This window comes from Elephas maximus, chromosome 17, assembly GCF_024166365.1.
Source record: "Elephas maximus indicus isolate mEleMax1 chromosome 17, mEleMax1 primary haplotype, whole genome shotgun sequence".
NCBI lineage: Eukaryota > Metazoa > Chordata > Mammalia > Proboscidea > Elephantidae > Elephas > Elephas maximus.
The window spans coordinates 57,827,142-57,899,230 of NC_064835.1; positions in this window are offsets into that span (position 1 = coordinate 57,827,142).

Genomic DNA, 72,089 nt, shown 5'->3' on the forward strand with positions numbered 1-72,089 from the left:
AAATTGGCACAAAACGAGAGACTGAAAGGGCTGACTCAATAGGGGGAGAGCAAGTGGGAGAAGGGAGTAAGATGTATGTAAACCTACATGTGACAGACTGATTGGAATGGTAAATGTTCACTTGAAGCTTAATAAAAATTAATTAAAAAAAAAAGTATCCTTTAAAAAAGATGATTTTTATCCTATGTAAATTACACCTCAATTAATACTGATCTTTTTTTTTAATTCTATATGTTCTATTATGTCAGTTCAGGTGTTACAACAGATTCCCAAGTCATTAAGTCATCAATGTCTTAAATATATATATATATATATATATTTTTTTTTTTTTTTTTCCCCTGTGGTAAAATCTGTGTTGGTATAATGTTTCTATTCCATAAAATCAGTAAAGGCAGCCCTGTCTGCTACCCTCAATATTTTATGCTTGATTAAAGCTGCTCTAGCTCCTGCGATCATGCCATATTATGCCTCAGTTCAGCCAGAAGGGAAAAGGAAAGAACAAGAAAAGGAAAAGAAAAGATAATTATTTTGAGATGCCATTCAAAACTGCACTTGACAGTCCACCTAAATCCCACTGCTGAGAGTGTGAAAATAAACAAAGATAACCTAAATGAGAATAAGCAGAAGCTATTTATTTAGAGTTTATGAAGTCAGCCACCAACCCTTGCATTTCAGGAGCAGGCAGATGATGGGAAAGATTTATAGTTAAAAAAAAAGGAAGCGAGAAGACTTCAGATACGCTTTGACTGGAAGTTGCTGGAATGGGAAGCTGGAGGCGGGATAACCAGAAGAGAGCATCTTATGTGATTTATTTGGGAATATCTTTGTCTTTCTCTGGAGCCTTGGTGGCTCAGCGGTAAAGAGCTCAGCTGCTAACCTAAAGCTTACTGTTCAAATCCACCAGCCAGACTTGGAAACCCTATGGGGCAGTGTTACTCTGTTCTATAGGGTCGCTATGATTTGGAATCCACTGGACGGAAATGGTTTCGCTTTGGTTTGGTATTTTGCTCGTAGGTCTTGAGTTAGAAACGGGGACCAAAAAAAGTATGAAAGCTGGCAAACACTCAAGTCTTCACTGTCATGGCCTGATTGTTGCAGAGATTATAGTTTGGCTATCAAACATGGTCATGGTAGAGGTTGTGGGTCAGAGTTCCATCATCACTACTGTCTGTATATTCAGTCCTTCAAAGGATTGGTTACATGGCACGACTTTGTTAAAGAAGAAGCTGGAAAATGTAGTTTGGTTTTCTAGGTGGATGTTTACTAGCTAAATTTCTATTTACATAAATAATAAGGAAAACTCTCTGCCAGCACTAACTCTCTGCCAGCACTCAAACAGCTAAATATTTGTAGAAATATGTATTCCCATAAATAGAATATACTTAACTTGACCCTTAACTTAAAGGAGGTGTCAGGGCTGGAGGAAGACTCATTAATAACCTTTGATAGGCAAAAGACACAACTGTGCTTGCTGAGAGTGAAGAGGTCTCGAATCCCATATGGTATGGATTACACCTCAACATAAAGAAAACAAAAATCCTCACAACTGGACCAATAAGCAACATCATGATAAACAGAGAAGATATTGAAGTTGTCAAGGATTTCATTTTCCTTGGATCCACAGTCGACACCCATGGAACCAGCAGTCAAGAATTCAAATGACGCATTGCACTGGGCAAATATGCTGCATGAGATCTCTTTAAAGCGTTAAAAAGCAAAGATGTCACTTTAAGGACTAAGGACCTGACCCAAGCCGTGGTGTTTTCAATCACCTAATTTGTGTGTGAAAACTATCTAAAGAAGATAATACCAATGTTCCGTCCAATTATTGCTTTCATTCAAAAGGCTTGGATCTCTGAGTAGTATGTATTTCTCTCTCAGGTCCATGTCACCAAAAAAAAAAAAAGACAAATATGTGATCCTCTCTTGATCCAGAAGTCTTTAATTAAGGTACATATCCATTATACAGCCAGGAAGTAGGAACAAAATAATTAGAATTCAAACTCCTATTAAGAGAATGATCATCTTTCTGGGCCTTAGGTCCTCGAAGATTTTCTTCTGTGGTTCCTAACTTAACCGTGTGTGAAGTTTGTTATTTGTGCATTATCTTCTTTGGCCAACTGGCCACAACTAAAGTAAACATTGAAGCATATGATCTTCTTGAGGGCCATACAATTTTTCCGACACATCTTTTACAAGTCAGTTTTGGGGGCCCCACTGGCATTGCCTTATCCACTGCCATCAAGTGGATTCTGACTCGTAGAGATCCTATAGGACAGAGTAGAACCGCCCCATAGTGTTTTCAAGGAGTGGCTGGTGGATTCAAACTGCCAGACTTTTTGGTTAGCAGCCGAGCTCTTGAAATTCCAGACTTTCTTAAGCAAGAATAGTGGTATTTTTGGCAATATAATTTCTTCAAAACTTTAGTAGGTTCCTGTCTATTCACTTCTTGTCAATTCTGGGGCAATGATATTTAGAAAATAGTCTCTAAGCCCAAAAATCTCTGGTGTTTTATTTCCTAGGCCTGTGCTTAGCCCATCATTGTCTCTGTCGTCTTAATCACACAAAGCTTGCAGCCATCTGAAACAATAGGTTTCTGTAGAAAAGAAAAGACCTTTATTTCATCTATGCTGCTTGGCCCGCTTTCTTTATCTGGAAGAAAACAATTACTGGGGGTTGCTTCAGAAAGCCTGAAGGGTGCAATCTGATTTCTTGAGAGCCACTTCTTATATCAGCTTTAGTTTGGGGTTGGGTTTTTTCCCATCTTTTTTCGACCTCAGCCATCTAGAAATACAACCCACAGGCAAAGAAGGCATCCTTAACATGGGTTAAGGGCTTTCGTGATGGCTAGATTTATGCCAAATTCATCTCTATTTTACAGAATTTTACTAAAAGCAGAAAGAAGCAGCCACAGATACCAACATTCTGAGTTTGTTTTTTCCTAGTTATCTTGCCTAGAATTGTAGGCCCTATTGGCACACAACTTGTCTTATGAGAAATCACAGGCTCTTCTGGAAGCACCAGCTCTCCAGACTGTGCCCTTGTGTCCTCGATGCCCACTCTTTCATTGCTAAGTCATACCATGTATTTTAGGTATTGTTATGTCAGAATCCCATTTTTTGGTACTAATTTCTAAATTGGTTAAAATATCATTTCATTTGGTACAACAGACACTCAAAATTAGCAATGATATAAACAAGATAGATATTGACCTTTTTCATATAAAAGCCCAACCGCTTAGGACAGATTTCCTCTGTGAGTTCAGCATTGTCCTATACTCCCTCTTGTTGGTTGCTTTTCTATTCTCAACATGTGGCTTCCATTTCATGATATGCAAAGACTGCTCCAGTCTTCTACCATTCCCACCAGTTGGAAAGAGAAGGCAAGAGATGGGCCTGACCCACATAATGGATAAGTTTGTGTGTCAACCTGGCTGGACCATGATTCTCAGTTGTTTGTTAGTCATATGATGGTGTGATCACTTCTATGATGAGATTTGGTGTTATGTGATCACCTCCATGATAGGATCTGCTGTGAGTAGCCAATCAGCTGAAAGGTAGTTTCCTTGGGTATGTGGCCCGCAATGAATATAAGTGAATATTCTGTCAAAGGTTGTGGGCTTTTGCTCATTCTGTATCCTGCAGCTGGCTCCTGTTATCTGACCTCCGGTTCTTGGTACTTGAGCTAACGGCTTACCTGTTGTCTTGCCTGCTGATCCTTACGATTCGTTAATCTTCATAGCTTGTAAGCTAGAGCCCTGCTCTCTGACCTGCCAATTTTGGGTTTGTCAGCCCCTGTGGCTACATGCATCAGGAGAAGCCTCTATCCTGGCCCACAGAATTGGGATGTTCCAGCCACTATAACCATTTCCTTGATATAAATCTCTCTCTATATATGTTTATACGCTTTGCTGGTTTTGCTTCTCTAGAGAACCCAGTCTAGGACATTTGGTAATAAGAGTGGTTCTAGAGAAACAAAATTGTAAGGATGAGTTTTATAAATTAGTTCTCAAGCCAGGTTACTCTTAAAGATGTTGACTCTGCCTTCAGTAGTAAAGAGGGCACTGGTAATCCATAGTGTGAGGTAGCAATAGGAATACACAAGTGTCACCACCAATAAATCATTTTAAGGGCATAACCAGAAGAAACTGCAGGTACTACTTCTGCTCACATTGTATGGACTGGACCTTTCTTGCATGTCTACACTAGGCTTAAATGATCAAGTTTTCAACTATTAGCCAAAAGGTTGGTGGTTCGAACATACCCAGAGTTGCCTTGGAAGACAGCCCTGGCTATCTGCTTCTGAAAGCCCTATGAAGCAGTAGCACTCCACACACACAGGATCTCCATGAGTTGAAATCATCTTGACAGCAACTAATAAGAACAATAACAACAGGCTGGAAGGGCATCTAGGCGATATAAGCTATATTCTGGTTTGCCAGATTAAAGAGATACTGGAAGATTTAATAATCTTTGTCTCAATATCATAGTATGAATGTACCATTCTTATTTGATTATTTTGTTATTGATAATTATTAAAATTGCTTCCTCATTCTTTATGTGTTTGTTTGCTCTGCTGTTACCCACATGGCTAATATAAATCACTTTTTCTATAACAAGTATTTCAATATAATGAGTTTCCGAAGTTGAAGTTTCTGGGTCAAGAAATTGCATATTTTTAATTTTGATATTTGGAAATAGTGAGAAATTGTCCTCACAAAAGACTCTATGGCTACATTAATTTTATGCTCCAATCAAGTTTATGTAAGAATATCATTTCATTTCACACATTCTTTGATTATATGTATATGTATATATATATTTATACATACACACACATATATATATAATTTCTATGATTTTAATATTAATATATGTGGTATTTTTGACAATATGTAGAGGGAAAAAGACACGTCATGTTTTACATTTCACATTTTCCTTATTCATAGAAAGAATGTATATAATTTCATATGCACATATGTAAGTTTTGGGCATTTGTGATTTTTCTGTGAATTTTGTCCATATTCATTGCTCATTTTTTATTTTATTTTTTGATTATAGACAGTCTTCATATATTATGACAACAATCTAGTGTTACATGTCTTTTAAATATTGACTCCTCACTGATGTTTGTTTTATTTTTAAGTTGACTATATGGTTACATATTAAGTCAAATGTTTACAATTTTTACTTAAACTATAATTCTTTTTTAAATGTTATTTAATGTTGTGGTTTTATTTTACTTTAATAATTAATAATCTTTACATTTATTTTGGAACTTTTTCTGTTGAATCAAGAGACTTAAGTCGAAAACTTTTCTCATGAGTACATTCAGCTATGTTCCATATTTTTTGATATGCAGTGTTTCTTTTTCTATTAATATATGATTACCTCTAATTTTAGCTTTAATTTCTCTTTTGACCCAGAGAGTTACTTCTACAGTTTTTTTAATTTCTAACTTGCTAATATTTTTAGTAATTCCTTTATTATTTTTCCTACTTTCAATTGATGGTTACAGATTATGTCAAAAAACTTTTTTACTAGCAATATATGTACTGCAGATTAGGACCTCTTAGAAGCAGATCAGGCAATGGAGTTAGGAATGCAAAAGTGTGAGAGGAAAGAGAGGGAGCTGAAGAGCAAAGGCTGATGTTTATGAAAGTTCCAGGTTGGGAAGAAATTTTTAGATCCTTTCATAGCATCTTCCTAAGTCATTGCTGGTTTTGGGGCAACCTGAAAAGATTGTGACTTCTGCTTGAAGCTGAGGTTAACATTGAAGGAGCGCTCCATTCAACTGAAGGCTCTTAGATTACACACAATTCATGTACAGGGGTCCATATCCTTTCTTGAAGGGGAATCTGAGCAGCACATCTCTCTCTGCCACTTATGAGAGTATCTTCTTCCTTCATCTAGTAGTGTTTTTACTTTTTTTTTTCTTTTTATGAGACTTTTGCCAGTTGGACGGATACACGGTGTTATTTAATTTTCATTTCCCCTATCTGTCAGTAAGTTTATAAATCTTATTTGTATAGCTAGGCTTATGGATTTTCTCTTCTGTAAATTGCCTGTTGTAATGCTTCATCATTTAACTCATTGCTTTCATTTTGACTTTTTTTTTTTTTCAGTTTGAAGCTGTTAGAGATAAGAAGCATTAAGCTATTTTTGTCATATGGCTTGGAAATGTTTTTGCAAATTTCTGTTTGCATTGTTTATAATAATTTGTCATACAGAAAAAAATTAAAAACTCACTAAACGTAGTTTATCTTTTCTTTGATAATTTCTGGGTTTTCTACCTGTTTCAAAGATCACCCAAACACTTAGATGACAAAAGTAGGCTTATAGATTTTTCATCTCAAATATTTATTACATATAAGTCTAAATCTACTGGGAGTAATTTATATATATGGTGTGAAATAAAGGTCTCATTACTTCTAGATGGGCAGCCAGATGGGATATTGATGTTTTCAGGTAAATCAATGATCCCTTAGTGATCTGAAAAACCACTCTTGTTATATTAATTCTCACATATATCAATATAGGGTTGCATCTAAAAGCATAGGCTCTGTGCCTCAATATTTTCATCTGTAAATAAAGAATAAGTCTACATATCCAATACGGCTGCTGTAAGATTTAATAGGTACATGCATTTGCAGGTATACATTAAGGCTGACAACAAAGATACAGCCATGGACTTGGAAATGTCCAAATTAAGTAGATGATAAACTAGCAAAGCATAATTTTTCAGTTATTGACCTCATATGAAGTAAAATAATTATCATAAGATTCTTTGAAAAGACAGCTAAAGATGTGTCAGTAAAAAAAAAATCACTAAGAAATAATTTTTTTGTAGCTAAGTTGGAAACCCTGGTGGCTTAGTGGTTAAGTGCTACGGCTGCTAACCAAAGGGTCAGCAGTTCAAATCCACCAGGCGCTCCTCGGAAACTCTATGGGGCAGTTCTACTCTATCCTATAGGGTCGTTATGAGTCAGAATCGACTCCATGGCACTAGGTTTGGTTTGGTTTTTTAGGAACTTGTATTAAACTCTAAAATATACAAATTGAGTCAAAACCTGTTGCCACAGAGTTGATTTCAACTCATGGCAACCCCATGTATGCCAGAGTAGAACTGTGCTCCACAGGTTTTTCATGGCTGTGACCTTTCAGAAGCTGATTAACAGGTCTTTCTTCCAAAACACCTCTAGGTGAGTTCAAACTTCCAATGTTTCTGATAATAACTGAATGCTTAAGCATTTGTGCCACCCAGGGACAGAATACAGATTAAAAACCCATTGCTGTCAAGTCGATTCTGACTCACAGTGACCTTATAAGACAGAGTAGAACTGCTCCATAGGATTTCCTAGGAGCAGCTGGTGAATTTGAACTGCCGATCTTTCGGTTACCAGCCAAGCTCTTCACCACTGAACCACCAAGGCTTCAAATACAGATTATACCAGCATTATTTAAATCATTTCAGTCTATGGAAAATGATGGCAACTTTGAAATTATATTCATAAAGGCAGAATGCCAATACCAGAATATTTTAATACCCAAACATAATGAAGATATAACCTAAAAACTATACAATAGATCTGGGTTTGGCAAACTACCACCTGTAGCCCAATTGCCTGTTTTTATAAATAAATAGTTAAGGGAAGAGTGATGCATTCATTCATTTTTGTATTGGCTTTGGTTGTCTTAAACTACATCAGCAGAGTTGAGTAGAATGCTATTACATAATAAAAAAAGAGGGTACATACAGCCTGTCAAGCTCAAAGTATTTCAACAAGGTCCTTTAAAAAAAGGTTACTAATGCCTATTATAGGCCAATCTGACATAGGTGTAAATTTTCAAATATGTTAGATCAAACACAGTGAAGAGGACCTAGCAGTATATCGATACCAGGGTACGCTATGGTCACATAGAGTTTATTTAGTTATACACACATTGTTCTATATTTGGAACAGAATAAAACCAACTCAAATTATAGTAACAATAAATAACTACATGACATAATAAAATTTAGCACCAGTGTCAAGTAATATAGAAATGTGACAAAAATATTTTTTTAAAATCTACCTAAAATACTTCTCTACAGGTAAAACTATAATTGTTTCTATTAAAATCAGGCATATACACATACCCTATGACTCATCCACTTTAATTCTTGGTATACAATCTTGAGAAACTATTGCATCTGTGCCGCATAAGATAATTACATGACTGTGCAGAGAATCTCTATTATAAGCTCAAAGTAGAAACAAACTAAATAAACATTGGCATGATGAATAAAGGTTGATATAGTCAAAAAAGGGTATCATAAAAAGTAAGAAAAATCAGTAAGTAAATTAAAAAAGAACATGGAGAAACAAAATGTTGATAAAACATAGATCACCCAAGTAGATATATTAGTCCTTACATAAAATATTTCAAAACATGGAAACACTGATGTTCTCTTCAAAGGTGTACATACATGTGGTAAAATTATTAACAAAATAAAAATAATAAAAATAAAATCCAGGAGAGCTGTTACATGTGAAGAAAATAGAGGAGGGTGGTGCAAGAAATATTAAACAGAATTTTGGGTTACCTACATTTCTAGTGTAAGATTATTCTCTGTACCTTAACATATTTTCATTAAATATTGTTTTATATTTACTGGGTATTTAAATGAAATATGAAAAACAAGAGTTTTTGGGGGAAGAAAAAAAGCAAAAAATATACACCAAAAGTAATTTTAGAGGTGTTTGCAGAGTGAGTTATTATTCACTTATTTTAATTTCTGTGAGTTTTGTGATCAAAAGATTTTAACTGTGACTATAATATCTAAAGGCAAACTAGTTAGTAAAACTTTTTAATAGTGCTCATGCTTTTTATTTCTTAGCTTTTAAAACTTTTTTTTCATGTTATTACTTATTTAATAAAAAGAGAGAATCTGTACTAAACCAGAAGGTCCAGTGAATTAGTATTTTATTTACATTTTTGGTTATGGCCATGGCAAAGTAATTGGTACTGTATTTTTACCCAAATAATGTGCATCTTCTATATTTCTTTGCTAACCATGCCCTTCCCCTGAGAGGTATTTTCTTAAGTGTTGTTATGCCAATTTCTTTTTACATGTTACTGTAAAAAAAATTGCATTTTGTGCTTACAAAAATATCTCAAGCAGGGAGGGCACAGTTGACAAACATAGAAGTTGCGTTATTTGGGTAAAACTACGGTAAGAGGTGATCATTCCTATTGAACCACTGTAAAACTGATCAAAATATATATTAATGATTGTTTTCAGACATTGTTGTTGTTAGGTGCCATCAAGTCACCTCTGACTCATAGCAAACCGATGTATGTCATGTGCCATCCTCATAATAGTTGCTATGCTTGAGCCCATTGCTGCAGCCACTGTGTCAATGCATCTCCTTGAAGGTCTTCCTCTTTTTCACTGACCCTCGGCTTTACCAAACCTGATGTTCTTCTCCAGGTTCTCTCCTGAGAACATGTCCAAAGTATGTGAGACAAAGTCTCACCATCCATGCTTCTAAGGAGCATTGTGACTGCACTTCTTTCAAGACAGATTTGTTAATTCTTTTGGCAGTCCATGGTATACTCAGTATTCTTTGCCAACACTGTAACTCAAAGCATCAATTCTTCTGTCTTCCTTTGCATTGTCCACCTTTTGCATGCATATAGGTGAATGGGCACACCAAGGCTTGGGTCAGGTGTAACCTTAGTCCTTAAAGTGACATCTTTGCTTCTTAACACTTTAAAGAGGGCTTTTGTAGCAAATTTGCCCAATGCAATGCATAGTTTGATTTCTTGGCTGCTGCTTCCATGGGCATTGATTGTGGATCCAAGGAAAATGGAATCCTTGACAATTTTAATCTTTTCTCCATTTATCATGATTTTGCTTATTTGTCCAGTTGTGAGGATTTTTGTTTTCTTTATGTTGAGGTATAATTCATACTGAAGGCTATAGTCTTTGATCTTCATCAGTAAGTGCTTCAAGTCCTCTTCACTTTCAGCAAGCAAAGTTGTGCCATCTGTATAACACAGGTTATTAATAAGTCTTCCTCCAATCCTGATGCCCCACTCTTCTTCATGTAGTCCTGGTTCTTGGATTTTTTGCTCAGCATATAGATTGAATAGGTATGGTGAAAGGATACTACCCTGACACACACCTTTCCTGATTTTAAACCACACAGTATTCCCTTGTTCTGTTCAAACAACTGCTTCTTGATTTATGTACAGTTTCCTCATGAGCACAATTGTGTGTTCTGGAATTTCCCTTCTTTGCAATATTATCCATAATTTGTTATGATCCACACAGTCGAATGCCTTTATAGGTAAATAAAGCATAAGTAAACATCTTTCTGTCATTCTCTGCTTTCAGCCAGGCTCCATCTGACATCAGCAATGATATTCCTTGTTCCACACTCTCTTCTTAATTCATCTTGAATTTCTGGCAGTTCTCTGTCGATGTACTGCTGCAAACACTTTCGAATGATCTTCAGCCAAATTTTACTTGTGTGTGATATTAATGATATTGTTTGATAATTTCTGCATTCAGCTGGATCACCTATCTTTGGAATAGGCATAAATATAGATCTCTTTCAGTCAGTTGGCCAGGTAGCTGTCTTCCAAATTTCTTGGCATAAGTGCTTGAGCACTTCCAATTCTACATTCATTTGTTGAAACACCTCATTTGGTATTCCATCTATTCCTGGAGCCTTGTTTTTCTCCAAAGTCTTCTTGGACTTCTTCCTTCATTACCGTCAGTGCTTGGTCATATGCTATCTCTTGAAATGGTTGTACATTGGCCCAATCATTTTTCGTATGGTGACTCTACATATTCCTTTCATCTTCTTTTGATGTGTCCTATGCCATTAAGTATTTTAACCATAGTGTCCGTCAATATTGCAATTTGATGTTTGAATTTTTTCTTCGGTTCTTTCAGCTTGAGAAATGTCAAGAGTGTCCTTTCCTTTTGGTTTCCTAACTCTAGTCCTTTGTACATGTCATTATAACACTTTCTTTTGTCTTCCTGTGCCACACTTTGAAATCTTCTGTTCATCTCTCTTACTCTATCATTTCTTCCTTTTGCTTTAGCTATTCTAAGTGCAAGCCAATACAAATTTAGGGCTATCATCCCTAAGAATAGGAAAACACATCAAATTAGCAATGTAACAGTACAGGAAGATAAAGTCCAGCCAAAACATTATGGTATCACTGAGATGAGGCAGAGTTTAAGTATCAATGCTGCAAGGGCAGCTATAAGTGATAGGGCAAGTTACTGGATTAGAGGTTACCATGTATAGAATAGGTTTCAGAAATATGTACTAAATTCTATTCAAATATTTAGCTGTACATGTTCAAGGTGAAACTACAAGAAGTCTGATTCTGAGTGAGAACAGCCCTAAGGAAATTGTGGTGTGAACAGAGATTCTGGAGATCATGCTACGCTGGGAAAGTTTCTGATGCACCAAAGTTTAGAGAGTTGTCTGAATACAGATGGAAATGTGGGAAGATCAGGTAATAAGAGTAAGCTTACTCTAGCCCTATGGTAAATACTAAGTTCACTTAACAAACTTACAAGCAAAGCTTGAAGGAATAAAATTGTTATCCCCATAAATTAATTCTCTCTCAGAAAAAAAAAAAAACTGCTTAAAGTAAAATGACAAATATAAAACTCAAGGAAGTAACATCACAATACCCAAAATATAATATCACTACATATAATCATAAGCAGTAAAATGTTACCTATTTTTTTTTTTATAATCAGGAAATAAAATAATCAGTAGCAAAAAGAAAAGCAGAGATGACAAAGATGTTGGATTAGCAGACAAATCTTTTAAACAGCTATTAAAATTATTTTAAGTATTTAAACTAAAAGGCGAATAAGAAAACACATAGGGAATATCATTACGGAAAGGACCAAAAAAAAAAAAAAAAGACCAAATCTAATAATTGAGATAAAAAGGATAACATAATCTGCTAAAGTTGGAATAATCAACTAACACAAAGAGAAAGAAAGGGAAGAAAAGAGAAAAAAAGTAAAAAAAAAAAAAAAGCAAAGATGAGGCATACAGAAATATCAGTTTCCAGATTCAATTCAGGAGTAGCTCCTATTGGACCTGCCCTCCAGGAGATAATAACTATAAACTCTGAGAAAATACATTTAAATTAAAAGTTCTGGAGAGGAAACAAAAGTTGACAGAAATGAAAGGGGAGTCTATAATGGAAAAATTAAATAAAGTTGTATGAGTTTCCCATTTTTATGGATTTTTGTCTGGGGAAAGGCCTCAGCCAGTGCCACAGGGAATTGTTAAAATTCAGTAGAACATCTGTTGCCTTATTGACTTGGATGGTCAGAGGGCATAAGTCAGAATGAGCTCCTCAGCTGAAAGTGAGGGGAGAAAATTCCTTAAAAAAGAGTTATAGAAGGGCTCCTACCTACTCTCCTACTTGTAAACTCTATCTAAATACTGGTCTGACATATGAGCTATTAATGCACATGGCGTACTCCAAGAAGCACAGGTAAGCCTAGAAGAGATGAAGAAAGACTTCTGCTGCCATCCAGTGCAGATATTTTGGTTCAAGTCTAAATAAAAATTAAAAGTTACCTGCCCATTAAAACAAACAATACATAAGCAAAAATCAAGATGCTTCAGAGGAGCATAACAAAATCCAGAGTCTCTAGTATGTATCGTTCAAATGGACACAATGCAATGTAAATTTATTAGACATGTGAACAAAATATATATGATCCATACCCAAGAAGAATGGCCATCAATTAAAAAAAACTGAAATAAACTAAATGTTGGATAAAAAGAAAGCATTGTAATGTAGCTATTATAGTGATGCTCAAATACATAAATAAAAAAATGCTCATGATTAGTGATCAATAGAATATCTCAGGAGGAAAATTAAAAAAAAATAAAAAGAGGAAATAAAATACCTGAATAAAAAAATACTGAATGAAATTAACAGCAGATTTGAGATGACAATTTTAAAAAAAAAGAAGTCAGCAAACTTGAAGATAGAATAATAGAAATTATCCAAACTAAAGAATAGAGAGGCAAAAATAAAACTGGGGAACATGGCAGCATCTCTGGGACTTGCGAGGCAAAACTAAAAGTTCTACCTATCATGTATTTAAAGTACTACAAGGAGAGCAGAGTGATAACAGAGATGACAAAGTATTTGAAGAATTAATAAGCAAAAAATTCCCAAATGTGTTGAACAACATAAATTTACAGGCTCATGAATTTTCACACTCAATAACCCCAGACAGCCCTAAGAACATATAGGCAAATGGTTGAAAATTCAGAATAAAGAGTAAATCTAGGAAACAGCCAAGGGAAAAAGCACATTAAATAAAAGCAATAGCATTATTAATTACTACTGACTTTCTGTCAGAAATGTTATACACCAGAAGACCATTGAAAACAAATAATAATATGGTAGATATAAATACAAAGATATCAAAAAGAACACAAAATATAAATTGATCAAGCAAAACAAATAAAGTAAGAGTTTATTGGAGGGTACATTATCAGACAGCAAAACCTAATTATATGTTGCTTACAAGCCACAACATTAAAATGCAGTTAAAAGTAAAAGATTGGAATGTGTCATGTAAACATCTATTACAGAAAGCTAATATGGCTATATTCAACCCCAGAACCCAGTGCCATCGAGTCGATTCTAACTCACAGTGACCCTATAGGACAGAGTGGAACTGCCCCATATATGGCTATATTAGTATCCAATAAAATAGACTACGTTTCAGGATGTAGCATATGATCAGGAACCCACGGTAATAAAGGAAGAGATCCAAGCTGCATTGAAAGCATTGGTGAAAAACAAGGCTCCAGGAATTGACAAAATACCAACTGAGATGTTTCAACAAACGGATGCAGCACTGGAAGCACCCGCTCGTCTATGCCAAGAAATTTGGAAGACAGCTACAAAGCCAATTGACTGGAAAAGATCCATATGTATGCCTATGCCAAAGAAAGATGATCCAACGGAATGCAGAAATTATCGAAAAATATCATTAATATAGCACACAAATAAAATTTTGCTGAAGATCATTCAAAAGTATCTGCAATAGTTAAATACATAGACAGGGAACTGCCAGAAATTCAAGCTGGATTTGGACAAGCGTGTGGAACCAAGGATATCATTGCTGATGGCAGATGGATTCTGGCTTCGAAAACAAAGAATACCAGAGAGATATTTACCTGTGTTTTATTGACTGTGCAAAGGCATTTGACTGTGTGGATCATAACAAATAATGAATAACATTGGGAAGAATGGGAATTCCAGAAGGCTTAACTGTGCTCATGAGGAGCCTGTACATAAATCAAGAGGCAGTCATTCGAACAGAACAAGGGGATACTGCATAGTTTAAAGTTAGGAAATTTATAGGTCAGGGTTTTATCCTTTTACCTTACTTATTCAATCTGTATACTGAGCAAATAATCTGAGAAGCTGGACTACATGAAGAAGAAAGAGGCATCAGGATTGGAGGAAGACTCATTAACAACCCCCTTTATGCAGTTGACACTAACTTGCTTTCTGAAAGTAAAGAGAACTTGAAGCACTTACTGATGAAGGGCAAAGACGATATGTAGCCTTCAGTATGAATTTTACCTCAACATAAAGAAAACAAAAAATCTTCACAACTGGACCAATAACCAACATCATGATAAATGGAGAAAAGTTTGAGGTTGTCAAGGATATCATTTTCCTTGGATTCACGATCAACACCCATGGAAGCAGCAGTCAGGAAGTCAAAAGATGTATTGCACTGGGCAAATCTGCTGCAAAAGATCTCTTTCAAGTGTCAAAAAGCAAGGGTATCACTTTGAGGGTTAAGGTGTGACTGACCCAAGCCATGGTATTTTCACTTGGCACATATGCATGAAATCTGAACAACGAATAAGGAAGCCCAAAGAAGAATTGACATCTTTGAATTGTGGTGTTGGTGAAAAATATTGAATATACCCTAGACTTCCTGAAGAACTAACAAGTCTGTCTTGGAAGTACAGCCAGAATGTTCCTTAGAAGCAAGGATGGTGAAATTTCATCTCAAGTACTTTGGACATGTTATTAGGAGGGATCAGTCCCTGGAGAAGGACACCATGCTTGGTAAAGTGGAGGGACAGGAAAAAAAGGAATTCCCCTCATTGAGATGGAGAGACCTCGTGGCTGCAACAATGGAAACAACATAGAAAAGATTATGAGGGTGGTGCAGGACGAGGCAGCATTTTGTTCTGTTGTACATAACGCTGCTATGAGTCAGAACTGACTATAGGGCATCTAACAACAACAACATTAAAGGGTGATAGAAAAGTTAAGGCTGCACCCTGTCCAGTGTGAAAAACTTGAAAAACCAGGAAAAATGAGGCAGTCTCAACAAGTTCTGGCTCTTACAGGTTTCACTGTACTAAAGTTCCAAAGTAATTAAAAATTAAACTAAATATTTTTCTTTTAAGGGGAAAGAAGATTTTGTCACTAAAAAAAAAAAAAAAAAAAGTAAATGATGGGAAACCCTGGTGGCTGCTAACCAAAAGGCTGGTGGTTTGAATCCACCAGGGGCCGCTTGGAAACTCTATGGGGCGGTCCTACTCTGTCCTGTAGGGTTGCTATGAATTGGAATCAACTCAATGGCAACAGGTTAGTTTAGGTTAATAAATAATGAAAATAAAATCAACTTTTTGTCACTGTTTTTAAACATTTTACATTAGTCATTTTCCAAATATTTTCCCGGGAGCAGTAACTGCAGCCTTATTTGGGAACTTGTTAGAAAGCAACTTTCTGTGCCCTACTTCAGAAGCACATGACTGCAGAAACACTGCTCCTTAGACAACCCACCCAGTGCCGTCGAGTCGATCCTGACTCATAGTGACCCTATAGGATGGAGTAGAACTGCCCCATAGAGTTTCCAAGGAGTGCCTGGCGGATTTGAACTGTGACCCTTTGTTTAGCAGCCATAGCACTTAACCATGACACCACCAGGGTTTCTGCTCCTTAGATAATGCATGTCTATATTGTCTGCACCAGAGTAGGTGGCTTCCATTACTCCACCTTTGGCATTTCACTTCTTCTCATATTCCCTCTCAAATTGATTGGTTTACCTTTCAGTCTTCCTCTTCTCACTTAATGGCAGGGTCACTCTTCCTGCTGATTGTATATATGTATATAGATAGATAGATGATGATAGATAGATAGATAGATAGATAGATGATAGATGATAGATAGATAGATAGATGATAGATAGATAGATGATAGATAGATGATAGACAGACAGATAGATAGATAGATAGATAGATAGATAGATAGATAGATAGATAGATAGATAGATAGATAGATAGATAGATAGATAGACAGATAGATAGATAGACAGATAGATAGATGATAGATAATTTATCACTCATGTAGCTATTGGCAGGCCTCAGAATGCCACTGTCTGTGAGATGGAGACATCAGCTCCTTGGCATATGTGTTTTTCCATAAAGCTGCTCTCAACATGATTATCTTGCTTCCCCTGGAACAAGGGCTCAAGAGACATGAAAGAGAACAATTAAAGGGCCTATTCAAGTGAAGTCATATTCTTCTCATAATCTAATATGGAAGTGATATCTCATCACTTGTGCTGTATCATATTCATTGGAAGCAAATCACTAGATCCATCCACACTCAATAGGTACAGATTCTACAATGGCCTGAATATCAAAATGTGGGGATCCTTTGGGAGCCACCTTATAGGCTATCTACCACAATATCCACTGTGGATGAATGAATTACTCAATAAATGAATGAATGAGTGAGCAAATAAATATTTCAAGACCAGTGGAGCAATGCCACATATACCAAGAATGTACTCAGAGAATAATGGTTGCAATTTGGTCATAAGTGTGTATGAATGTCCAGTCCTGACTTCTTTTTTTTTTTTTTTTATTGTACTTTAGATGAAGATTTACAGAACAAATCAGCTTCTCATTAAAAAAGTTAGTACACATATTGTTTTATGGCATTGGCTAATAACCCCATGACATGTCAACACTCTCCCTTCTCGATCTTGGGTTCCCTCTTACCAGCTTTCTTGTCCCCTCCTGCCTTCTAGTCCTTGCCCCTAGGCTGGTGTGCCACGTCAGTATCGCTTTGTTTTATGAGCCTGTCTAATCTTTGGCTAAAGGTTGAACTTCAGGAGTGACTTCATTACTGATTTAAAAGGATGCCCAGGGACCATACTCTCTGGGTTTCTCCAGTCTCTGTCAGACCAGTAAGTCTGGTCTTTTTTGTGAGTTAGAATTTTGTTCTACATTTTTCTCCAGCTCTGTCCAGGACTGTCTATTGTGATCCCTGTCAGAACAGTCAGTGATGGTAGCCAGTCACCATCTATTTGTACTGGACTCAGACTGGTGGAAGTTATGGTAGTTGTGGTCCATTAGTCCCTGGCTTCTTTATAAGAGTTGCAGAGTGGATTTTCTATAGGCTCGTAGCAAAAAATAAAACTCATTACATGTTGATCAATTAGCTATTAAGGCCTTTGTGGAAATCAGGCATCTTCTTGTGGATACATTTTAGGTGTCAATGGTTGTTATTTATTATTGGTTGAAAGTCAGCCACTATAAAAACTGTTCATTTATGGGACTCTTGTGGCAATGGAGTCTAAGAGCTGAATACATTTTATCCAAAGTGTTTTCTTTTATTGGTTCTAAATTTACCCACCGTTAATTTGATCAAATAACCTCTTGTTTTCAAATGATGAGGCAGTAAATTTTTTAAAGTAGTTTTATGTTATTTACCAGGTAGTAGCAGTAATGAAACCCTACTATAGAGTTACTTAATCTCAGTAAGAGAAACATTTTCACTGTTACTCTCTGCCACACTCAGATTTGGGTTGCAAGAAGCTCTTTAGCTTTCTAGTAGTTTGGTGGGTTAAGCAGTGTCCCTCAAAAAGTCGTATCTATCTTGGACCTTAGAATGCGACCTTATCTGGAAATAGGGTATTTTTAGAGGCAATTAAGATAGAGATGAGGCACTGGATCAGGATGAACTCTAAGTGAAATGCAGGAAAGGACACACATAGGCACAAAGAAGAAGGCTATGTGAAAATGGAGGCAGAAATTGATGGGTTATGCTGATACATGCTGAAGAACATCAAGAGTCACCAGAAGCTGGAAGAAGCAAGAATGGATTCTCCCCTAGAGCCTTTTAAGGGTGTGTGGCTCTGTCTAATTTGAGTCTCTGCCCTGCATAACTGAGAGAGAATTATTTCTCTTTTAAGCTACTTGGTTTGCGGTAATTTGTTATTGCAGCCTGAGAAAACTAATACACTACCTAGGGGTCAGATGCATTTTGAGCAAAAATTTTTCCTGTTTTTATGCTGTTAGGCATTTGAATGACTCAAATCAAATTATGATCTATGAAACATTTTAAAAATTCTTTATTATTTTCTTAATGAAGCCTTTTTAAAGTGAAAAATACGAGAATGGAAGAAGCCTACGTTGTATGTGTCACTAAATATATGTGAAGGTACTTACAAATATATGATTTAACCCACTTTTCTCAGAGAAATTGGTATAATTCAAGGACTGTGGGCCCAAGTTCTGTTGTAATTCATCTTCCCAAGACCAAAATAAATACTACTTATGAAAACTGTAGAAAAACTAAGATGTGTGAGGGTGAGAAATAAGGATTGACTACAAAATAGATGGCAATTAACCCACTCTTGTACAGATGGTTTGTGTGCATATGAGGACAAGCATGGTGAAGGTTTTATACTTGAAATGGAAGCACAAAGATAGAAGGCATTTCCAAGTCCAATGGACAGTACTTAGAAAACACCAAGCCAACTGAAGTAAGTTTCTTCTGTAATTTCTGGTACTAGTGTCTATCTAAAATAACAATATAATAATGCAGTTTGCTTCAAACTTCACCTGTAAAATATCAAATACTATAAGACAAGGAAGTGTTTCAAAGAAAGTTTATCATCAAAGAATTCTTTACCTCCTATATTTTGATGCAAATGTAAAGGCAATCCAAATTTTTCTGAGGTATACCAATCCACAGAAAGAATACAACCCTTTCTCAAAAACAAGACTTAACTAAAATATATCTATGCAAACAATAAAATAAGAAGTTTTATTCATCTTGGAGACAGATCATAATGGATAACTCATTAAAGGGAAATCACAGCACTGAAGCTTTTTAATGACAAAAGGTTAAATTAATCCTTAAACTGAGAGAGTTTTGAATAGAAATGCAAATTAATTTCCTGGTGAGGAGGATTTTGTACTGTGATTAGAAAATTCCACTGAGTTAGTATAAGAAAAGAAGGTCTGAGGCAGAAAGGAAAATAATAATTAATGCATGTATGTGTGTAATTTTTCTTTTGCTCAATATATATAAAGTAGGAATGCAGATTCTGTGGCTCTTTTCTTCAGACGCTATTGCAGAGCTGAAAATGGAAACAATCCGATGTAAAGAAGTCTTTTTTAAACTCTTGGGCATATTGAGATAGTGCTGTGTGCCCTGAAGCATGTGTGTCTGGTAGAAGTTTTTCTGAAAACCAAAGATTCAAGGAAAGATTTCCCTTGTTTGAAAAAGATTGAAGAGTCTGTGGGTCTTGAAAGCAAAGTGGGAAGGGGTATAACTTTTCACCCTGTTCACCCCTAGCAATGGTCCTGAAAGGCAGATAGATATCAGAAAGAATGGGTACAATTTACTCCTAGGGAAATATAGGAACTGGCCTCAGGGAACGTACAGAGAAGAGGTGCACCATAAGTCAAGGGAGTCTTGGGTTTAAGCAAAGAGAAAGCAAGGGACAAAGCTGGTAAATCAGGGATTATTGTTGAATGTCCAGTAGGCACCAACTCATACAGACCTTATACATCACAGAAGGAAATATCGCTCAGTCCTGTATGTTTGAGACCATTGTTGCAACCACTGTGTCAATTATCTCATTGAGGGTGTTCCTCTTTTTCACTGACCCTCTACTTTACCAAGCATGATGTCTTTCTCCAAGAATTGGTCCCTCCTGAGGATGTATCCAAAGTAAAGTAAAGGAGACAAAGTCTCACCATCCCACTTCTAAGAAGCATTCTGGCTGTGCTTCCTCCAAGGCTGATTTGCTTGTTTTTTCTGTCAGTCCATGGCATATTCAATATTCTTCGCTAACATCACAATTCAAATTCATGCATTCTTCTTTGAACTTTCTTTTCATTGTCCAGCTTTCACATGCATATAAGCCAGTTGAAAATACCTTGGTGTCTTAGTCATCTAACACTACAATAACACAAGTGGATGGTTTGAAGTCACCCTCTCTCTGCTTGCTTCCCTTTCCTTTTATCTCTTATAGGATAAAAGGTAGTGCAAGCCACACCCCAGGAAAACTCCCTTTACATTGAATCAGGGGTGTAACCTTAGTAAGGGTGTTACAATCCCACCCTAATCCACTTAAACATAAAACCACAATCACAAAATGGAGAACAACCACACAATACTGAGAATCATGGCCCAGCCAAATTGATACACACATTTTTGGGGTGACTTAATTCAATCCATGACACATGGCTTAGGTCAGGCACACTTCAATCATCAACGAGACATGATTGTTTTTTTGAGATTTAAAGTGGACTTTTGCAGCAGATTTGTCCAATAAATTATATTGTTTGATTTCTTCACTCCTGCCTCCATGGGTATTAATTGTTTATCCAAGAAGAATGAAATCCCTGACAACTTCAATTTCTTCAGGGGAGATTAGAAGTCTATATTATTTATCTACTATTGCATAAAAGACCCCTGGTGTTAAAGGAGTTCAGTTAGTAACCAAAAGTTCAGGAATTTGAATCCACCGGCCGCTCCTTGGAAACCTTATGAGGCAGTTCTATTTGCTGGGTTGGTAAGGGTCAAAATCAACTTGATGGCAATGGGTATTGCATAAAGAAGCCCTGGTGCCACACTGGTTAAGCACTCAGCTGCTAACTGAAAGGTTGGTGGTTCAAAATCACCAGCAGTTGTACAGGAGAAAAGATCTGGCAGTCTGCTCCTATAAAGATTTTAGCCTAGCGAACCCTATGGGGCAGTTCTACTCTGTCCTATAGGGTCGCTATGAGTCAGAATCAACTCAATGGCACATAACAACAATCACTGCGTAATAAATTATCCCAAATTTTTAAAGTTTAAAACAACAAACATTTTGTTTTTCTCATGGTTTCAATAAGTCCAGAATCTAGGCACAGCTTAGCTGGGTACCTTTGGCTCAACATCTTTCATGAGTCTGCAGTCAAGTTGTCAGTTGAGGCTGTGGTCTTAACTCAGAAGAGATGGTGGCGGTATCTGCTTCCACCATCACTCACTCATGTGGTTGTCTTCAAGCCTTGGCACCCTAGTCACATGGATCATTCCACAGGCTTGCCTCACATTAAGGTAGCTGCCTTCCCCCAGGCAGAATTATTCAAGAGTGAGAGTAATAATGTGCACAAGATGGCAGCCACAGTAGCCTCGCCTGTAGAGGGAAATCCCTTCACTTGTATTTTTTAGAAGTAAACCAATAAGCTCAGCTCATCAGCTCAGGCTTAAAGTGAGGGAATTACTGAAGAGCACGAATATTAGGGGCAGAGTTCATCAGGGACCATCTTAAAGGCTGTCCTTCACAAAGTACTTTTAACATTTTTACTTTATTAGCAAAATAACAACTAGAATGGAATTTCCCACTGGTGCAGAGGAATAGAAGATTGAAGACCTGGAAGATTTAAAGTAAAAGAGAAAGTGATATATCTTTAATATCATACCTTTTGGAGAAGCATTCACAACCTTACAAAAAGAAGTGTTGTCAACAACAGGCACATAGACCAATGGAACAGAGTTGAGAACCCAGATATAAATCCATCCACATATGAGCAGCTGATATTTGACAAAGGACCAGTGTCAGTTAACTGGGGAAAAGGTAGTCTTTTTAACAAATAGTGCTGGCATAACTGGATATCCATTTGCAAACAAATGAAACAGGACCCATACCTCACACCATGCACACAAACTAACTCCAAGTGGATCAAAGACCTAAACATAAAGACTAAAACGATAAAGATCATGGAAGAAAAATAGGGACAACATTAGGAGCCCTAATACAAGGCATAAACAGAATACAAAACATTACCAAAAAGGACAAAGAGAAACCAGATAACTGGGAGCTCCTAAAAATCAAACATCTATGCTCATCCAAAGACTTCACCAAAAGAGTAAAAAGACCACCTACAGACTGGGAAAGAATTTTCAGCTATGGCATCTCCGACCAGCACCTGATCTCTAAAATCTATATGATTCTGTCAAAACTCAACCACGAAAAGACAAACAACCCAATCAAGAAGTGGGCAAAGGATATGAACACACACTTCACTAAAGAAGATATTCACGCAGCTAACAGATACATGAGAAAATGCTCTCGATCATTAGCCATTAGAGAAATGCAAATTAAAACTACGATGAGATTCCATCTCACACCAACAAGGCTGGCATTAATCCAAAAAACACAAAAGAATAAATGTTGGAGAGGCTGCGGAGAGATTGGAACTCTTATACACTGCTGGTGGGAATGTAAAATGGTACAACCACTTTGGAAATCCATCTGGCGTTATCTTAAACAGTTAGAAATAGAACTACCATACAACCCAGAAATCCCACTCCTCGGAATATACTCTAGAGATACAAGAGCCTTCACACAAACAGATATATGCACACCCATGTTTATTGCAGCTCTGTTTATAATAGCAAAAACCTGGAAGCAACCAAGGTGTCCATCAATGGATGAATGGTTAAATAAATTGTGGTATATTCACACAATGGAATACTATGCATCAATAAAGAACAGTGATGAATCTGTGAAACATTTCATAACATGGAGGAACCTGGAAGGCATTATGCTGAGTGAAATTAGTCAGAGGCAAAAGGACAAATATTGTATAAGACCAGTATTATAAGATCTTGAGAAATAGTATAAACTGAGAAGAACACATACTTTTGTGGTAATGAGGCGGGGAGCTGTGAAACATTTCATAACATGGAGGAACCTGGAAGGCATTATGCTGAGTGAAATTAGTCAGAGGCAAAAGGACAAATATTGTATAAGACCAGTATTATAAGATCTTGAGAAATAGTATAAACTGAGAAGAACACATACTTTTGTGGTAATGAGGCGGGGAGGGAGGGAGGGTGGGAGAGGGTTTTTTACTCATTAATTAGTAGATAAGAACTACTTTAGGTGAAGGGAAGGACAATAGTCAATACATGGAAGGTCAGCTCAACTGGACTGGATCAAAAGCAGAGAAGTTTCCGGGATAAACTGAATGCTTCAAAGGTCAGCGGAGCAAGGGTGGGGGTTTGGGGACCATGGTTTAAGGGGGCTTCTAAGTCAATTGGCAAAATAATTCTATTATGAAAACATTCTGCATCCCACTTTGAAATGTGGTGTCTGGGGTCTTAAATGCTAACAAGCGGCCATCTAAGATGCATCAACTGGTCTCAACCCACCAGGATCAAAGAAGAATGAAGAACACCAAGGTCACACGATAACTATGAGCCCAAGAGACAGAAAGGGCCACATGAACCAGAGACCTACATCATCCTGAGACCAGAAGAACTAGTTGGTGCCCAGCCACAATCAATGACTGCCCTGACAGGGAGCACAACAGAGAACCCCTGAGGAAGCAGGAGATCAGTGGGATACAGACCCCAAATTCTCATAAAAAGACCATACTTAATGGTCTGACTTAGACTAGAGGAATCTCGGCAGTCATGGTCCCCAAACCTTCTGTTGGCCCAGGACAGGAACCATTCCCCAAGACAACTTTTCAGACATGGAAGGGACTGGACAGTGGGTAGGAGAGAGATGCTGATGAAGAGTGAGCTATTTGTAGCAGGTGGGCACTTGAGACTGTGTTGGCATCTCCTGTCTGGAGGGGGGATGGGAGGGTAGAGAGGGTTGGAAGCTGGCAAAATTGTCATGAAAGGAGAGGCTGGAAGGGCTGACTCATTAGGGTGAGAGAAAGTGGAGTATGGAGTAAGGTGTATATAAACTTATATGTGACAGACTGACTTGATTTGTAAACGTTCACTTGAAGCTCAATGAAAATTAAAAAAAAAAAAAAAACAAAGTTATAGTGCATACACACTGTCTTACTTATCTAGTGCTGCTATACCAAAAATAGTATAAGTGGATGGCTTTAAGAAATGGAAATTTATTCTCTCACATTTTTGGAGGCTAGAAGTTTGAATTCAGGTCACGAGCTCCAGCAGAAGACCTACTGTCTCTGTTAGCTCTGGGGGAAGGTTTTTGTCATCAACCTTCCTCTGGGTCTAGGAGTATCTCAGTGCAGGGACCCCAGGTCCAAATGATGCTCTCTGCTCCTGGCTCTTCTTCCTTGGTGGTAGGAGGTACCTCCCCTCTCTGCTCACTTCTCTCTTTTATATCTCAAAAGACATTGACTCAAGACACTACCTATCCCACCTCATTAATATAACTGCCTTTAATCTTGCCTCATTAACATCACAGAGGTTAGTATTTACAACACATAGGATAATTATATCAGATACAAAATGGAGGACAACTACACAATATTGGGAATCATGGCCTAGCCAAGATGACACACATTTTGGGGGGACACAATTCAATCCATAGCATTCACTCTTTGGCCCACCAAAATTCATTTTCTTTTCACATTTAAAACACATTAACCCCATTACATCATCCCAAAGCCTTAAATCAACTCCAAGTCCAAAATCTCATCTTCTGCAAAATTGGTCTTCATCTATGAAATCTAAAGTACAAGTTATCTGCTTCCAAAGTGCACTGGTGGAACAGGCACAAAGTAGACATTTCTGTTACAAATGGGAGAATTGAAGGGAAAGAAGAGATAACAGGCTTCAAGCAAGTCCAAAGATCAGCAGAACTATGTGCATTAGTTCTCAAGGCTTGAAATAAACCTCTGTTCTCTGAATCCATCTAAGCAATAGCCGCACCCTCCAGACTTTAGGTGTTGGCCATATGCTCTGGACACTGGGCGCAGACCTCTCAATCCTGGGCTCCAATTCTGCCTTCCAGGCTCACTAGGATGGCAACTTTCCTCCCTTGGCTATGAGTGGCCCCATTCTCCTATTCCATATGCTAGCAATCCCATCCCCTAGGCCCCAGCAGGCCCTGTTCTTCTGCCCCTTGGGCATGGAAACCTCACCCCCCTCAGCTTTGGGAAGTGGATCCAGCCCCATCCCCCTGGCATTGATGAACGGCAGCACACACTCCAGAACAGAGTTGGTGAACATCTGATTCTTTGAAACCTAGAAGGCTGTGGTGCCACATTTCGTGGCCCAGTAGACCATGGTTCCACCAGCTGAGACCCTAGAGGTTGTGCCTCTACCCTTTGAGACTGAGGCAGCTCTGCTTCGTGTGTTCCTTGTCTCTTTAGTTTCTGCCTCCAAGTTCCTTGGCCTCTCAGCCCCTCAGGCTTCTTGGGCCTCTTGGGCCAGCCTGGCCTCTGCCCTACTTGGACAAGTGTTATAAAGTTCTTTAGTTCTACCAGTAAGTCCCCAGAGGCACCCCAGTCGGCCAGTAAGCCTCAGCCCAAAGTCACTCAGCACTCTCGCTCTGTGAATTGGCAAGCCTAGCTCCACTAATAGGTGCCCAGAGGCACTCCACTCTGGCAGGAAGCCTCCTTACTGAAGGCACTCTGCTGTCTTTGCTCTGTGGGTTAGCTCCTGTGGCTGTGTCACGCTCATCTCCTGGTTCTGTTGCTGTTGTTTCTTTCCTGCTTACTTTCAACATTTGTACCATCTCTGGTGTTACAGCTCTCCTCACTTTTTTCTGAGCTCTCACCAGAATTGCCTTTGACGTCCATAATTCCACCAACAGTCTCTTAAAGACAATCTAAGTTTTCACTATAAGGCACCATAAGACTCTTCCAGCCTCTACCATTCACAGTTTCAAAACAACTTCCACATTTTAGGTATCTGTTAGAGCAGCACCCCACCATTAGTACCAAATCCTGTCTTAGTTACCTAGTGCTGCTATAACAGAAACACCACAAGTGGATGGCTTTTACAAACGGAAATTTATTCTCTCACAGTTTAGGAGGCTAGACATCCAAATTCAGGACACCAGCTCCAAGGGAAGGCATTCATGCATTGTCAGGTCTGGGAGAAGGTCTTTGTCATCAATCTTCCCCTGGATTTAGGAATTTCTCAGCACTGGGGCCCCAGGCCCAAAGAATGTACTCTATTCTCAGCTCGTTTTTCTTGGTGGTAGGAGCTTCCTCTCCTCTCTGCTTGCTTCTCTCTTCTATATCTCAAAAGACGTTGACTCAAGATGCAACCTAAGCATGTAGATTTTTTCTTGTCTCATTAATATAACTGCCTCTATTTTTACTAGGAATCCCACCTCATTGACATCACAGAGGTTAGGATTTACAACACATAGGATAATTATATCATATCACATTATGGAGGACAACCATGTAATACTGTGAATCATGACCTAGCCAAGTTAACACACATTTTCGGGGGACACAATTTAATCCATAACATTCAGGTAGTAAAATGATCATAAAGATAAAAATAAAAAATAAACATTATATCAAATAATTAGAAAGTTTAAAATAGCTTCAGATTTTTGAAAAAAATTGACAAGAATAGTATGAAAACACAATCCCTGAAAATAAAAACTCAATGGACAAGTTGCTGAAGAAAGAATTAATGAACTAGCAGATAAAAAAATACAGAATCTAGCATGGAGAAGAGAGAAGATAGATAATACAGTTGTGAGGGTAAGAGGCTAAGAAAAGGCAGTGAACTATCTAATAGATTAGAGGTTAAAAAGAGAAGAGCAAGAATGAGGAAGACATGTTTCCAAAACAGATTAAAATATCAACTGCAGGGTGAAGATAAACCCAAAGCAGAAGAAAAAAAAATGCAATTCACATCCTTACAATGTGGAAAGAATATGCAGAAACTCAAAGAAAAAGAAAAATCTCACCAGGAGAGGAAACAAATACTACCTTTCTATAAGAAGAACCTTAAGACTGATGGTTAGCTTTTGAAATCAACAGTGGAGAAGACAATGAAATTATATCTTTAATGTACTGTGCGTGAGAGCCCCCAAAACTAAGGTGCTTGACCCTAATAAAAGGGCCAGCCTAGGCCAGAGCCTAGACTCCATTTTAATTTATGGTAACAGTTACTTCCTTTGAAGACACTTCAAGCCTATAACTAAGCACGTAAATAATGAAACGTTTTTCTCTGTAGTTAAGGATGTGAAAAAAATGTTCCCAGAGGGGGTGTTAACATAAATGGCTTATCAGAAATCTCCTGCTAAGCAGCCTTCAGGAAACATCTTGCTCAAGAACCTATTTTAACAAAATATTCTATTGTCTCACAACCACCCTCCATATTCCACTTTAGTCACGTACTTCTGTATTTTAAGAAAATAAGCAATCCAGATGACTCACATATGTGTGTTTTACCAATCCCCTTTGATTTCCTGCTTTGAGATGTCCCACCCATCACTTCCCTAAATGCTTGGAAACCAATCATAAACACTGTATTTTAAAGTGCAGATTTCACTATATAAATATGCCTATTTGCCTTCAGTTCCCAGAGCACCGGGTTTCACTCTGTGGATTTAGTGTGTAACCCATTTGAACTGTCTCTTGGCCTCCAATAAAAAATCTTTGTTTTTACTTTAACAGAGTAGGAGTTCTTACTCTCTGAGAACTGAAAGAAAATAATTTCCAATCTTGTTGTTGTTGTTAGGTGCTGTCGAGTCGGTTCCAACTGGTAGTGAACCTATGCACCATAGAACGAAACACTGCCCAGTCCTGCTCCATCCTTACAATCGTTGTTATGCTTGAGGTCATTGTTGCAGCCACTATGTCAAGCCACCTCGTTGAGGGTCTTCCTGTTTTCTGCTGACCCTGTACTCTGCCAAGCATGATGTCCTTCTCCAGGGACTGATCCCTCCTGACAACACGTCCAAAGTATGTAAGACGCAGTCTCGCCATCCTTGCTTGTAAGGAACATTCTGGTTGTACTTCTTCCAAGACAGATTTGTTTGTTCTTTTGGCAGTCCATGGTATATTCAATATTCTTCGCCAACACCACAATTCAAAGGCATCAATTCTTCTTCGGTCTTCCTTATTCATTGTCCAGCTTTCACATGCATATGATGTGATTGAAAATACCATGGCTTGAGTCAGGTGCACCTTAGCCTTCAAGGTGACATCTTTGCTCTTCAACACTTTGCAGCAGAAATTTCCAATCTACAAACCCACATACACTGAAAACTTCCTTCAAAATTGAAGGTGATATAAAAACCTGTTCAAATCATCAAAGAATGATGTAATTTACCAATAGCAGAATCAGCACTCATTGGTACTTTTAAGCAAAAGTAAAATGATTCTAGGTGCTGGTTTAGACATTCAGAAAATAGTGAGGAACAGCAAAAATGATACATATGTAGAAGAATATAAATGAGTATCTGTTGGGTAACCCAATATTAACAATAACAATTTTTGAGGGTCAGGGTATATAGTAAAATTCACTATAAAAATAACAGAAATTGGAAGGATGAATAAATGGAGTTAAAGATTTTAAGGTCTTCACTTTGCCCTGGATTAGGGGAAAATGCCAATTAATATTATAGTTTAATAAGTCAAGAATGCACGTTGTAAATTTTTGGGTAACCAAAATAGGAGTCCCTGGGTGGTGTAAATGGTTAATGTGATCAGCTGCTAACCAAAAAGGTTGGAGGTTCCAATGGGCTCAGAGCCGCCTTGGAAGAAAGCCCTGGAGATCTGCTTCCAAAAAAATCATCCATTGGAAACCCAAGGGAGCACAGTTCTACTCTGACACACGTGGAGTTTCCATGAGTCGGAATCATCTCAATGGCAACTGGTTATTGAGTTTTTATCAATGAAATTAGGAAAAAATCATAAACTTCCCACCAGTGGAGGAAAGGTGGAATTGGAAAAAAAAAAAAAAATTCCATCAAGGAAAAGAACAGAGAATGCATACCAAAATGGTAGATCTGAATTGTCAGTAACATACATTCATAGACTGCAAAAGTTTTATCTTATAAAACACATATAGTCATGCTGCTGTTTTATTGGTTTCTTTTGTTTATTTCTTTCCCAAATGATGGAGATCTGTAAGTGAACAATATTTTCTTAGCCACAATGAAAAATAATTATTATTAGGTCCATTGGAAGCGGAATTAGAAAATGATAGCCAAAGCCACTTTGTCACTTTATAACTTTGACATAATATTTAAGATCATGTACACTGTTTAGCATCGTTAACAAAGTTAAAGTTAATGTATGTTAATTTCTGGAAGTACTATAAACAGAATTATGACAACTATAAAATAAGAGATAATTTGAAACATATGAAAAAACAAATGGTTACTATCATTACTATATAAATAATCTTAACCAAATTAAAAAAAGAAAAAAAAAACAATAACAACATTCAACTAATTGTGTTAATAGGTAATTCATAAATTAAAAAAAAATTCAAATGCATAATACAAAATTTAAAAATTAAATGAGATATCATGTTTAATTGAATTCTAAAGATGTTTCAATTGTTTCTTCCTTTTAATTAAGGTTTTTTTTTGAGTCTAGAGAAAAAATGCTTCCTAGGCGATCCTCACAGGCATATAAACTTCTTCAAGGGCCATTGGACAACAAATATCAGAAGTGTTGAGAGTAATTATGCCTTTTGACTCAATAATTCCTCTCCTTGGAACTTATCCTAAAGAAGCAGTGGTAGATGATAACAACGATTTCCATATAAAAATGTCCATTGCCCTGCTACATCATAATTTTGGAGGGTATAAATATCCAACTATAGAGAATAGAATCAATTTATTTTGGTATATTGATACAATAGGATTTCATTTAGTCCTCAAGTATTTTTAGGAATAAGTGATAATTGGTTGTAGGAAAAAAAAAGCTAAAATATTATCAATTAATTGAATAGGACACAAAAGTAAAATAAAACATATTTCCAACTTGGTAAGAAATATAGACCTTTTTTTTTTTTTTTTTTATAGACCTATGCAGTTTGATAAAAAATCTGGAACGCTATATGTGAATACATGATGATCATTCTTTGAGTGTTGGGAGTATTGCTAATTTTGTCTTTATTTTGCTTTTATTCTCCACACTTGATAATTGAAAACATAATTATGTTATGATTAGTTATATAAAGACTGTCCATCAACATTTGTTGAGATACACCATAGTTAAAACAAAATGGCTCTCAGTCTTTCTAAATCAATGGTGCTATGGAGCTGGCTCCTACTGGCTCCCAGAGCCCATTTGTGCACCTTAACTTTGGTCTCACTGATGTCATGTTGGTAGCTTGAAATTGATCAAGAGGAATTTTTACACCATAGAAATCTGCAAATGCTACAAATCCAGGTTTTTCTTATTACAGAGCTAATTGTTAAACATTTACCAGCACACCATAATGCTAAGAAACATCATATAAATGTATTTCAGACAATATATTTAATAAGCAATTCATAGTTCTCAGTAAAGAGATAGTTCGATGTCTATACATTTATTTCTTCCCCCAAAATAACATTCATATTTAATAACAGGTAGCAACCATATTCTTTCCATAACTCTTATTTTCTTTCCATAACTCTTATTTTCTTATTTTACTCTGGTTGTTTTAACTGTCATCTTAGTCAAGTTATTCTTTTCAGTTATTCTTAAGTCATTTTTGTTTAATGTTTACCCTTATATTATTATGCAAAAGCTTCTAGTAAGATTCATACCTCTAGCATCTGATACTTATGAAGAAAACAGGTCCTAGAGCAATAACTATACATTTGGTTTCACATAATAACATCGTAAAAGAGAGATAGATAAATATAACACATATTAATAACACTGCATCTTGCTGGGAGGAACGCAGGCTTTTTAAATCACAGGTGCTAATGAGACTATACCTGCTGAGAGTGAGAAAAGCTGAACATTTTATGTAGATATGTGCATATCAAAGACACTGTGGAGTTTGTACCAATGTTGACCAGTTCTGCCCGTGAAGATTCAAATCGTAGGGAAAAAAAATGTATTTTAGTCCTAGTGATTTTCAATATGACTTTAAAAATATTTGGGTAATTCTCTAATGCCTGCATTTTGATAGCATTTCCTTGAAATAAAAAGGAAGCTTAGGTTTGCAAATTACAGATAATTAATCTTATAATTAATCTGTTGCTATTTAAAGTGTGACATCAGCATCAGGAGCTTGTTAGATATGTGGGTTCTCAGGCTCTGCTCCAGAACCATGGAGTCAGGATCTGCATTTTAACAAGATACCCCGAAAATTTGTATGACCATTAAAGTTAGAAAAGTGCCATTCCAATCTATTCTTATTGTCATTTTAATTGATAATTTCTTTTACTTGTTTTAATACAAAAAACTTAGTTTATAAATCAACTATTTTATTTTATTTTTATTGTACTTTAGATGAAGGTTTACAGAACAAACTAGTTTCTCATCAAACAATTAGTACACACATTGTTCCTTGACATTGATTAACAACCCCACGACTTGTCAACAACACTCTCCCTTCTCAACCGTGCCTTCCCTATTACCAGCTTTACTGTTTCCTATGTCTTCCAGTCCCTGGCCCAGGGCTGCTGTGACCCTTTAGTCTTGTTTTGTTCCATGGGCGTCTTCAATCTTTGACTGAAGGGTGAACCTCAGGTGTGACCTCTTTACTAAGCTGAAAGGGTATCCGGGGGCCATATTCTCAGGGTTTCTCCACTCTCTGTCAGGCCAGCAAGTCTGGTCTTTCTTTTTGAGTTAGAATTTTGTTCTACATTTTTCTCCTGCTCTGTCCGGGACCTCTACTGTGATCCCTGTCAGAGCAGTCAGTGGTGGTAGCCGGGCACCATTTCGTTGTACTGGACTCAGTCTGGTGGAGGCGGTGATAGATGTAAACCATTAATCCTTTGGACTAATCTTTGCATTGTATCTTGAATTTTCTTCCTTGCTCCAGAAGCGCTGAGACCAGTAGAGTATCCTAGATGGCCACTTAAAAGATTTTAAGACCACAGGCACTACTCACCAAAGTAGAATGTAGAATGTATTCTTTATAAACTATGTTATGTCAACTGAGCTAGATATTCCCTGAAATTGTGATCCCCACAGCCTTCAGCCCACCAATTCGGTCCCTCAGGGAGCCTGGATGCGTCTATGGAGCTACCATGGCCTTGCCTTGTACAGGCTGTGCTGGCTGCCCCAGTATTGTGTATTGTCCTACCTGTCACCAAAGTCACTGCTTATCTATTTTCTATTAAGTGTGATTCCATCCCCACTCCTCCCCTCTCTGGAAACCATCAAATATTGTTTCTTTTTGTATGTAAACCTTATCGTGAGTTTTTACAGTAGTGGCCTCGTACAATATTTTTCCTTTTGTAATTGACTTATTTCACTCAGCATAACGCCATCCAGATTCATCCATGTTAGGAGAATGGTTCACAGGTTCACCGTTGTTATCCCTGTGTAATCCTCCACTGTATGTATGTACCACAGTTTGTTTATCCATTCACCTGTTGATGGGCATCTAGGTTATTTCCATCTTTTTGCTATTGTGAACAATGCTGCAATGAACATGGGTGTGCATGTGTCTAGCAGTGGGATTGCTGGATCATATGGTATTTCTATTTCTAGCTTTGTAAGGAAACCCCATATCATTTTCCAAAATGGTTATATCATTTTGCACTCCCACCAGCAGTGCATAAGAGTTCCGATCTCCCCACAGTCTTTCCAACATTTGTTATTTCCTGTTTTATTGTAAATCAACTATTTTAAATGAATGTGATTTATAATACATTATTAAGGGTTTTATTATATCACAGTAAGTTAGTAAGGAACTATGTATTTCATGGAGCCCTGGTGGTACAGTGGTTAAGAGCTTGGCTACTAACCAAAAGAGTGGCAGTTCAAACCCACCAGCTGCCCCTTGAAAAGCCTACAGGGCAGTTCTACTCTGTCCTATAGAGTTACTATAAGCTGGAATCGACTCGATGGCAATGGATTTGGTTTTTTGGTTATGTATTTCTTTCGTTGTATTTGATGCTAAAGGTGCTATGGTGGTACAATTGTTAAAGTATTCAGCTGCTAACCAAAAGTTGATGGTTTGAACCCACCAGCTGCTCTGCGGGAGATCTGCTCCCTTAGGGATTACACCCTTGGACACACTGTGAGGAAGTTCTACTCTGTTCTATAGGGTCTTTATGATGTCGAATCGATTTCACAGCACACAACAATATTTGATGCTATCCTTTTAATGTTATCATAGAGAGCATAATCTAACAACATCCGTGTTATAGAGCTAGTGGAATAGTAGGAAGATTCATACAGGCATACCTTAGAGATATCGCAGGTTCAGTTCTAGACCACCACAAATAAAGTGAGCCACACATATTTTTTGGTTTCCCAGAGCATATAAAAATTATGTTCATATTATACTGTAGTCTGTCGAGTGTGCAATAGCATTATGTCTAAAAAACTATGTACAGACATTAATTAAAACAATTTATTGCAGAAATGCTAACCATCATCTGATCCTTCAGTGAGTCATAATCTTTTTGCTGGTGAACGGTCTTGTCTCAGTGTTGATGGCTGCTGACTGATCAGGGTGGTGGTTGCTGAAAGTTGGAGTGGCTGTGGCAATTTCTTAAAATAAGACAACAATGAAGTTTGCTGCATGAATTGACTCTTCTTTTCATGAACAATTTCTCAGTAGCATGTGATGCTGTTTGATAGCATTTTACCCACAGTAAATCTCCTTTCAAAACTGAAGCCAATTGTCTCAAACCCTGCTTATGCTTTATCAACTAAGTTTATATACTATTTGAGTTCTTTGTTGCCATTTCAACAATGTTCACAGCACCTTCACCAGGAATAGTTTCCAACTCAAGAAAAAAACCACTTTCTTTGCTCATCCATAAAAAGCAATTCCTCATTTGTTAAAGTTTTGTCATAAGGTTTCAGCAATTCAATCACATCTTCGGGCTTCAATTCTAATCCTAGTTCTCTTGCTAATTCCACCACATCTGCAGTTACTTCCTCCACTGAAACCTTGAACCCCTCAAAGTCATCCATGAGAGCTGGAAAGTACTTCCTCCAAACCCCTCTTAATGTCAATATTTTGACCTCCTCCCATGAATCACGTTATGTCCATAATGGCATCTAGAATGCTGAATCTTTTCTAGAAAATTTTCAATTTACTTTACCCAAATCCATCATAGGAATCACTATCTATGGCAGCTTTAGCCTTACAAAACAGCTTTCTTAATTATTAAGACTTGAAAGTAAAATTACTCCTAGATCCATGGGCTGCAGAATGGATGTCCTGTTAGCAGTCGTGAAAACAACAATGATCTCCTTGTATATTCCTTGTATATCTCCATCAGAGACTTTGGGTCACCAGGTGCATTGCCATGAGCAGTAATATTTTGAAAGGATTTTTTTTTTTTTTTTTTTCCTGAGCAATAGGTCTCAACAGTGAGATTAAAATATTCCATAAGCCATATTGTAAACAGATGTGTTGTCATCCAGGTTTTGTTGTTCCATATATAGAGCACTGTTGTAGGTTATATAGAGTACAGGCAGAGTAAATTTAGCATAATTCTTAAGGGCCCTATGATAAATGAGAATTGGCTTCAATTTAAAGTCACCAGTTGCATTATCCCCTAATAAGAGAGTCAGCCCATCCTCTGAAAGTTTGAAACCAGGCATTGACTTCTCTCTAGCTATGAAAATCCTGGATGACATTTTCTTCCAATATAATGCTGTTTCGTCTACACTGAAAGTCTGTTGCTTAGCGTAGCCACCTTAATCGATTATCTTACCTACATCTTCTGGATAGTTTGCTGCAGCTTCTGCACTAGTCCTTGCTGCTTTGCCTTGCATTTTTATGTTATGAGATGCCTTCTTTTCTTAAACCTCATGAGCCAACCTCTGCTAGCTTCAAACTTTTCTTCTGCAGTTCCTTGACCTCTCTCAGCCTATAAAATTGAAGAGAACTAGGGTCTTGCTCTGTGTTAGGCTTTGGCTTAAAGGAATGTTGTGGATGGCTTGACCTTCTATCCTGATCACTAAAACTTTCTTCATATCAGCAATAACGCTGCTTGTCTTTCTTATCATTGTTGTGTTTACTGGAATAATGCTTTTAATTTTCTACAAGAACTTTTCTTTTGCATTTCCAAATTGGCTACCTGTTTGGTGCAAGAGGCCTAGCTTTCTACCTATCTCATCTTTCGACATGCCTTCCTCACTACACTTAATCATTTCTAGCTTTTGATTAAGTGAGAGGCATGCGATCCTTCCTTTCATTTGAACACTTAGAGACAATTGTAGAGTTATTAATTGGCCTAATTTCAACATTGTCATGCCTCAGGGAATAGGGAGGCTCAAGGAGAGGGGAGAGATGGAGGAATGGCTGGTCAGTGGAGCAGTCAGAAAGCACACATTTATCAATTAAGTTTGTCATGTCATATGCATGTGGTTCGTGGCGTTCCAAAACAATTACAATATTAACTCCAAATATTTTAATTTGATCACAGATCACCACAACAGATACAATACTATTGAAAAAGTTTGAAATATTGCCAGAATTACCAAAATGTGACAGAGATACAAAGTGAGGACATGCTGTTAGAAAAATGACACCTATAGACTTGCTCAATGCAGGGTTGCCACACACCTTCAATCTGTAAAAAACATAAGGTCTGTGAAGTACAATAAACTGAAGTGCAATAAAACGAAGTATGTCTGTATCTTTTAGGATCAAATTTTATTTGCATTATACCATTAATGCTAACTAGGCCTCTCTCTGTGCCTCTGTTTACTGGATTATAAATTATAATGAATATTGCATGTCTCTTTGGGAAAATAGAATGAATTTACAGATAGAAGCAGCTGGCCTATAGTAATCAATAGAAATGCATTCATTCAAATCCAATACTATCTAAATTTATGACATGTCTCAAACATCTGTCCTTCTTAATTATTCTAGTCAGGACTTTAGATATATGAGATTGGTTTTGATATTCATGAATCTGAGTAACTGTAGAAAAGTTGATTATAATCATTATAGATCATAAATTCTTTCAACCTACTACCAAGGAGTATGGTTTGTACTAAGAATGCTTGATCTGATCAACCTGCACAGGAAGCACGAGGAATCTCACCAGATCTTGAATTACTTTGGAGAACATTTGAGGAGGTGAAATCATAGTATCTTGGATTTAATTTCAAGAAAATGGCTATAGTGCAATCTCATAATTTATATGATTTTTATATGCTATCAAGGATAAGGATTATTGGATTTGTTATGTAAATAATATTGCAGAGAGGGAAGTTTCCTAAATTCCTTCTATTCTTCCCATGATTTATTAGCAGGCTTTTGATAGGTGGCATAAATCCTATCATTTTTGAATCTCATGCACTCTAAACCAGAAAACACTTCCTTTCAGGGTTTTATTCAAGTAAATAACTTTATTTAGGTAGATAATCGTACATAGTACAAACTTCTAAATATCACGATAAGTAAATATATGTAAAGTATTTTTATATTGTATATATGTAAATAGATATGTGTGTATATAAATATATATGTATATATACTTTAAGGACTAAAGTGACCCAAGCCATGGTGTTTTCAATCATCTCATATTCATGTGAAAGCTAGATGATGAACAAGGAAGATCAAAGAAGAACTGATGCCTTTGAATTATGGTGTTGGCAAAGAGCATTGAATATACCATGGACTGCCAGAAGTATGAACAAATCTGTCTTGGAAGAAGTACAGCCAGAATACTTCTTAGAAGCAAGGATGGTAAAACTTTGCCTCACATGTTTTGGACATTTTATTAGGATGGACCAGTTCCTGGAGGAAGATATCACGCTTGGTAAAGTAGAGGGTCAGGGAAAGAGAGGAAGACCCTCAACGAGATGGATTGACAGAGTGGCTGCAACAATGAGCTCAAACATAGCAAAGATTGTGAGTATGGCACAGGACCAGGCAGTGATTTGTTCTGTTGTATACAGGGTCGCTATGAGTCAGAATCAACTCAATGGCACCTAACAACAACAAATATATACATTTACTTACATAAATACAAAACCCATTACAGTCTAGTCCATTCCAGCTAATAGTGACTTTATAGGACAGAGTATAACTGCCCCATAGAATTTCCAAGGGGCACCTGGTGGATTTGAATAGCCGACCTTTTGGTAGGCAGCGGTGGCATTAACCACAACACCACCAGCGTTTCCACTTATGTACATATATAATGAAAAAACAAACCTGGCAATTCCAACTCAGAGTGACCCTCTATTTATAGATAAGTAATTATATATGTAATAAATCCAACATGGCACATCTATACCTGGAGATAAGCAACCATGAATGCAAATGAATATTTGTTGACATAACAAACATGATATTCTGATATATTATTCCTTCTGGAATGATACGAATCAACAAATAACGATGACACTATTTAGAGAAAATGTGAATCATTATTTTTTTTTTTACTTTTTAATTATCTTTACTTTCCAATGTATATTACAAATAAATATAACATTAATTTTACATAAATTTTTTAAAAATCCCCTCTCCAAGTAGAGACTTCTTTGGAGATTTTATGCAAAATATCATAAAAATTTAATAGGTCTATATATATATATATATTTAGTCTGGGATGTTTTCTTGTTGTTGCTATTGCCTAGTGATTTCTTTTTTGAAAAAATTGGCATTTGAGTATTATAAAGTAGTAATCCTGGAAATCAGATTCTCCTATTTCCTCGGGATTTTTTTTTTTTTTTTTACTGTTGAGGACTTAGGGGTCCATTTGTTTAGTGATTTTCTGCTGTATTTTCTCAAAAATTGTATTACTTGTAGTGTGTGGTTACTGAATTCTCTGTTTTTTTGCTTGTGTTCTGCTACTATTTTGACCAATATTTCATTGAATTCAAGATCTAAGAAAAAACAAAATAAAAAAAAAAACCAAGAAAACAACTCTCCCAGTTTTTATAGATTGGTTCTGTGCTTGAACCCTCCTTTCAAGCTTAGCTACGTTTGCACTGAGCCTGGGTATCAGGCTGAGGAGAAAGCTTAGGGTCGTCTCAGGCCTTTTCTGAGCATGCACCTTGCCCTGAACATCTGTATAGCCTTCTAAATCTCCTGTATACATGAGTTCTTTTGAACGTTCTGATTTCCCAAAAAAACTCTCCCTAGTTTTTTGCTTCTGAACCTCAGGTGGTATTTCGTAAGTTTCAACCATAATATTTTGCCTCAGGTGTTTGTGGGTTGTTAGATTTGTCTTGCAGTGCTTCCCAGCAATTCCCACTGCTTTTCTGGCTTGAATTCACAGCTACACAAAACAGAAATGAGCAGCTTGCATCAGTCCTTCTGAACTACAAAGGACCAGGGTCCAGTCTGGGACCATGGGCTGCTACTACTTTAAGACTTTCACACAGCTAAGGAACTGTGGGACATATATAGGCAAGTAAAAAAAAAATTCCTGACATTTTTAAGTCATAATTTCCTTTTTTTACATAATCTTATTTTGCTGTTGTTGTTAGAATATACACAGCAAAACATACACCGCTTCAACCATTTCTGCGTGTACCCTTTAGTGACATAGATTACATTTTTTGAGTGGTGTAACTATTTTTATCCTCCTTTTCTGCTTTATTACTCTCCCATTAACATAAACTCACTGCCCCCTAAGGTTCCCATCAAATCTTTCGAATTGCCGTTTTCAATTTGATCCCATATAGATAGTTCTTAAAAGAGCACAACGATCAAGACATTTTTTTACTAGTTAAGTTAAACTGTTGGTTGGTTATAAGAAGACTTCAAAGGATATTTTTGGTTTTAAGTTTTAAAGATTATCTCAGAGCAATAGTTTCAGGGGTTCATGTAACCTTCATGGCTCCAGGAAGTCTGGAGCCCATAACAATTTGAAATTCTTTTTTGCATTTTTTCCTTTTTGATCAGGATTCTTCTATGGAATCTTTGATCAAAATGTTCAGTAGTGGTAGCTAGTCACCATCCAGTTCTGGTCTCATGGCAAAGGAAGCAGTTGTTTATGGAGGCAATTAGCTACGCATCCCATATCCTCCTCCTTTTTCTGACTCTCCTTCTTCCTCTGTTGTTTCAGGTGAAGAGAGAGACCAATCGTGCCTTGAATGGTCCCTTCCAAGCTTTTAAGGGCCCAGACATTATGCAGCAAACTTGGATGTAGAACAAAAGTTCTAAACATGTTATTAGGCCGATTACCTACTCATATTTTTTCTTGATTCAGTGTTCACTTGGTGCAAACCTTTGATCCAAAAAGTTCTGGCATAGTTAGATTTGTCAGTTTCTTCTTGTTTTTGATGATTTTGTAGGTGGAAAAAAGCTTGTAGCTGCCCCCTCCCTCATCTTGCTTCGCCTTTTGTCTTAATAGGGTCTTATCATTTTCCAGTAACTTCTGAGAACAAGCCATATTACATGAGCAGAAATATTGAATATCTCAAACTACCTTTGGAAGTCATCAGTTTCCACATTTGCACGTAAGCTATACAACGTTTGAGTAATTAAAGATGTATTCTCATTTTAAAGATGTGTAACTTTCTAATTTTCTGAAACTCATAGACTCAGTATTTCCACAACACCTGAAACCTAGATATCTTCTTTTATGTATGATGGGCTCTCCTACACATCAACATTTCTCTTTTACACCTTTATCTTTCTTTCATCACCCACCAGATTATGTTAGCATAGTACACCATTTAATGACATTATTAGCCATTTTAATAAATTGATTACCTGTGATTCTCACTGCACATATAGTGTCTAAAACCCAACTGGCATGACTATGATTCTCTGTATGAGACAGAAGCATTACAGCAATTAGATAGAGATGATATTAAGCATTGTAAGAATGCCAAAACAGCATAATGTTAGTGTCCTATCTTAAAAAAAATTAGTCTGGATCACAATTTAATACTCATGAATATTTTATTAACATTACTAAAGAATAAATGTTATAATAAGTAATTTAGGATATGTTAGTTATAAATTTATCATTTTTCTTTAAATATGTGAATAGAGTGCTAACCATGTGAGAAGCATTGTGATTCCCAGTATGTGGGTGAACAAGAATAAAACTGTCCGAGCTCACAGAGTGTTTGCAAAAAAGATAAGACCCAAAATTATTATAATGACCAAGATTAAAAATGATGTCTTAGTTATCTAGTGCTGCTATAACAGAAATACCACAAGTGGATGGCTTTAACAAATAAGAATTTATTCTTTTACAATCTAGTAGGTTACAAGTCCAAATTCAGGGTGTCAGCTCCAGGGGAAGGTTTTTTTCTCTGTTGGCTCTGGAAGAAGGTCCTTGTCATCAATCTTCACCTGGACTAGGAGCTTCTCGGGTACAGGGACCCCAGGTCCAAAGGACATGCTCTGCTACCAGTGCTGCTTTCTTGGTCATATGAGGTTCCTCATGTCTCTGTTCTTGCTTCTCTCTTTTACATCTCAAAAGAGATTGGCCCAAGGCTTAATCCCATCTTGTGGATTGTGTCTTGCCTCACTAACGTAACTGCCACTCATCCCATCTCATCAACATCTTAGAGACAGGATTTACGATACAGGACAATCACATCAGATGACAAAACGGTGGACATTCACACAATACTGGAAATTGTGGTATAGCTAGATTGATACATATATCTTTGGGGGACAATCCATGACAGAAATTATAATGAGAAACACGTAAGTGAGATGGGCATTTGGAAGAAAACAATGATTATTTTTTCACATGGGAAAAGAATGAAAATTCTAATAACTTAGCTTTCCTTATATGGGCAGGAAAGCTTCTGAGAAGAGGGTCTGAAATTTGGCTTGGAAGAAGAGATAATTTGCAAGCATTCCCACCAGTAAATAAAGCTTCCAGAGACTTATGTATTTGGAATTCAGTCCTACTGTAGCTTTTACAATTAGGGGATATTATTATTATTTTATGCCCTGATTTGTACCTTCTGTCCCATGCTAAATCCTAGGTCTTGTGTCCCACATTAAAATATTTATAATTAAAGTACTTATATCATCTCCATGTTTTATAATTATTTGTAAATTGTAACCACAAAAGGAAAAAAAATGGCTTTTTCAAAATTGAAATGTGTATCTGACAAGATGAGAAACAGTTCAACACGTGAAGTTAACATGCTAAATTTTTCACACAGCAGTTTAACTGGGTTAATGATCAAGGTAGTGAGTGGCATATTCATTTAAACTACATTGTAGTAGCACTTTTTAAGTCAGTAGCCAGCAATCTCAAGTGATCTAATGGTACAATAAAGCAAAGTCATGAAAAATAGATTATTTGACAAAACAATGATTCATAAGAAGACAGTTTGAGTTCACATATGTTACCTATTTTAAACTTTATTTGTTGATGGAGGAATGGTCAAGATATGTTAGTTAAACTTGGCATAAAAAAACAAACAAAGAAACAAACCAAAACCATTGTTGTCAAGTCGATTCCTACTCATAGTGACCCTGTAAGACAGAGTAGAACTGCCTTATAAGGTCTTCGAGGAGCACCTGGTGGATTCGAATTACTGACCTTTTGGTTAGCAGTCGTAGTTCTTAACCACTATGCCACCAGGGTTTCCAACCTCAATAAATGTATGATACATCTTTATGTAGTTTGTGGAAGATCAAAAACTTTATTAAAAGAAACAAGAAATTTTGTGAAACAGAGAGGAAATACAAAGTTAAATGAAAATTTCAAAATATTTATCCAACTTGCTGCTGACTAATTTTTGTCCTAAGACAGTTGAAGGACACTTTCACTGTCATCTGAATGTAGAAATTTCTCCATGAAAATACTTGAAAAATGGTATTGTAGGTCAATATTTTCATCATCAATTATTAAATATTGTATGAGTTTATAATAAATAGTTATAATTAAATATTATTCTCAAATAATCATTAAAGTAAGTGTTAGAAAACAGTTTTGGCATTCATTTGTGTAGCCGTAACAAAAATATGTAATTTTCAAAGATTACTGTAACTTTTTTGCACATTGAAAAATTTCAGTTCAGTTATAGCGAAGCATTACTTAGCAATCTCTCAAAAACAAATATAATTCAAATAATAAGTAATCACTAATCATGTTGAAGAGCTAAGTAAAAATAGACTTCCAAAATCATTGATTTATGGGAGCATTATGTCTCAGTAGGATTTATCCTCTGTCTGTAATTATTTTGTACTCATTGCCAAATATGCTGGGTGACATTTCTTGCTAGAGTAAGAGGGGTTCTAACAAAGTGAAATGCTTCAGAAATCGGGGTCAGTAATCTAAGATCAAGACTACAGAAAATTCAAGTTTAATTATCAGAAAATGTACAAGACCTGGATTAGGGGGCCAGATCTCCAAGCTATCAGTTAGGTATTGCTTGACTTATCCCAGGAATATAGGAAAGAACCCAAAGGTGAATTCATACTGCGTAACAGAAATGAAGAAATAGAGCAACATAATAACTTTAAACTTATTTATTTAACTAGGAACTCTTCAGTTGGGGGGGGGGTTATGTATTACTTATTTTGTATCTCCAGAAAATTGTTCTGTAATTGACATGGTTTATGTATTTAATATTTGTTGAATAAATATCAATTACCTACCTGGGAAAGAGAAAGACTAACGTTGAGCCAAACACACAGAGTGATAAGGATTTATACCAGGTGATGAAAGAGCCCTTTTGGTTCAATTAATTCCAACATAAATTAAAGGAGCGAGTTTCAAAAGAAGACAAAGAGCAAGCCAGGGTGAGTGTGATAAAAAAGGGGGACAGTGAAAAATTTCACCTTTATAGTGCATGGGAGGGATCAGCATAAATTGAAATTCTGCCTGGAAGTGGATCTAGTCCTCACCTCATGTCTCTATACCCTTGTCGCCAGCTGCTCTAAGCAGCACTCTCTGTTTGGTCAGGGGTACCAGCTGAAAGCTCAGGGGGTCCTCATCCTCTGAATTTATAATCTGCTGGTTCATACTCTCCAGACCAGCTGCCTGGTCAGCCCTTCTCTGACCCAGCCACCACAAACCAGGTTAGAACACACAAAGTGAAGGATGTTGTCCTTTAGATGGACTGCCCATGTAGGTCTATTTCATCCCCACCTACCCAGAACTGGATCACAGTTTACAAGTTAGAAGGACTCTGTTCTTCAGACAGCCACACAGACAGACACCAGCCCCTGCTGCCTCTCATTGCCCTGTTGGGTTCCTTAATTTCTTGAAATGGCTCACAAAATTCACAGAAAGAATCTGTACTTGTAGTTAACAATTTATTATAAGCAGAAGGGAGATAAATGAAGACAGGGCAAGGTCTAGAAGGGTTCCTGGAGTAAGGTTTCTGTTGTCTCCAGAGACACATCACCCTCCCAAGAGCAGATGTTCTAGCCAATCCAGAAACCCCCGGAAATTCTGTGTTCAGGGCCTTTCATTGGCCTCCTTGCATAGTCATGATTGATTGCATCATGCTCTCCCCGCCCTTCCTGATGTTAGCTGACCAGTTGTGGCCTTTGGGGCTTGGCCTCATTTGCACAAATTTTCAAGTGTTGCCTGGTTGTTTTGGAAAACAGACTCTTTGATTGTTCAGAAGATCCCGAGAGCTATCATTCAGGAACTAGAGAAAAAAGCCCAGTGAGTTCTTTGTCTCACTGTAAGGAATGCGCTAAATGAAGAAATGTTTAGTTTTCTGGGTTTTAGAGCAACAAATGTCATTATTGGTATTCTTTGACAGATTCAGGATTCTACTCCTGTAATTTTCCTTAATGCACGTTGCTTGTATTTTGTGGATATTATAGTTTTAATTTATTTTTTTTTTACTGTGATAAATGTCCATTGTAACAAAACACAAAAAGAGGAAAATGAAAACAGCCCCAATGTTATCAACCAACAAGCCACAGTTAAACTGTTAGTACCATTCAGATTTTTCACATTAATATGAAATATTAATATCCGCACACACACTCACACACACACACACTAGGAGAACAACATTCTGATTTGTCTATTTTTACACTTATATATATATTAGAGAACACTATGTATTCTATCATATTTTGATAGTCTCACAGTTCTGCGTTGTATGGAGGTATTATAACTCTTTAATGTATTTTTAGCATCTTACATAATTCCAATTTTTGCCCCGATAAACACAACTTTTGTGAACTTCTTTGTAACTATATGCAGTATTTTTATTACTTATGTTAGATATGGAGCCCTGGTGGCACAGTGGTTAAGAGTTTGGCTGCTAACCAAAAGGCTGGTGTTTTGAATCTTTCAGCCCCTCCTTAGAAACACTATGGGGCAGTTCTACTCTGTCCTATGGGGTTATTATGAGTTGGAATTTTATATATATGTATATATATATCTTATATATATATACATATATATATGTTTTGGGGGGATATATATCCATTTCAGTTTCCTTATGGTCATTACTAGATATTGCAACATATTTTTAGCTTTGATTATTAAAAATGGAAACTATGATATCTTGTCATGTCTTAAATTACATTTATTTGACAATTTACTGAAGAGGCACAATTCTTTAGATCTTTATTAGTTGTTTAAATTATTTATTCAAAATTTACTTTTGTGAACATTTTCTTAATTTTTACCACTTAAACTTTAATGATTTATAAGAGATGTTTATGAGATAACATTGAAGTTTTATCTGATATATGTATATCAGATGTATAAAATATTTCTGAAATTCTCCCTTGCCTTCTCATTTTTATGACATTTCTGAGGTGCGGAAGTTTTAATTGTTATATATTTAAATATATTCTTTAATCGTTACTGCTTTTAGTGTCATGATTAGACAGGTCTTCAGCCAAAAATTATATACATATTCATATTTATGTACCTATTCATGTATTGTATTCTAATGTGTTAATGATTCTTCTGCTATCACATTCATTTATTTATTCTAAAATAAATTTCGTTTTCGGTAAATGTGTGATAGGAATCCAACTTTTAATTTTTCCTAAATTATTAGCTACTTGTGTCGTCATAACTGAATAATCTATTTGTATCTACTGTAATTGGGCATGTTTCAATATCTTTTAATTATTCAATCAAAATATATGATAGAATTTTGATAGAAATTTTGTTCCTTCAAAAGATGAGTAGATTTCTTTATTTAAAAAAGTCACCTGGAAAATAACATTTTTTTTTCCTGTATTTTTGTGTTTCAAAAAAGCCTACTACCTTTTGCACAATAACATTAATCCTATCAACTTAGATTCGATTCTTTAGATCCTCCTTAAAAGAATAATCCTACTACCAGCAAATGGAATATATGTCTTCCTCTTTTTAATAATCCCAATTATTTTCTTTTCTTATCTAATTGCAGTTGCTAGAATTAAAAAAAAAAAAAGTTAAATTACTGTTATGCTTTTGTTGATTATGAACTATTTTAAACAGTAATAAGAATGACATTAAACACACTCAATGCTGGTGTCTGTATGTATGTGTATGTATATATAAATATTTATTTAAATTTTATCAAATGCTTTTCAATTGCTTTTGAGAAATTATTTTTTTTTCTATTTGTACTATTCATAGGATACATTGCATTATATTTTCAGTAAGTGAATTGTTCTTAGAATACATCTTTCAGGGACAATTAATAATTAATATAGAACCTATTCAAGTTGGTAGTTCCAAATCTATGCCCTGAAATATTTCAAATTAACATTTTTAGTTGTTGTTACTTTTCTCATTGTTGTTTATTTCTATGCTTTGTCATGTTTTAGAAACACAGGTAATTAAAGTAAAATAAAGTTTTATATCATGAGGGAGACATTAGATATCAGAAATTAGCTAAGGATTGAGATTTGAATGAAGAAATTTATAACTTGTCTGGGTCTCAACAGTTTGGGCCAGGGACTTTTGGTTCCTGTTGTTAGGTGTTGTCAAGTTGGTTCTGACTCATAGTGACACTATGCAATAGAACAAAATACTTCCCAGCCCTGCACCATCCTCACAATCCTTATTACCCAGTGCACCCAGTGCTGTCTTGTTACGCCTAGAAAATCATTACAGTCACTGTGTCAATCCACCTTATCCAGAGTCTTCCTCTTTTTCACAGACCCTCTATGAAGTATGATGTCTTTCTCCAGGGATTGGTCCCTCCTGATAACACACCTAAAGTACATGAAATGAAGTCTCGCCATCCTCACTTCTAAGGAGCATTCTAGCTGTACTTCTTCCAGGAGAGATTTGTTTGTTCTTCTGGCAGTCCATGATACATTCAATATTCTTTACCAACACCATAATTCTTCAATGGTCTTCTTTATTCATTTTCCAGCTTTTGCATGCATAGAAAGTGATTGAAAATACCATGGCTTGGGTCAGACACACCTTAGTCCTCAAAGTGATATCTTTGCACTTTGAACACTTTAAAGAGGTCTTTTGCAACAGATTTGCCCAATGCAATATGTCATTTGATTTCTTGAAAGCTGCTTCTATGGGTGTTGATTGTGGATCCAAGTAAAATAAAATCTTTAACAACTTCAATATTTTATCTGTTTATCATGATATTGCTTATCAGTCCAGTTGTGAAGATTTTTGTTTTCTTTTGTTGAGGTGTAATGCATATTGAAGGCTGCATTCTTTCATCTTCATCAGTAAATGCTTCAAGTCCCTTTGCTTCCAGCAAGAAACGCTGTGTCATCTGCATATTGCAGGATGTTAATATGACCTCCTCCAATCCTGATGCTGCATTCTTCTTCATACAGTTCAGCTTCTAGGATTCTTTGCTCAGCATACAGATCGAATAAAAATGATGAAAGGATACAACCTTGATATACACCTTTTCTGATTTTAAACTACTCAGTACCCCCCTTATTCTGTTCAAGTGACTGCCTCTTGGTCTATGTACAGGTTCCACAGGACCACAATTAAGTGTTCTGGAATTCCCATTCTTCACAATATTATCCATGATTTGTTATGATTGACATGGTTGAATGCCTTTACATGGTCAATAAAACACAGATAAACATCTCTCTGGTATTCTCTGCATTCAGTCAAGATCCATCTGACATCAGCAATGATATTTCTCTTTCTACATCCTCTTCTGTACCTGGCCTGAAATTCTGGCAGTTCCCTATAGCTGTACGGCTACAACCACTTTTAAATTATTTTCAGCAAAATTTTACTTCCATGTGGTATTAATGATATTGTGCAATAATCTCCACATTCCACTAGATCACCTTTCTTTGGAATAGGCACGTATATGCATCTCTCCCAGTAGGTTGGTCAGGTAGCTGTCTTCCAAATTTCTCAGCATAGACAAGTGAGCGCTTCCAGAGTTGCATCTTTTTGTTGAAACAACTCCGTTGGTACTTGGTCAGTTCCTGCGGCCTTGTTTTTCTACAATGACTTTAGTGTACCTTGGACTTTTTTTTTTCTGCACCATCAATTATTGATCATATGTTAACACTGAAATGGTTCAAGGATGACCATTCTTTTCAGCGCAGTGACTCTGTGTATTCCTTCCATCTTCTTTTGATACTTTCTGCGTTGCTCAATATTTTGCCCATAAAAAAAAAAAAAAAACTCAAACCCATTGCCATTGAGTTGATTCCGACTCATAGTGACCTGATAGGACAAAGTAGAACTTCATCTTTCAGGGTTTGAACCTACAATTTCTTGTATCAAATACTTGTTAATTCAGGGTTTACTTGCAGAAATCAAAAACAACCTTACTGTTTTTAAAGTAGAAATTGATTTAATACAGAAAACTAGGTAACTTCTCAAACTTTAGAAGTATTGGAGAAAAGCTCTCTAAACAGAGCATGGAGGAATGACTTGCAGATTGACACTGCCAATCTGGCCCAACAAGGATGGTTCTGTCTCAGCTACAATCACAAAGAGGAGAAATAAGAAAGCCGCTCTTGAAAACACTGAGCCCCAAAGCACCAGCCATTAGGGATCTGAAACCATAAGTAGGTGAGCTGTCTTCTATATCCAGAGAGGATGTTTCTGACAACCAGAAAAATCAAGTGCTTCCTCAGCTATCTTGGAGAAACCTCAGAAGGAGAAGTGGCAAGCTCTCCTTCTCACACTGAAGATCCTAGCTACAAAATTGTTTTGAAAAAAACATTTTTTTTTTTTTTCCAATATGACCTGTCTCTTTGGTAAAAATAAACACTGAGGGGAGGGTGGAAAGGTGTTGAGGGCCAAACAGCCATGTTCCCCATGGAGAATATTTCTAAGTGTGCACTTGGTTTCGTTAATTTTTACCTCAAGCACAGTGAGTCCTTTAGATACAAACACGTACGTCTTTTAGGAGCTCACAACAATTTCTATTATCATTGTTGTGGCAACTGCTTCTGCTGCTGTTACGGTATATCTTCCATTGTTTCTCCACTGTTTTTAAAAATTCTTTAATTCTGCTTCAGACTGGCTACAAGAGTCCATTTATACATCTCCTATCTCCCAAAACATGATTACGGAAAGAAAAATAAATATATAAGTATAGGGCCAAATTCATGTAGCATGGAAATACTCAGAAGGATGCTGTTGAAGAATAAAAATATTTGAGACATTTCTTGATATAAAGAAAATTTCATTAAGTTAAGAGCAGTATAACAGCCGATAAAACTATAATCTCATCCGGCACACACATCACTGTGATTTTTCCTAACATAACTGCCCAAATTGTCGGTTCAGTTTTAGAAGAAGCACAGAGTGAGGGAAAGGTGCACAGCAGCCAGCAGGGTAACTAATTACAAAATTTTGGAAAAATTGTACTCTCACAGCTTGTGACTTTTGACTCAAGAATAAATCCAGAAACATGCTCTATTTTTGTGAGAAGGATAAACCATTGAAACTTCTGTTGCTAGTCTTGTGCTTGAGAGAAAACTGTGGCCATACCTGCAGGTAGTTGCCATCTTCATGAATGGATATAAAGCTTTCCTTGAAGGCATACACAATAATGTTTATACCAGCATAATTCATTATTGTCAGATACTAGAAACAGTCCAAATGCCAATCAAGAGTAGAATGGTTATATACACAGCATTATATGCATAAAATTGGTTTTATACAGCAATGACAATAAACTAAATGCCATAAAACACAATACCATGGATGAATCTCAGAAACATGCCATCGAGTGAAAGAAGGCAAGCATACGATAATCACGCTACATGATTCCATTTATATTAATGCCAAAAATAAACCTGAACAATGGTATTAAGCTATGAATGATTAGAAGAGCTATCTACCTTTATCTGTCTGAATTAATATAACATCCAAAACCAAAAACCTCTTGTCTTTGAGTCAATTCCCACTCATAACGACCCTATAGAACAAAGTAGAACTGTCCCGTAGGGTTTCTGACGCTCTGGTGGTGCAGTGGTTAAGAGCCTGGCTGATAACCAAGAGGTCAGCAGTTTAAATTCACCAGCCACTCGTTGGTAATGCCATGGGACAGTTCTGCTCTGTCCTGTAGCATCACAATGAGTCGAAATAGACTCAACAGCAACAGGTTTGGTTTTTGGGTTTGGAGTCTTTATGGGAGCAGGCTGTCACATGTTTCTCTGGTAGAGAAGCTGGTGAGTTTGAACAACCGACCTGTCGGTTAGCAGCTGAGAACTAAACCACTGTGTCATCAGGGCTTCTTTAGTATAACGTCAGAATAATGATTTTCAGGAAATTAGAGTGGAGTGAGTTTTGAAGACGGGCATCTATTTTCTTGATCTGTACACCGGATACATAAATGTTATGTTGTGATAACATATTGATATGCACAACTTAGTTGTGTGTACCTTTTTTGTATTTGTGTCATATTTGATTATTTTAAAAAAAGGTGAGCTGAAGCCCCTAAAAAAAGAAGGCGGCTTTCCCCTCTTCACAGATTTAAAGTATTCTGACAAAGTATCATTATTACTAGAGCCTGGGCCCCCATAATTATCATCTGTAATCAGAGACTTTCATTTTGATGATAAAAGTCTTAACCTAGTTACATATATGTGTGGGTGAGTATACGTACACAAGAAAAAGGAATTGCAAAAACTTTAATGATCACCAACAGTATTGAGGACTGCAAATTGAAGAGGAACTAAACATTATCAAACCAAAAAGCAAGAAAGAAAAAAGAAAAATTTAAACAAACAGCTTTGAATTACTAGCTTTAGAGAAAACTAAGGGATTATGTATATTTGAAACAAGAAATACAAGTGGCTATAGAGAAAGAAAAGAAGAGAGGACAGGAAATATTCAACCATTTTTTTTTTAATTAAGTAGATGTTCCTTAAAAAACAAAACAAAACAAAAAAGGTCATTTGACGGATTGGTTGTATTTAGAACAAGGATTGACAAGTCTAGCAGCAAAAATTAGTTACCACGTTATTGAAAGAGCTGAAGAATTCTACCACAAATTAGCCTTATACGACAGGGATAAAAATCATCAAACAAATTTCATAGAAGTCAATCGACCCAATGTTTCCAATATTCGTTTATTAGCTTATTAGGACATCCAGAGGGGGAGATAAGAGACACAGAAATGCACAAATACAAAAGAATAATCTAAGGAAATATGCCAAAACTTTTGAAAAAAATCATGGAAAGAGACCAAAGAATATCTTTCAAAATTATTAACAGTAAGACGAGACAAACATTAATAGGTATGAAAGTAATATTGAACACCAAATACAAATAGAAAGTACTAGGTATCCTACCCTAGTCGGGAGCTGACTCCATGGCAACTCACAACCCCAAGGTACCCTACAACTTGGGGTAAGGGGAATATATTTACAAAAAAGTAAATTTGTCACTGTTTTCTAACTATTTGCCAGAAATGTTTTTGTTGTTAATGCTGTCAAGTTTGCCTGACCAACGGTGACCCAACACGCAAGCCTCCACTGAAAAGACAGGTGGTGGCTGTGCCTGGGGTGCATCGGCCAGCAATCGAACCCTGGGCTCTTGAGTGGAAAAGGAGAATTCTACCACTGAACAACCACTGCCCCTTACAAGAAATACCTGATATTAAAAATTGATGGATCCCTGGCTTCAAATTCTAAGAGTAAATATGCTTAACTTAGCATCCTATAGCTGGCCAAACACGCAATCAAGTATTAGATAAAACAAATGTATATGACAGGTAAGGACTTGTAAAAGATATACCCCATATACACTTCCTGAAAACAAAATTACTTGAATGAATACAAGAAAAGGAAAGAGAAGACATAGATACAAGAAACAGGGGATACCACGTAAGTAGTAAAACATCTCATTAGGTCTAAATAATTGTTGCTGAGTCAGTTGGGAATTTTAAATCAGTTCTTAAGAATTCCAAAAATAGATAAATCATATTTTGTTAATGAATTAACTTTCTCTTTTTTCCCCTAAAACAAACAGAAGAAAGAAAAATGTCCAAAAGAATTTTAATAAAAGACATCGACAAGGATATTTCAAGCATATTTTAAAATCAGCAAAAGCAGGATCTATGATATTAATGTAAAAAAAAGGAAAACAGCACATGGTAGTATTAAACCGAAATGGTAATTGTATTTTAACAATATTAAAGATAAAATCCAACCAGTTTAACAACAAAAATTTCCTTGCACCCTAAATGATAACATTAAAACATAATGCTGATCTAGTATATATGAAAGGAAAGTAGCTAATCTGAGAGTATTTAGCGCACCTGTTTCAGAAATGGGCACTTCAAATCAATGAAATGGAGTCAGAGCATCTACTGAAATTAAAGAAAGGTATAAGTATACATGAACATATTCAGATGTTTCTGCAATGTTGTAATTAAATCTGTCAATGAAATGACATAACATCTTCAGCATGTGTTAATATACTTAAGTATTTGAGACAGTTTCTTGTTTTATATTTTGTTCCAATGATTGATCTGACTATTTCTGATACAGTATCAAGCTGATTTAATTCTTATACCTTTAGAGTGGTTTAATATGGCTTATACTGCTGCTGCTGTTTTTGAATGATCTTCAGCAGAATTTTGCTTGCATGCGGTATTAATGATACTGTTCTATAATTTCCACATTCAATTAGATCACCTTTCTTGAGAATAGGCATAAATATAGATCTCTTCCAGTCAGTTGGCCAGGAAGCTGTCTTCCATATTTCTTGGCATAAACAAGTGAGCACCTCCAGCGCTGCATCCATTTGTTGAAACATCTCAACTGATATTCCGTCAATTCCTGGAGCCTTATTTTTGCCAATGCCTTCAGTGCAGCTTGGATTTCTTCCTTCAGTACCATTGGTTCCTGATCATATGCCACCTCTTGAAATGGTTGAACACCGACTAATTCTTTTTGGTATAATGACAGTGTGTATTCTTTCCGTCTTCTTTTGATGTTTCCTGTGTAGTTCAATATTTTCCCCATGGAATCCTTCACTATTGCAACTTGAGGCTTGAATTTTTTCTTCAGTTCTTTCAGTTTGAGAAATTCGAAATGTTTTCTTCCCTTTTGGTTTTCTATCTCCAGCTCTTTGCACATGTTGTTATAATACTTTAATTTGTCTTCTTGAGCCACCCTTTAAAACCTTCTGTTCAGTTCTCTTACTTCATCATTTCTTCCTTTTGATTTAGCTACTTGATGTTCATGAGCAAGTTTCAGAGTCTCCTCTGACATCCATCTTGGTCTTTTCTTTCTTTCCTGTCTTTCCATCGACCTCTTGGTTTCTTCATGTATGATGTCCTTGATGTCATTCCACAACTTGTCTGGTCTTCAGTCACTATGTTCAGTGTGTCAAACTATACTTGAGATGGTCTCTAAATTCAGGTGGGATATACTCAAGGTCATATTTTGGTTCTGGTGGACTTGTTCTGATTTTCTTCAGTTTCAGCTAGAACTTGCATATGAGCAATTGATGGTCTGTTCCCCAGTCTGCCCCTGGCCTTGTTCTGTCTGATGATATTGAGCTTTTCCATTGTATCTTTTCACAGATGTAGTCAATTTCATTCCTGCAGCAGTATGTCAACCGGAAACTGTGAGAAACTCAGGTTGGTTTCAGAAGAGGACATGGAACCAGGGATATCATCACTGATGTCAGATGGACCCTGCTGAAAGCAGAGAATACCAGAGGGATGTTTACCTGTGTTTTATTGACTATGCAAAGGCATTGGATTGTGTGGATCATAACAAACTACGGATAACACTGTGAAGAATGGGAATTCCAGAACACCTAATTGTGTTCATGAGGAAGCTTTACATAGTCCAAGAGGCAGTTGTTCAGACAGAACAAGGGGATACTGATTGGTTTAAAGTCAGGAAAGGTGTGTGCCAGGGTTGTGTCCTTTCACCATCCTATTCAATATGTATGCCAAGCAAATAATCCAAGAGGCTGGACTATGTGAAGAAGAATGGGGCATCAGGATTGGAGGAAGACTCATTAACAACCCGGGTTATGCAGATGACACAACCTTGGTTGCTGAAAATGGAGAGGACTTGAAGTACTTACTAATGAAGTTTAAAGACCACAGCCTTCAGTATGGTTTGTACCTCAACATAAAGAAAACAAAATTCCTCACAACTGGGCCAGTGAGCAACATCATGATAAATGGAGAAAAGATTGAAGTTGTCAAGGACTTTGTTTTACTTTGATCCACAATTAACTGCCATGGGAGCAGCAGCCAAGAAATCAAACGACGCATTCCATTGGGTAAATCTGCTGCAAAGGACCTCTTTAAAGCGTTGAAGAGCAAAGATGTCACCTTGAAGACTAAGGTGCACCTGACCCCAGCCATAGTATTTTCAACCACATCATACACATGTGAAAGCTGGGCAATGCATAAGGAAGAATGAAGAAGAATTGATGCCTTTGCATTGTGGTGTTGGCGAAGGATATTGAATATACCATGGACTGCCAAAAGAATGAACAAATCTGTCTTGGAAGAAGTACAACCAGAGTGCTCCTTAGAAGCAAGGATGGCAAGACTGTTCTTACATACTTTGGACATGTTGTCAGGAGGGATCAGCCCCTGGAGAAGGACATCATGCTTGGCAGAGTACAGAGTCAGTGGAAAAGAGGAAGACCCTCAACGAGGTGAGTTGACACAGTGGCTGCAATAATGAGCTCAAGCATAACAACAATTGTGAGGATGGTGCAGGACCGGACAGTGTTTCTTTCTGTTGTGCATAGGGTCACTGAGTCGGAACCGACTCGATAGCACCTAACAACAATAACAATAAGGCCAATGTAAATTCACCATTATTATTCTTTTCCATGAAAATTTTTATGGTTATCCTTGCATCTTTCTCATTTTCTCATATTCAAAAGGTGGCTACATTTGAGAAAGTAAAGGGAAATCTGTTCGTTTCATAAAGAAAAGGAAGTATTTATGACAATAATGCTGAATTGTCTCATTTATCTCTTGTTTTCTCCCTCTCATTAACTTTTACAATTTATTTATTTCTGTGTTTCCTTACAGATTATGGAGGGGTTTCCATTTCCTTACAGATTATGGAGGGGTTTCCACTTCAACTGGAACACGTAATAAATTCTGGCCTGGAGCTTTCTCCACTCTCTGCCACTTGTTAACATGCTTTCACCTGCCTTCTCTTTTCACAACTTTTCATTCAGGTGAGTTATTTCCCTTTATATTCCTTTACAGAAAATTAAATTCAGTCATCAGACGGAGTTGAGACATGGGCTTAGTTCTTCATCTTGAATTAAAGCCAATTAAGTGTGTTTAAATTTTCTTAATATGTAGTTTGCTTTAGGAACCAAGCTATGAGAATCCTTTCAGTAGAAAAGTAGGCCAGCAGACTTCCTTTAAGTTATTTTTGTTTCCATGTATATGTTTGGAGCAGCAAATAAGAATATGATTACTTACTATATAAATAATATAAACTGTTTCGAATTTTATTTCCTCCATTCTAATTGAAGGTTTTTTGAGACAGATACGAAAATGGACAAAGAACCTGATTTACAATTATTTTTTCTAGCAGATATTATCAAGAATGACAAAATATAAAAAAAGCATTTTTCCCAATTACACAGAAATTTGCCTGGACAAACTTAGAGGATTGATCAAAAAAAAAAAAAAAAAAATTCCACTTTATTTCTCTAATTATAAATTTTAACTTTACTTACTAAAAAAAAAGTCTCAAGAAACTAAAACAAAAGAATAGTTTCACTTAATTAGATGTCTCAACTCTCTCCACTTTCAGCAGTTAAATTAAAGCATTTTCTGAGAAGGAGAATCTGAACTAAAAAAAAGGATAAAAGGAATTAGTTGGTCTATACTTTTGAAGGATGTAAGAATAAATCGCTTTCACTAAAAATCTTCAGATAATTCATTATTACTCCCAAGAAAATAGATGCCAGAGTTTACCAGAAGAAAGAAAAAACAGTCACTCAATTTTGGGATTATAGCCCAGAGCTGCCCTGAATCTTCGTAGGTTATAAAACCAAAAAAAAGACAAACCTGCTGCCATGGAGTTGATTCCAACTCATAGTGACCCTGTAAGGCAGAGTAGAGCTGCCCCATAGGGTTTCCAAGGGGCACCTGGTGGGTTCGAACTACAGACTTTTTGATTAGTAGCCCAACACTTAACCACTATGCCACCAGGGTTTCCAAAAACTTGTTGCTATGGACTAAATTCCAACTCATAGCAACCCTATAGGACAGAGTAGAACTTTCCCATAGAGTTTCCAAAGAATGCCTGGTGGATTTGAACTGCTAATCTTTTGGCTAGCAGCCGTAGCTCTTAACCAGTACACCACTTTTCCTAGGGTAGGAAATGGAAAATGGATTGATTAATTAATTCTCATGCACATGAGAATTGACCTAGGTTAAAAATGACTTCTAGAACTTGTTTATTTCTTGCCATAATATTCAATGACTGTTTAATTCAATAGCATCACAAAGATTTAGAAGAATCATCTCTTGTGTAATAACTGAAAAAGCTACCACAATCCATTGCTAAAGGAAAGAGTATTCCCACTGACTCTGGATTTATTTTGTGGCTATTCCTCATTAGCAAGGACAAATATGACAAAAAGTGAAGCAATATGATCGGTCCAGTTTTGTGGGGAAGCTCCAGTACCCTCTTTGTGGTGAGAAGAACAGAAGGCTTTGGAGTGACTGTTGTATGACTGTTTTCATCACACAGCGTACACTTGGTTTATATGTCCAGCTAGTGCGTGGCTACCTGTGTGTGTTCCTGGCTTAAATAGCCCATCTTTCTGCAGAACATTTAGAAATCTTGCTAGACTGCATGTTTCTCACACCTAGTTTGCCTTACCACTTACTCACGACCCATGAACGTCCTCACCAGCCCCCAGTTCCACCCAAATTCATCTCTCTCTGGACTTTTCTATTTTTACTCTGTTGTCGTCTTTTAGCCCTCAGAATTCTCACTGTATTTACCTTTTCTAAACTTTATTTGATTCACTTCCAATGCTACAGGAAACCCTGGTGGCATAGTAGTTAAGTGCTAGGGCTGCTAACCAAGAGGTCAGCAGTTCAAATCCACCAGGCGCTCCTTGGAAACTCTATGGGGCAGTTCTACTCTGTCCTATAGGGTCGCTATGAGTAGGAATCGGCTCGACGGCAGTGGGTTTGGTTTTGGTTTGGTTCAATGCTACTCTTTATTTTTGTATTTTTATGAGCATCATGGCTTCCCAGAAAAATCCTAAAAAAAAAAAAAGTCTATGATTTATGTTATTTATCCATTATGACACCTAGCACTGTTCTATAGACATAGAAGGCTCATAAAGCAAAATATTAAAACATAAATTAGTAGGGTTTAAAACTAGGTTTTCTCACCAAATATAGCAGCCCTGAGTTCAGTTTACTTTACAACTTCTGATATATTTACAGCTGTAAACAGTCAGTCACATTTATAAATGCCACTACTATCTATCTCTGAAAAATATAATAGGAACCTTTGTGCTTTCTTTCTTCTGGAATATTTTCAATAATTAAATATAATTAATAGCCAATTTGCTTTTAGAAAATCAGCACATTTCTGCAACGCTGAGAGAATTATGAGAAACATATGAAGAGATTTGTTATGATGAATTCACCCTTGTTTTTCCTTTTCTCTAACCTCTCTATAGCGACCTATGCCATCCAATGTGTATATTTATTTTTCCATTCATCCTTTTATTCATTTGTCTACTAAATATCTATTGTTTGTATATTGTGTACCTAGGTCTCTATTAAAGTGTGAGAATAAAATGTGACATACATAGTACCTGCATTCACAAACATTAGAAATTGTGGAGAGACAAATATACAATTACAGGCAGTCTCCAGGTTATGAAAGTCTGACTTACATACAACCTGTAGTTATGAACCAACCCCTGTAAAGCCTATTATATTAAACATTTGAAGTACATATGATGGTTTGTGATAAATAGGTGCTACTTTGCAACACACATCAAACATTATTATTATTATTACTGTATTATTATGTTAAAGATGTTTTAGTGTACCTGGAAGTGTTTCTCAGTTTTTTTAACTCGTAGAAATGTACACTGTATACTACGTACTAAGACAAACATTGACTTACTGATGTTAGATACGAACCACACCTAACCACATCCAGCTTATGTACGGATTCAACTTAAAGACAGTTTTAGGAACGGAACTCTTTCGTAATCCAGGAACTGGATTTTACAGTAGCTTTTTTTTTCTGATGACTACTAGAATAGGAGATGCATCAAATGCTTTAAAGCACGTAGTTTACATACTTCTGAGGTTCATTACCTATTCAAGTTAGCCACTTAAGCAAAGATGTAAAGGAATTAGCCCGAGAAACAGAAAAGCACTTAGGTTAAAATGAAGACTCATTCAATATTATAGGAACTGCCCTGAAAATAATAATAATTCAGTATGGTCGTAGTGCAGAATATGTAGGATATCAAAATGTCTGACTGCAGGAGGGTTTTTTTTTTTTTTTTTTTTTCGCAAAGTGGGGTGTAGAACATTTTCTTAATAAACATTGTTATACCAATTGACCTAGATGTCCCTTATGGTCCCCAGACCCTAGCCCCAGCTACTCAGTCACTCAAAGTGTTTGGATGTATCCAGGAACCTTCTTAGCTTTTGTCTAGTTGAGCTGACATCGCCTGTATTGTGTGGTATCCTTTCCTTTACCAAGGTTGATCCTTGTCTGCTATCTAGTTAGTAAATTCCTCACCTTCTCCCTCCGCACCCTCGTAACCTTTTCTTGAGTTCTGATAATAGTGGTTTCATACAATATTTGTCTTTTTCTGACTGACTAATTTCACTCAGCATAATGCCTTACAGATTCATCCATGTTGTGAGGTGTTTCCTGAATTAATCATTGTTCTCTGTCTTTGTGTAGTATTCCATTGTGTGCATGTACCATAATTTGTTTATCTACTGTTGCTGTGCACTTAGGTTGCTTCCATCTTTCTGCTACTGTGAAAAATGCTGCAGTGAACATATGTGTGCATATATCTATTCCTGTAACGGCTCTTATTTCTTTAGAGTAGATTCCTAGGAGTGGGATTGCTGGATTGTATGATATTTCTATTTCCAGCTTCTTTAGGAAGCACCGAATCGTTTTCCATTTTACATTCCCACCTGCAATGTGTAAGAGTTCCAATCTCTTCACAACCTCTCCAACAGTTGTTTTTTTGTGTTTTTTGGATTAGTGCCAGCCTTGTTGGGGCAAGGTGGTATCTTACTGTAGTTTTGCATTTCTCTAATGGCTTATGATCTTGAGTATTCCCTCATGTGTCTGTTAGCTGCCTGAATGTCTTCTTTGGTAAAGTGTCTGTTCATATTCTTTGCCGATTTTTTTTTAATTAAATTATTTATGTTTTTGTTGCTGAGGTGTTGCTGTATCTTGTAGATTTTAGAGATTAAACTCTTGTCGGATATGTCTTAGCAATTTTTTTTTTTCCCCAGTCTGTAGGCTCTCTTTTTACTTTTTTGACGAGCATAAGTGTTTAATTTTTAGGGGCTTCCAGTTGTCTAGTTTGTCTTCTGGTGTTCATGTATTATTAGTTATGGTTTGTATACTATTTATGTCATGTATTAGGGCTCCTAGCATTGTCCCTATTTTTAATTTCATGATCTTTATCACTTTAGATTTTATTTTTAAGTCTTTGATCCATTTTGAGTTAGTTTTTATGTATGGTGTGAGGTGTGGGTCCTGTTTCATTTTTTTGCACATAGATATCCAGTGACAACAGCACCGTTTGTTAAAGAGACTGTCTTTTCCCCTTTTGGGCCTTTGTCAAATATCAGCTGCTCATAGGAGTATGGATTTATGTCTGGGCTCTCTGTTCAGTTCCATTGTTCTATGTGTCGGTTGTTGTACCAGTACCAGGCTGTTTTGACTGCCGTGGCAGTACAATAGATTCTAAAATCAGGTAGTATGAGGCCTCCCGCTTTACTCTCTTCAGTAATTCTTTACTTATCTGGGGCCTTGGAGGAGCATCTTTTTAAGTCACATTAAGGTGCGTAGAAGTTACCCAGAAGGAAACAGGTAACCAATGAACACCATAGATCAGAAAAAAAAAAAAAAAAAAAATTATAGATCAGAGGGGATTGTATAATTAAACTCAAGGCATGGCATTATGATTCCTGACCTTGTTCCAGACTGCCTGGATTCCATTGTCAGATCTGTCAATGGGATGCATTAGCTTATGACAAGTAATATAGCCTCTGTATGCTTCCATTTCCTCATTGTAAAATTAGAGTAATAATAATACCTACCTCATAGGATTGTTTGAAGGCTAAACTGAGTTAATGTTTGCTCAATTTATAGAAAAATGCATAACACTTAAACCAAATAAACCAAACTCTTTACCATCAAGTCAGTTCCAACCCATTGTGACCCTGTAGGATAGAGTAGAACTACCTCATAGGGTTTCTAAGGTTGTAAAGTTTACAGCAGCAGACTGCCCCATCTTTTTCCTGCTGAGCAGCTGGTGGGTTCAAACTGCCAACCTTTTGGTTAGCAGCTGTTATAACCACTGTACCACCAGGGCTCCTTGCCTAACACATAATACTAAACCAATGTTAAATATTTTTTAGTTTGTTTTTTGGAACATTTATTTTTACTGAAGAATGGAAAATGAAAGCACAGAGAAGCAAGGATTAACTTAAACAACGTTAATGCAAATTAAGCAAAAATTATTGGTGAATTCCGATTCCACCGGAACCCCATTTTACTTCCATTACATTGGAAGTGGAGGCTGTCCCTTGCCATTTCAGTTTTCTCATGCCACTGAAAGAACAGACAACCCAGGGGGTTATTATGTTGCCTAGGGTATTTGATTCTCACTGTCAAGATAAAATTGATCACTCCCTCACAAAGAGGGCAGAGGGGACTATTGATGAGACCCAGTAGATTTCTGGGACGCCTCTCAGCATTATCAGATCTAGTAGTGGAAGTGATTGAAAGTCTAGAGTAAAGTAGCAACATCAAGAATTCAGATCCCTCAAGAATGAAGGTTTCATTACCCTTATTGGATAAAGAATTCCAATAAAAAGATTCCAGTAAATGAAAAAAAAAAAAAATGAAAAGCAAACATAAAATGGATAGTGGAGGAAGGAATGAAGTCATAAAGTCCAATAGTGGCCTCAAGACCACTTAAAGAAACAAGGACCTTTATATCTTTCCTTTCCCTATAACGTGTATATATCATGTGTATAGTGAATAAACATATACACGCACACACACAAACTCACACATACTAATTTATATGCATATACACATGAAGCAAAGTAATCTACATATGGTTCTGTATTTATAATATAAAGTGTTTTATATATTTATATTTTTACTTTTTCTTATTTTTCTATGATTTCATACAGGCATTGCATATCATAGTTAAAATTCCTATTCATGTTTTAAGTTACAGGGTGTCAAGTTAGTATCGTGAGGTGGCTAAAGGAAGAGTGAACAATGTTTAATCATTCTGGACTTGGACATAGATGCAGAAGCCGATAAGACTTTTGGTTGCTTTGTTTTCCAAAGACAGCAGGAGAATTACTTGTATGAGGGAGAGTTGAAATATGCTAGAAGGGATAGTGTTGATGTTGGTAGAGGCGGTGGTATTTGTAGGGTGTTTTTGTTAGTTTGTTTTTGTTAGTTTTGTTTTTTAAAGGAGGATGGTGCATTTGGTGTGGGAAAGCCAAGTTGTGAACTCCCAGGGACACACATTATTTGAGGTCATTTTTGAATAATCACTTTCTATTTTAAAATTTCCCATCAATATAAGTCCAGCTTATCAAGACAGAGGTTACTGAATTCTCACCTTCAGATGTTTTATGCAACAGTGGTGCATTCCTGTAAGTTATGGTCTGCCAATCCAGAGTGAATTTTCAAGGCTTGAGTTTTTGATCAATATGAGGAATGATGAATGGAAATCGATCTTTTGGCACATGCAGTTGTCATGGTAGTCAGGCCTTCAAGGGTGACATCTAGAGAAGAAAGATGACATTCTCAGATTTGTATTTTGAAAGGATTGCTTTGGCTGTAATGTAAGGGAAAGACTGGAGGTGGGGTGGAAGAAAGTACATGCAGTTAAAAGAGTTAGAAGACCATTACATAATCTTGGCAAGAGATGGTGATGATTTTGAGTAGGGTCCTGATGTTGATCCTAAAGTGCGTGTAGAAAGAAACACTTGGAGCAGGAAGATACTTGCACACAAAGCTGACAGAGCTGCTTTATGAACTTCTAGGATGGGGCCAGAGGGGTCTTGGAAAAGAAGAATTCAAGACCTAGGCTTGGCTATACGGAGAGTGCCTAGAGTGGTCACTCCTTGTTAGCACATTACACAGTGTGTTTTTTAAAGTAACGTGTTGGCACAACTGTTGCTGCATGCCAATAAAAACATACCCAAACCTTACCAAAATAATTCCTTGAGAAAAGTAGAAAAAAAATTAGTCAAAATGTGCTGTATATAAAAAAAAAAGCAAAAAATAACTTCTCCCAAAACCAACAACACTGTTCTTGTCCAAAAACTCTCCAGAATTCCTTTGAACCAAGATTTCCTTAAGAATCACTCTTAAAAAAAGAGACAAGTGCAAAAAGAAACAAAGCATCATATATCAATTGTTCCTCTTAGCTTTTTTATGGGTCATTTTTTTATCTTAAATGAATTACTTTGCTTTGAAAAGAGTTGCTTTAGTCAAGTAAGATGCTAATTTTGCAATTAAGAAATTAGCTAATTAACCATATTTTTCAATGTCTGGAAGAATGCAGGTTCCTCTTCTCAACCCAATGGGCATAAACTGATAAGGGGAGAGTATTAGAGCAGTTACTGGCCCAGGAATGGTAAGTCATCCACCGTTCCTATAATTTTTTAGAAATTAGTAATATTTATTCCTCTCATCTTTGACATTTTTTTCTTGATTCATTGTATGGGAAAATTATTTCTGTTTGCAGAGAAGATGAATTGTGGATTTAACAGAGCATCTGTCTTTGCATATTACCTTTCTTACCATGATTGTAGCTCCCGGTGAAGCAATTTTATTAAAAGCGTGCAAAAGGAAACTAAATCTAAGGAAAAATTCCAGGACATAAAATAGAGGCTTCTCTTCACAACAGAGCATTAATGTTTGTGTAAAATATGTGCATCCATCTTTAAATCCAGAGGATTTGTTTTGAGTATAAAACTCAAATATTATTAGCATCATCATTACAAAGAAATTCCATTGTGCAAATTCTAATTTTTTTTCTTAAAAGGTTACATTAGTATGTTCTTCACATGTATATAATTGAATGTTAGGAATTTGATCTCATTACAAATGCTTAGTCTTAAACATGTTTAAATTAATCACATGCATGCATTAATTATGAACTCACTAAATTTTGATTTACAGTTAAAATGCTTATAGTACTGTTTTATTTTTGTTTTCCTAATGTTATTTTTTTTTTCTATCTTGGTAATTGTATATGTGTTACTTTAGAGGCTGCTGGCCCTAAGTTGAGAAAGTTCATTTCTGTACCGTGTACATTAAATGACTTCTGAAAATGGTTGAGAAGAAAATTCATAAAGTGTTAATATTTTAATTGCAATTTCAAAAATGTATCTATACCTTAATTATAATTAATCACATTAAATTTTTATAATTAATTTTAAGAGCTATGCAGCTAAAATCTTGAGAATAGTGAGTTCAAGGGAAAATGTATGATACATTAATGACTAAACCAAACCCATTGTCCTCAAGTCAATTCCAACTCATAGAAACCCTGGAGTTTCCAAGGCTATAAATCTTTACAGAAGCAGACCGCTGCATCTCTCTCTCTTGGAGTGGCTGGAGGGTTTGAACTGTCAATCTTTCAGTTAGCAACCAACTGCTTAACCCTTATCAAATAGTTAAAACAGAAAAGAAGTATTACACACCTCATCCAACTGTTTAGCTTTCCATTTTTCATGTTTTTTCCTGTTTGCAAATTCAGTTCAAATTGAGTACCATTAACACTGAAATAGGTCTAAATATTAGGTCATTAAAATGCTTTATGCTGTAAATTTCTTTTCACTTATGTATTGATGAATTTTGCAAAACTATTATTATTACACTCTGATGCAATCATCTTTCTATCATGCCCTGGAGCAGAACATATATGCTGTGGGTGATGGGATATCACATCCTCATGGTGTCCAGTCAATAGGGCGAATATGTTGTCTTTCATTATAAGACATGCTAATAAATGGAGAAATCAATAATGGCTTTTATATAACCAAGCATTGGTCTGGGCTAAGTAGATCTAGTAGAGTTTGCCATCAGATACTTCTGTAGTTAGTTTTGGATAATGATAGGCTCAACTCTGCTGACTTCAGCTTTGCTATTCCAAGGATGTTCCACGATGTTTTCCTTCTTCAGTCTTCTGGATGTTCGAGACAGGAAAAATAACATTTTTTGACAAATCATCTAATAATTCAGATCCTTAAGAAAAATTTCAAACATCGTTAATCAAAATTCAAAGAACACACAATGCAAGGTCAGATTGTGAAGGAAGTGGATGTGAGGGAAAATAGAAAGCAGGGAGATCATCAAGCCAAGTAAAACAGAGATTGAAGAGGCATCTTGGTGCTTGTTAAACCAGTTTGAAAGCTGACAGAGAATACTACCTAAGACAAAAACAGCAGATTAGAAATTCAAAATATAAACAACAAGATTTCAGAAATGGGCAGTGCAATAGAAGGTTTTAGGAGCAAATTTGAAACAATGGAAGACAAGATTGACGAAATTGAAGACAAATCCTTAGGTACCACTTTGTTTGAGGAAAAATCAGAGAAAAGAGTGAAGAAAAATGAAGAAACCCTAAGAATGATGGGAGATACAATCAAAAGTAAAAATTTACCTATTATATGCAAATCTTTTTTTTTTTTTAATGTTGAGCTAACTCAATATTCCTGTGAGTTTATGAAGAATCAGAAAGGTGATTTTATTTATTTTTTATATTAAATACAGATGTAGCCTTGACAGACTAATTAAATAACAATCTAATGTCATACAGAGAAAAATACAGTAGCAGCAGAGGGAAATTTTGGGTTAGTGTTGCAACCTTTGTGAGAGGATAATTTTTAGTTTTAAGCTGTAGAGATGTGTAGAGAGGATAACTATGGAAACTTCCCCTTTAAATGAAGAATGTCCACTAATTCACAGATCTCAAAGGTAACACTGGAATACTCTTGCCAATTATATGCGATTGACACACATAACTAATGCCTGTCCTGATCCCTTACATTGTCATTTACTCTTAAAAAACAAACAAAAGTGTTCTGAGTCAAGGGACTATTTAATATTAAAGCTGAGAGTCAGTGGTCCTCTGTGTTAATTAAGGATGAGTTAAATGCTGTCAGATGGATGGCTAGTGAGTTGCTGATTTGAGGATCTTCATAAAAATTTCTGCGATTCGACCTGGAAAAAAAGTTAATCTGCCAGCACGAAATATTCCAGAAAGGCAATGCTTTCAGTCATACATTCTATTTGGTGATACCCCCTGACTATATTAAGATGAATCATTGTGTAAGCTTCTGAGTTCATCATATGTATCAGTTGCAGCAGAGAGATGTATTCAATTTTTCCCATTGTTAGAACAAGTTTTGAGTATTAAAGAACAGACACAAAGAAAGACCACACTACTGGAGCTTCTAACAGGGCTTTGGGTCCAGTTTATTGCTGCAAACAGAATGATTCCTAATGCATTTTGTAGTTATGTGTTTGCAGCTGCTGCAGTGCTCTATGGGGCTTTTATAAATTCCTTCTTTGTCTATGAGTCCAGTTGACTGACATGTGAACCATGAGCTAGCAGTGTTCGAAGACGTGTGCTGGATTTCTGCAAAGCTATGAATATTTCCTGAATTTTATGCAACCAGATCTAAACATGACAATTTCAGCTATAATTTTCTAATGCATGAAATATTATTGGACTGAAAAATTAGTCAAATATTTTAATTTTTGGTTCATTCCTTCATTCATAGAAATGCATTCAGTGAGTAGAAATTAGATGGTAGGGAATGCTTATTGCCATATTACTGATAACTATTTTAACTACTTACAGTTTACTTTTTTTTTGTTAAAATATGAAATCTTGTTTCTATTTTTGTGTTCTAAGTTTTCATTGTTACTCATAAGGAAAACATAAATGTAACATGTTTTTTTTCTTAATCGATGCTGTTACTGAAGTTATACATTTTCCAGTTACTACTAATTTTTGGAAGATACTGAAAATTTGATATTCCCTAGAGAGGAGGGTATGAACAGTAGTGTATGAAATCAGTAAAAGATTCTGGATTAGGATGTGTTTCATCTCTCTTTTTTGTCCTATTATCTCTGTTGTAGTATATCATTCTACTAAAAAACAAATGATATTTTACCCAGAAATAATTCTGTGAAATACTAGAATAATACTATTCATAGAAATGGAATTAAAACAGGACTATGTTATGCATGGAAACCCGGATGGCATAGTGGTTAAGAGTATGGCTGCTAACCAGAAGGTCAGCAATTCAAATCCATCAGGCATTATTTGGAAACTGTGTGGGCCAGTTCTAACCTGTTCTGTAGGGATGCTATGAGTCAGAATCTACATGATGGCAACAGGTTTGGCTTTTTTTTAATACCACTCACTTTGACCCAGAATTACGTGTCTTAAAAACCCACTGCTGTCAAGTTGATTCTGACTTACAGTGACTTTACAGGACAGAGTAGATTTGGCCCAGAGGGTTTTCAAGGCAGTAAAACTTTACAGAAGCAGACTGTCACCTTTCTCTTGTGAAGTGACGGGTGGGTTCCAACCGTCAACATTTTGATTAGCAGTCGACCACTATCTGTCTTAAGAGGATAGAAATCTCTCATCTGAAGAATAGTAATTAAAACCTTTGTATTTTTCCCTGTTATACAAATCCTTTTAAAATCTTTCAAAAGAAGACTGCGACAGGGAATAATCCAATGTGGATTTCAAGGGAAAAATTAAGTTAGTTGTGTGATACCAGGCTTTCTTTTATGTTGGAGTTGGCAACATTCTGTGGCTAATCTTCCCTTTGAAAAGCAGCTTCAAAATACTGCTCAACTGCAACAGCATGTTTATTTTTTTCTCTTCCATATAAGTTTTTTTTTTCTTGTTGTATTTAATCTTTTCATAAACTAATTAAACATGAAGTAGTTCTTAGATGTTTGCAGTGGATATAGACAAAAAAGTTAATGAGTAGCTCTGTGCAATCAAGAAGCAGTATTTTCTATGCTTAAGAAAATTTAATGTCTTCAAAATCCTGGTTTCTTGATATTGGCATAGCTTGTTTCATTATATATTGTGTACATATTTTGGGGGAATTTAGGGTTCATTCTTGGGTTTTTCTTCTCTCATTGGGCTGAACAGAAAATATTCATTCTCCAAACTCAATCTACCCATCCATAAAAAAAAAAAAAAGTTAATTTGAAAGTGTTTAACAGGCAAAAAAGAGAATATAGAACACATATTTGCTTAAGGATACAGAAACCTGATATTTAGAACAGTCATGCCATGATTGTTATATAACTTGGGACTTGTTGACTAAAATCACAAGGGCCTAAATTCATCATATCTGAAATAAGTAATTTGGAGACAATGACCTCAAAGGTCTTTTCAGAGGGGTGGAGTCTTAGGCTGAGTTCCCTAGGGAAACAAAATCAATGAATTGTATATATATATGTACAATTCATATATATGGAAACCCTGGTGGTTTAGTGGTTAAGAGTTTGGCTGCTAACCAAAAGGTCAGCAATTCTAATCCACCAGGAACTCCTTGGAAATCCTCTGGGGCAGTTCTACTCTGTCTTATAAGGTTGGTATGAATCAGAATCAACTCAGTGTCAATGGGAAATGGCTCACAGGATTGTAAAGGCTGGAACGTCCCAAACCCATGGAGTCTTCTCCTGACTCACATAGCTGCAGGGGCTGATAAACCCAAGATCTGCAGGTCAGATGTCAAGTTGCTGGCTCATGGGCTGCAGAGGCAGATGAATCCAAGATTGGCAGGTAGAACAGCAGGCTGCTGGCTCACAGGATACAGAGGCCAACAAATTCCAAGACTGGCAGGCAGTATGGCAGGTCACTGAATCAAGTACCATGATCAGGAGGTCATGTGATGGTTAACTGGACACACTTTCAAAAGAGAGCAAAAGTCAGTGAACTTTGTCAGAACATCCATATATATTGGATGCAGCCTACACCCCTAAGGAAACTCACCTTACAATTGATTCATTGATCACATCAAATCACATCATGGAGATGATTATATTGTATCACAAAATGAAGAATAGCTACATCATTACATAGCTGCCAAATTTCATCATTACATAACTGCCAAACTATATCATTACACAATTGCCAAACCACTGAGAATTATGGCGCAGGAAGTTGACATGCTACTTTAACCATCATAGATGGCATGTTATCTTTCTAAATAATATTGGTATTTCCATGTGTACATAGCAATTCTATATTCAGTGTTCTTTGAATGGACACAAACATGGATCTCTTCCGGTCAATTGGCCATGTAGCTCTCTTCCATATTTCTTGGCGTCTGTTTGTTGAAGCATCTCAATTGATATTCTGTCAATTCCTGGAGCCTTGTTTTCACTAATGCCTTCAGGACAACTTTTTATTTCTTCCTTCAGTACCAGTGGTTCTTGATCACATATTACTTCCTGAAATGTTTAAACATTGACCAATTCTTTTCAGTACAGTCACTCTGTGTATTCCTTCCACCTTCTTTTGATGCTTTCTGCATTGTTTAACATTTTGGCCACAGAATTCTTCAGTATTGCAACTTGAGGTTTGAATTTTTCTTCAGTTTTTTTAGCTTGAGAAATGTCAAGCGTGTTCTTTCTTTTTGCTTTTTGAACTCCAGGTCTTTACACATTTCATTATTATACTTTTCTTTGTCTTCTGGAGCTCCTCTTGGAAATCTTCTGTTCAGCTATTTTACTTTATCATTTCTTCTTTTCTTTGTAGCTACTCCATGTTCAAGAGCAAGTTTTACAGTCTTTTCTGACATACATTTTGATTTTCTATTTCTTTCCTGTCTTTTTAATGACTTTTTGGTTTCTTCATGTATGATGTCTTTGATGTCATCCTGCAACTCCTCTGATCTATGATCACTAGTATTCGATGTGTCAAATCTATTTTTGAGATGTTCTATAAATTCAGGTGGAATATAATCAAAGTCATATTTTGGCTCTCATGGACTTGTTCTATTTTTTCAGCTTCAGCTTAAACATGCAAATGAGCAATTGATGCCCGTTTCTAAATCAGCCCCTGGGATTATTCTTACTGAAAATATTGAGCCACCACTTGTCTGTGAGTTTTTGGTACTGTGGTGGGTTGTGTGTTGCTGTGATGCTATAAGGTAAGCTACTGGTATTTCATATACCAGCAGGGTCACTCATGGTGGACGGGTTTAGGGAAGCTTCCAGACTAAGACAGACTAAGAAGAAAAACATGGCTATTTACTTCTGTAAAACTTGTCCAGTGAAAACCTTATAAATAGCAGTGAAACACCATCTGATATTGTGCCAGAAGTTCCAACCAGTTCCCTCAGGTTGGAAGGTGCTCAAAATATGTCTGGGGAGGAGCTACCACTTCAAAACAGAGTTGACCTTAATGGTGTGGTTGGAGTATTGCTTTCAGGACTTTCATTTGCTGATGTGGCATGATTCAAAATGAGAAGAAACAGCCACAAACATCCATTAATAATCAGTATATGAAATGTGTGAAGTGTGATTCTAAGAAAATTGCAAATTGTCAAAAAAAAAAAAAATGGAATGCATAAAGATCTATATCCTAGGCATTAGTGAGCTGAAATGGACTGGTATTGGCCATTTTGAGTCAGACAATTATGTGTTCTACTATGTCAGAAATGGCAAAATGTAAAGGAATATCATGGCATTCATCATCATAAAGAGCATTCCAAGGCCTCTCCTGAAGAACAACACTGTCAGTTACAAGATATGCCTACAAAGAAGACCACTTAATACAACTCTTATTCAAATTATTATTCAAATTTACACATCAACCACTAATGTCAAAGATGAAGAAATTGAAAATTCTTTACCAATTTCTGCAATCTGAAGTTGATCAAACATTCATAATTACTGGTTATTACTGGTTATTGGGATGCAAAAGTTAGAAACAAAGGTGAAGGATCAGTAGTTAGAAAATATGACCTTGGTGATAACACCAGATAACACCAAAAATCACATAATAGGATTTTGCAAGACCAATGACATCTGCATTGCAAATACTTTTTTTCAGCAGTGTAAGCAGTGACTATACACATGAACCTTGCCCGATGGAATACACAGGAATCAAATCCACTACATCTGTGGAAAGAGACAGTGGAGAAGCTCAGTATCATCAGCCAGCACAAGTTCTTGTTAGGAGAAGCTATAAAGAAAGAAAAAAAGATAGGTGGAAAAATTATGTGGAAATAAAGAAGTTGTAGACAAGATCCTCCTAAAATAAATTATCAAATATTGACCTTTTTGCTTGAAGGAGATATCATTTACTGTTGAAAACCAGAATAGATTTCTTTTTAAACTCTTATGTTTTATGGAACTTCACTGTGTGTGTATTTATTTTTTTTTACAACAGTGTATGGCTTTTTATATACAATGTTATATTTTATAAAAATATATATTTTATATATGAATAAAATTTGGATCAGAACAGAAAGGCAATGGAAGTGGCATACTGTCAGGTGTTTGACGAAGTGTTGTCAAAAGCAATCTATATGAGTGATAGACAAGGAGAAAATACAAATTGTTTAAAATATGAAAACATTCTGCATCCCACTTTGAAGTGTGGCATCTGGGGTCTTAAACGCTAACAAGCAGCCATCTAAGATGCATCAATTGGTCTCAACCCACCTGGATCAGAGGAGAATGAAGAACACCAAGGCCATACAATGACTATGAGCCCAAGAGACAGAAAGGGTCACATGAACTAGAGACTTACATCATCCTGAGACCAGAAGAACTAGATGGTGCCTGGCCACAGCCAATGACTGCCCTGACAGGGAGCACAATAGAGAACCCCTGAAGGAGCAGAAGAACCGTGGGATGCAGACCCCAAATTCTCATAAAAAGACCAGACTTAATGGTCTGACTGAAACTAGAGGAATCCCGGTGGTCACGGTCCCCAAATCTTCTGTTGGCCCAGGACAGGAACCATTCCCGAAGACAACTCATCAGACATGAATTGGACTGGACAATGGGTTGGAGAGAGATGTTGATGAAGAGTGAGCTACTTGTATCAGGTGGACACTTGAGACTGTGTTGGCATCTCCTGTCTGGAGGGGAGATGGGAGGATAGAGGGGGTTAGAAACTGGCAAAACCGTCACGAAAGGAGAGACTGAAAGGAGGGAGCAGGCTGACTCATTAGGGGGAGAGTAAATGGGAGTATGTAGTAAGGTGTATATAAGCTTATATGTTACTGACTTGATTTGTAAACTTTCACTTAAAGCACAATAAAAATTATTAAAAAAAAAAAAGCCTATTAAACTCATCCTACTAACTGTATACAAATTGCATTCTGATTTTCTTTATTTTCATAATAGACCCCCAATTTTAGCTGGACACATGTACACCTTAGTAGAGACCATGTTTCCCATTCTTGTTCACAGCTCAGTATAGCTCTGTGGGGAAGGTGTATGAATACAACAAGAGTGGAAGCATTGTAGGCAACTTCCTGTTTCCTCCCACAAAACAATAAGACCTCCAATTCCCGTCTTTCTGTTTCACTCCTTCTTCTGGCTAGATAGCAGCTATGTTGATGGAAAATAAATTTCACCTAAACTTTAAGGAAAATGAAAGCACCGTGGATCAGAACACCCTCCCTACCATAGGCCTCCAACTATCTCTAGGCTGTGAGAAAGAAACCTGATTGAGTTTTGGTTGAGGTACTATATTTTGGTTCAGTTTGTTACAACAGGTTTGCATGTACTCCTGGAGAGAAGCTGGTACAGGATTTGGTATTCTACTGGTACCAAAACACAAATTTTGTAGCAAGGGCTTAGTATTCAAGCACCTGCAGTGACAAAAATATTGAAAGCTAAAAAGTAATGGCTCTAGCCCTGCCTTGGCAAAACATGTGGTACGACTCTCACCTGTTATGACTTGGAAGTCAAACTAAATGACTCTTGAACCTATAGCTCTGTGTAAAGTTGTACCACCAACCAGAATATTGGATATGGAATTTGCATCCTTCTGTTTCTAGGAAGAAGGAGAGATGTAAGAAAAGAATTAGCCAACTCACAGAAAAAGAGAAAGGACATCGATTTGCAGAGGAGAGACCTCTCTGCATGTGGGCTACAGTCCAAATAAACTGAGAATCCAATCATTTGATGCTTCAAAAATATGGAAAAGGCAATTGCTTAGAAAAAAGAGAAACTGAAAAAGAAAAGTTAAGATTTTCCCTTAGGGGCGCCTGCACGAACCTTCGAGCCAGTATTCTTGGCTCTAAAATTAGAGCAAGC